This window comes from Accipiter gentilis, chromosome 5 (assembly GCF_929443795.1).
Source record: "Accipiter gentilis chromosome 5, bAccGen1.1, whole genome shotgun sequence".
In the NCBI taxonomy this organism is placed as follows: domain Eukaryota; kingdom Metazoa; phylum Chordata; class Aves; order Accipitriformes; family Accipitridae; genus Astur; species Astur gentilis.
The window spans coordinates 13,385,056-13,441,035 of record NC_064884.1 but is presented as its reverse complement, the minus strand read 5'-3'; the positions used below and the strand labels follow the sequence as shown (position 1 = coordinate 13,441,035).

Here is a 55,980-nt window from a genome sequence, read left to right as displayed (position 1 = left end):
CTCCCAGCAGAAACACTCTGGGAAAAGGAGCTGATCCCTGAAAAGGCCTCCATTCAGGAAAAAACCCAGCTCTCCAAGGAGCAGAATGCACACAGGCAAAGGCCTTGCTGGCTTGGGGGGGGGCGGGGGGGGAGAATAGAGGGACCACCTTGTCTTCGGTGCAACAAATGCCGTTTAGAGAAGCACTCACCGAGAGCCCTGTCCTGGGCAGCAGAAGCAGGGGGGTGGGAATGCCCAGAGAAGCAGGACCAGGAGCTTCAGCCTGATCCACCTCGGTGACAGAAAGGAGCCTGCTTTTGAGAGTTGTCCCTGGCAGGAGGCATGATAGGCACTTAATGGGCCAGCTGGGAGACAATGCAGCCCAAGGCAGGGAGCTCACATCATACCACTTTATCAGGCTTTATCAGCCTTTTCGTGGAAGGAGGCAAAATCAAACCACCATGCTCACTTAGCAAGCACTGCACTGGCACAGACGTACTGCTCCCAGTGATCTCCATTCATGTGGTCTTAGAAACAAGGATGCCTCTGAGGGTTCAGGATCTTGCTCGTCAAGAAGCATCTGATTCGCATTTTACCTGAGAAACACAGAGATACTTATCACAGGTGCGAACGAACATGTTTCATGTTTGCAGAAACAGATATTCATAAAAGAACATGTTTAACCTCCTGGTGCTTTTTCTTTCTATCAGCTGTCCAAAGTATGCAGAGTTTGTTCTGAAGCAGGGCAATATATTGCAACAATAATTCCAACCTCTTTAAAAAGTAATCAAGCAGTGCAACAAATAACAATATTATTTTGAAATATATTCAGGAAACAATCCCTTACAGCAAGGCTGGTGTTCTGCTGTCATCTAGAGGGAAAGGGTGGAATCATCTCCCCAGGTAGCTCTCCCACACGGAAAAGAAAATACTCATTCTTTCACCAAAGAACTTCAGTCTACAGACCAAGGCTCACTCACTTACACTACCCATGTGCTCACCTGTGTGCATCCGTATATCCTTACATTTGGAGGGAAAGAAAGCAGAAGTGCTAAGAATTAACAGTAGCAACAGTCCCAGTCCCATAGACTATCATTCAGCAGCTTATCTGTCCCTGTCTCTTTGTAGCCTTATGACCAGGAATTTCTCTGTCAACTTGACACTGATAAGGAAAAATGTAAAATTTTTTTAAGAGCAAGGAGGAGATTACTGTCTGGGAAAACCGAAACTGGTAAATCATTCTACAAGTGCAATGAGATTTTTTAAAATATTGTAGATTTTGGAAACAGAGATCGGATCACATTTGTTGCACTTACAGGAAAAAAAAAAGGCAGAATTAGTTCGGTTTTTGATTCAGCACAGATAAAGATCAGTAACAGTTAAGTATATTTACATTATCTGATATCTTGAATTTCATTTTGCATATAGTACTACTGTAGGATATTACAATAATTGGATGGGGATCTTCTAAGCAACTCTTACCTGCTTCAAAAAACCTGTTGATTCAATTGATGCTTATAGATTTTGTAGATCCAGGGCACAGTGGCAACTTGTATAGCCCTGGGCCGACAAACGGACCACGCACTGAGCCATTCCTCAGTACCTACACAGTATGTCCAGCCAGACACAGTGCCTCTGCAGCACCTGGTTACTTGGTACATGAGCAGATCAGTGCTCGAGGCCCACTGATACATATGATTGATCTGCCCATATGCAAAATGTAGGTTTTTGCAAGTCCCAGCTACAGCACCTTTGAAGAGTCAGGGGCTGCCAAGAAAGCATGAGATAAATCATCTCCATTTTCACTGCCAGAGTTGACCACCCCATAATTTCAAGCTGACACTTCCTATGCCACAACACATTTTTAAGAGTACTTTGACAATGTAGCTACCTTTAAAGTACAGTCTTCAAAAAAAAGGTCTGAATCCATAGGAATCCCTTATAGCAAATTCTTCACAGGATTAGCAATGTTTGCCCTAGTGTCTTTAGCAGAATAAAATCACCATAAATAGGGTATTTTTCTTCTTTTCCAAACTACAGTGCAGCATTGTATTTTGTGCTGCTACCTAATCCTCACACTTCAGTGATGGATGATGTCACCTACTAGTACATATATGAACAAAATACTTGTATGGCACTTTGTGTGTTTCCTGACATACTACCACACTATATATCCTCATTTTTGCAACCTCCTTTAATGAGTGAGCAGCCTTTTCAACTGCTTACCATGACTCTCAGATTATATGTATATTTTAAAGGAACATAAGGGAGAAAAAACTCAGAAAATACTATCAGGAAATGGAAGGAATTTGAGAAAAGGGACAAAAAGTCTTCAAAATATGTAGTCCATTGGATACACCCAGAGCAGGAGAGAACCAAAGAAAACCAAAAGAAATCAAGTAGAAGAATCACAAGAAAAATCCACAAAACTCAGGATCCCTCATTCACTGTGTCCTCCAGAAGGTGGAAGCAGCGACGCAGCTATCCCTGCCATGGAAGCCGTCACAAAGCTGGCAGCTCCTGCAGGGCTCTAATCGGAGCATAGCACTCAGACACCAAGAGCAATAACCTCTGGGATGAAAATCCAGATAGAAGAGAAAAAAAATCACCCACTCAGCACTAGGTAGAGACTTTCTTCTTCTTTGAATAACTAAAATCCACTTGCTGTGCAAAATATTTCATGCTGGAAAGGCATTAGTATTGCTTTTATTAAATGTTTTGAAGCTACTCGCTCTTATCAGAGCATGATTAAGTAATGGTATTTAATAACTTATCTAAGGCCATTAGGTGAAATGATGTCACCTTCTCTTTGGCAGTCATTCGTTATGCTGTCATCACTACTGCCCTGAGAATACTTGGCAAGTTATCTCCAGGAAAAAAGAAAAAAATACCCTACATGAGACTAATGTTCATATCCAACCTGACATAAGTGCAGTAAGTAGTAAAGATACATATCCCAGGCATTTTTCACCTTGTACAAAGGACAGAGATGCAAATATTCCGAGAAACCCCATTCTGTCCTAATCACATGATTTGGTGTCCACTGACGATATTTATGCTGTGAAGGTTGTTAGTGTTGTTCATATTGCAGCAGAACTAGCATGGTCCACTTGATATGAGGACTCCATTTGACAAGATGCTGCACACACAGCTAGTAAAAAAGTTTATCATCTAACTGCACCAGACTAGAAATAGTTGGGGAAGAAAAATCAAGAGACAGAGAAGTGATGTGATCTGCCCAGAATCACAAGCACCTCATATAACAGTGACTATCAAAAAAGTTTCATGTTGGTAGCAGTACATTGCCTCTGCCTGAGTAAAATAAAACTTTGAAAGCCACAGAAACATTGTGCCACCAATGAACATCCCAGAAGGACTCAGCTCTGCCTTCAGCGTGCCTTTAAAAATCTCTCCTCTCTGTGCAGCTGCCCATTTACACAAAGCCAGAAAACACAGCTTCCACCACATTTAGTCAAAATTGGCTATAGGTCCAAGTCCTATCTGAAGGACAGAGTACTAAGCACACAAATCTCATTTTTTCAAGAAACTAAGCCAAAAACAATATTACGACCCCAGGATCACGTGTGGGGGTGTTTTCTGGATGATCTGTTATCATCTCACTGCTCCTTGGAAATGCTAGAAAAGGTCAGAACAGCCAGAAATGATGATAAGAGGGTAAGAAAAACAATATAATGTGTAGAAAACTCTCCCACAAGCAACTCCAAATTATGAATACCTAAGAAATATCTCTCCACCACCCTCTGCCTGGATCAACATGAACAACCGACATGCAGGTCAATGGGACATTGCAGGAGGAAGACTAACCGTAAGGCTGCCCCTAAATACACACTAGTAAAAAGAAAAAAAAAATAATCTGTATTTTGCATAGAATGGAGAAAAAAACTGAGTAGTAGCCAAAGCCCTAAACAAAACTCAACAGCTTGACAGCCCTACCTATCTGCTCATCTAAATTAGATAGCAGACACAAAACAAGCAATAAAATACAATGTGCACTCTGGGTCAGTCTCCACCCAGTGACACCTTAAAACCCACAATGACCTAAGATCAAACCAAACCCTACCAAAGGAGTTTCTTTTGGGCACAGAACCAGGTGACAGTAGATGACGACTAGACAATTCCTTTTACATCCAGTGCAAACCTGATTGCACTAACGCTTACAAAACCTTTAATCCTAACTCTGCCCTGAAGCCCAGCACTAGAAAAGCAACCCTGCCAGACCAAAATTATTAGTAAGAAGGTAGCCACTAACCACAGCAGTCCTAAACTTAGCTCAGCAGCTTATTACGTACTAAGCAAAAATCCAGGTTCTCCACCCAGCAATGGAACAAACTCCAGCCTCAAATGATTCTTAACACTAGAGGGGCTGTTCTTGCCAAACACAGAGCTATGTGTAACAAGGTGGCTGTGACAGCATCAGTTCTAACCTTAATTTCCTTCAAAATCCTGAAAAAAAATTGCTCCTATCCCTACTGTAGCATTGAGCAGCACATGCTCACTGAGGGTAATAGCATATGATCTGTGTCTCCTGCCAGAAAACCAGGTCCTTTGTCCTTCTCTGACATAACCAAATGCAAAGTCCAGTTCAGCACCAGAGAAGCAACATCTGCCACTGCCCAAATTTACACAATACCTTTAAACGTAGCTGTACCACTTATTATACACATCCAGGAGAAACCAGGAACCTCCTGTGATACCACAACAAACTCTAAATGATCCCTAACCTGAGGCAACAAGGAGATGGCCAGGTACAACAACCTCTTAAAAGCTTGGCTCTCTCCTGATTCTAGCTTTAGCATTGCATGAGTGCTATACATCCAGGATTTAGTACTGTTGCCATCGCTGCTTGATGTACTTTAAGATCAGAGGGTCAGAGACACCAATGATCTCGGTCATTTAGGAAATGTTGCTCATTATTTTGAGGCTGATCTAAATCCAGGTCAAGACTCTTACTAGTAGACCTTTCCCCTGTCTATGACCTGGATGTATTTTTACCTTTATAGTTCAAACTGTTTCCTTCTCTGCCTGTTAAAAATTGAATATAAAAAGGCAAAGACCATTCACTTCCAAAACCTTCTCTCTATAAACAGTCTCAAACAGAAAAAAAGAGCAGTTATCTATGTTTCAGTGGTACATAAATCCAGAAAAAATATTCAAAAGCAAGTGTTGAAAATGGTTGAGAGATGATGAAACCATGTGACTATGGAGCCCTTTTTCCTATTTTTTTCTGACGAGAACTGTCCAAATACTTGTTTTTTATGTATCACCATACAAAGCTGTTGCTGGCATTAGAAAATTGCTCACCTCGAGGACACGTTTCACTTGCAATGAGCTCCCGATATAGATGCAGATACTTGGAAACTGAAAACAAGCTCAAGAGCTCACATCGTTTGCCTGTTTCTTAGAATGTGCTGTCTTCCATCAGCAGCACCTTACTAGTGCAGGGACGCATTTCTTGTATAACTGTCTCTACACGGGAGCACTTCACCGGCACTGCCATATTATAAATCCTGAGTTTCCACATCCAGTCAGAAAGAGATGCATCATAAAAATTATATGGTTTAGATAGTGCTTGGGCATTTTTCTTTCAGTCAGAGCTCTTTTGAGCTGCTGTGTTACTTTGTGTCTCACTTTGAACACAGTACAAAATTAATTCACTTCATGGATTCAAGTATGTGCTTTGCATCTAAGCCATCTTATGTTTGTATTCTGTTCAAGGTGAAGAAAATAACTTAAATAGCTATTCAGATATCCCCCAAAAAGACAAGCGTACAGAAGCTTCTTATATCAATACAGTAGTTGAGGCAAGATCATCCTAAGAGTATAAGCTATCTTTCAACTCTAGCATTATTTTTATTGATAATAAAGCCTACCTTTTTACAATGGCGATACAGGCTGAGGTACAAGTCCCTTAGACACATGGGAAGATCAGGGTGTTACAAGAAAATATATGTTTCTGTTCTTTTCCTGTAATTCAAGCGTCTCTAACTTCACTTGGCAATAAAGCTGCTGCTTAAAATCCCTTTTTGGTAACAGGTTCTGCAAAACAGAGGAACGCAGGTGCTCAAAACCTTCCCAGAACAGCTGGGATGGTGTTGCGGGTCTTGGCCTTAGCAGGGAAAAAACTGGAAGAAGCCCCACCAGGACAAATAAAGGCAGAAGACGGGGCCTGCCTAGCCCTGGGTCAGACCAGAGAGGGCAAGTCACAGCTACGCTCCCGCCCACCGCTAGTGCTCTATGTGCTACTGAAGTTAATTGCTTCCTAACAGCCGCCTGTCAGAGAAAACGTTTCCAACATAGCCGTGCAGCTGAATTTCACACAGGTCATGCAGCGACGGGTAAGACCAACCCTGTGATTTCACAGCCATAAGGCAAAGCGAAGCTCTCTCTCCTCAGAACGCCAGACGTCCTGGGGAAACACTTTCCCTCAGAGAGCCCGCCCTTCCAGCCGGACCCTTCCACCGGCCGCTTCACAGATGCGGAAACCCACGTACCCCTCCGTTCCTCTACTCTCCAGAGCCAGCGCCTCTGGGCCCGGCTCCCCCTGAGGGGCAGGTGGAGGGGAGGCCGCCCGGGCTGAGGGACACCCGGCAGCCCCCATGACGTCCACCCCGGCCCCGCCCCTCCACCCCTCAGAGGCGGGGCGGGGCTCCCGGGGCGGCGCTGCGCCAACGCGCCCGGGAGCCCCGCCCCGCCTATCCGCCCCGCTTGGGCGGGAAACCGCCAGAGGACCCCGGGCGGCTCGTTCTAGAAGCGGCAGCGGGCGCTTTAAGGCGTCCGCGCCGTTCGCCTGTAAAGCGGGGCGCAGGCGCGCGGCGGGCAGCCCTCCCCGCGCGTGACGCCACGCCTGGCGCCGGCCGGAAGGGCCCGGGCGCGTCCCGCTGGTGGCGGTGGGGGAGCGGCGGTGCCTTCTGGAAGGTTCCCGGCCGGGCGGCCGTTACCGCGGGTCCCATCCGCGTCCATCGGCGGCGGGCGACGATGCCGGAGAACACGGGGGCCAAAGCCCACGGCGGACCGGGGAACCGGGCCAAGGGCACCTACCAGGACCGGGATAAACCCTCCCAGATCCGCTTCAGCAACATCTCCGCCGGCAAAGGTGAGGTGAGGCGCGGCGCGGCGGGCGGCGGCTACCCGCCTCCTTTGTGCTGAGGGGAGGCGGCCACCGGCCTCCCGCCGCGCCGCTCCACGCCGCGCCGTGCCGTGCCGGGCTGGGCCCACCGGCAGCCCTGGAGGAGCGGCGCCTCTTCCCGCCCCGAGCCGGGCGGCTGGAGGGGAAGAGGGCGGCCAGGGTTCGCCGCTTCCCCCTCTGTGAGGCGGCCCCGCGCCCCGGGGGAGATTCGGGCTTTCATGTGCACCCATTCGGGGGGGGAGGGGGCAGGGGCGGGCGACGCGTTTCGGGTTGACAGCAGGACGGCGAGTCGCCCTGGTCTGGGATCTCGGCTGGGGTGCAGCCGTTCCCGTTGTCTCCCCCTGCGACGGGAGCTCGGCTTTGTGTTGGCGGGGGGTGGTCTTGGGATTTTTAATGGCACGAAACTGCCAGGGGTGGGGCCAGTGCGTGCTGGGGGATGCTATATTTGGCATTTGACACGAGCCTCGGTCGGATTACTTGGCGTATAATATGTCCACGTTATTACTCGATTTTAAAATGGCTGTAATCGAGTGATGGGGTGTTAATTGTTAAAAAAACAAAAAACAAAAAAGCGCTGTGGAAATCTGTCCTGAGATTGCAACGTTTTATATCGTTCTGCTATTAAGGCTGATTTGGTGCTGGCACAATAACCGGGAACTGCTTAATATTAGGAGACGTTTTCTTTTCAGAAGAAACATTTAGAATGGTGGAGTGAGTGCTTATAGTTCTTAGATCAACCTGCAAATGTTTGGTTTTTTTATCTTCCTAGCTGTTGCCGATGCAATTAGAACAAGCCTTGGACCAAAGGGAATGGATAAAATGGTAATCCTTACACTTAAATTTTGAAAACATTAAGCTTACTGGAGATACTGTGAAGCCCACATGCTTTGTATAGGATGCCATCTTTTGCCTTGAACTTCTTTTCCAAGTTTCATTTATTTAAGGGAAAGTATGAGCTAAATACACATCTCGGTTTGAGAAATAATGTCAGGCGAAATATTTTATATAGAGCACCAAATTAAAGATTTGTAGTTACTGACCAGAACTACGTTTCTCCTCTTCCTTCTCAGATTCAGGATGCTAAAGGAGATGTGACAATCACTAATGATGGTGCTACTATTCTGAAACAAATGCAGGTTCTGCACCCTGCAGCCAAAATGGTAAGGTTTTTTTTTCCCATTGCTCAGACAATGGTATGTGTTAGAGCTTAATTTCTGGGACCAAAAAACATAGTAACATTTCACGTGGCTTTGAGGAGCGTTACCCACTAGTGATAGAGCAAGAAGTTCTGTGCAGCATGCTCCAGGAACATTTATTTTGATTGTAAGATGTGCTGGAGAGTTCCAGGTCCTTGGTTCTTATCCGGTATTCCTTATGCATAATCCCTCGGGACGTGTGTTAAGACATAAAGGAATCTAGCCCAAACCTTCTGTCATTTAAAAAAGAAAAGTCAGTGAAGTCCCAAACCACTAGGACCAAAGAGAATGAGTTACGTTATGGTCAGGTGGTCTGAGGATGCAGTAGTCTGGTCTTTTGAGAAGTTAAATGTAGACCTCTTAGTTTAATTGTGGTTGGAGATGGAAATGAGCTTCCTGTGGCCCACCTACAGGAGAGGAAAAGGTAGACCCGTTAGATAGGCGTGATCAGTTTTAAGCTTGGGAGAAAAGCTTCTCTGCTTCTGTAAGGAATCTGTTTCACAGTAGTTGTTCTTCACCAAATGGATGTACAAGTATGGAAAGCAAGGGGCAAAAGGTACCAACTTCAAATTAGAAAAGGCATGAATAGTCCTGATACAAAGGTTGATTTCAGTACTGCTGCATTCTTGAATATCTTTTTTTTTTTTCCAATTGTCAGTGTTTGCATTTAAGTAGCATTAAATGTAAACTTTTTCCATAATTTGTCGTTTAGTTGGTAGAGCTGTCAAAAGCACAAGATATTGAAGCTGGTGATGGCACTACATCTGTTGTTGTCATTGCTGGAGCTCTTTTGGATGCCTGTTCCAGACTTCTTCAGAAAGGTAAATACATATATTTAATATAAAAGCATGACTGGAGGTAGTTAAGTCCTCTATCTGCTTCCACATGTATAATGAAGCTTAAAGTAGCCATTTCCAGTTTAAACATGAAAGATGACTGGAGTCTTCACATTCAGGTTTCACTTGTGTCCCACTTTCAATTAAAAATCTGTTCAGCTTTTTATTTTTAGTTGAATGTATTACTGTTGAAACAGGAAAATAGTGCCTAGGGGATGTGATGAATATTGCCTTGTAAAAACTCACCTCAGTTATACTTGTACTTGTTGCATGGACAGAGAAAGCGTAAGAAGGTATAAATGAAATCTGGGACCAGTGATTCTACATGGTTTTTTTCATACTCAGCAAATTTATCACTTCCCATTACTTACAATAGAGGAACCTTGAGAAAGTCTGGTCAGGAAAAGACATGAATTACAGAACACAATAGTTTGTGTAGGTTCTGTTCAGTTAGCTCAGGATGTTCTCTTGTAGTCTGCTTCCGTACAGTTCAGCAGCTTTTTTAGCTGTCCAACAAGATAACAATTGGGCTTCTGTGTGCAATGGAGATAGAGCAAGAATGACTGAACCTGCAGAGTTCTTTTCTGTCTCAAATCTGGACTTCATAGTGATTTACTTACACTTGCCTCCTCTCAATACACACCATTTTGCTTGTTGTCCTCTTTCTGGCCCCTACCAACAGTTAGCTTCTGTTTACCTCCTCTCCTGGTACTGGTGGTACTGCTGGACTAGCAGCCTGGCATCCTCTGCCATAAAAGGCAGTTAGAAGCTGCCTGTTTTGAAAAGATACAGGGTATATCACACACTCCAGAGAAATCGAGGAACTGCATACATAGCTGTGGGAAAACAGTCTTTGAAAATCTGAAATAAAATCACTAGTGGGCTCCTCGCAGGTATTAACTTCAACAGCGGCAGCTTTAAGAATGCCAAGGGTAAACAAAACCTTTGTCTTCTCAAAAGAAGGTATGTTTCTGGGATGTCAGACATTGCAGGGAAATGTGCTGTACTTGTCCGTGAGGACAAATTATTGGGAACTTTATAGCTTTTTTTTCCTCAGCTTTAACAATAGAAAGTAATAAGGGAGGTCATCTACTCATGAAGAACACATTTTTCTAAAATGTCTTCAAATTTATTCTGATATGAAAGTCTCGCTAATTTAAAATTGAAAAAGAGGATGAGGAGAAAACAAGAAAAAAAAATTAGTTTGAAAGCATGACTGTCTAACAAACTTTTTATACTATCCACAGGAATCCACCCCACCATAATTTCAGAGTCATTCCAGAAAGCTTTGGATAAAGGTATTGAAGTATTGAACAACATGGCGCAGCCAGTGGAACTGAGTGACAGAGAAACCTTGCTGAATAGTGCAACTACTTCGCTGAATTCGAAGGTATGACTGATACTTCAACTTTGTACCTCTAGACTAGCTGAGCCTTTCAGCTTTTCCCAGCTCATCCTACTGTTCACTTAACCTGCATATCACAAATCTAATTGGTTTTCCGACATTGATTACCTTCTCTTAGACAGACTTTTCAGAAAGCCGTGGTTGATTAAGAGTAAATTGAAACACTCATACTGAATTTCAGTTTGAAATACTTGGTGATCTCAGGTGTTAGCTGTAAGTGTAAAATAAACAAGCTTCAACTGAAAACAGCAGCAGAAGAGTGAGGTGGGATACTGAGAGCTTTTGCCAAGTTTTTGTGTAGGAAGTTCTTGTTCGTGTAGCAGGAACTCCTAAAACAGCATTGATATCTGGAGAAGTGTGCTAGTTTCCCTTCCAGCAGAATGATCTGTGAAGCTCTCAAAATTCTTACTTTAAGAGTCTAGGAAAAAAAAATTCAGGTTTTTTCCTTAAGTCCCTAAGCATAGGTTTTCCCACCAACGTAGCTGCTGTTTCCTTTAAATGGAGTAGCCCTTAAGAAGATGCCGTATTAAGGCAACTGGCTGATGGACAGGAAGGGATAACAAGCTTTGTTTCAAAATTCAGGAGTCAAACACTGAAATACAATGATGATATTATTTTGAAATTACTGTTTATCAGTGTTAGATTTCTCACCATTTATTTTTTCTTTACTACTAAATCTTTTAGGTTGTGTGTCAGTATTCTAGTTTACTTTCTCCAATGAGTGTGGACGCAGTGATGAAGGTGATTGACCCAACTACAGCTAGTAGCGTGGACCTCAGAGATATTAAAATTGTTAAGAAGTTGGGGTAAGAAACAATCTGTAACTAGACAAATTTTGTCTCTGTGAAATCAGCTTCCCAAAGTGCTAGAGTCATGGATTGTTTTTGTTTCCAGAGGCACAATTGACGATTGTGAACTGGTTGAAGGCCTAGTGCTGACTCAGAAGGTGGCAAATACTGGTGTAACTAGAGTGGAAAAAGCCAAAATTGGCCTCATTCAGTTCTGCTTGTCTGCTCCGAAGACAGATGTAAGTTAAACTATGACTAGAGCACAACCTTTTGCTCTAGTCCTTGGGAGATGCAAATGTGATGATAACACTTTTTTTTTTTTTAAGACGTTGTGATGTCAGCTGTATTCCACAGCTATAATGAAGGTCTGCTGGGTAATGCATGGATGTTCATAACTCTTAGAGGACTTATGGTTGACGTAAGAAAGAAAATAGTTCAAAAGTTCAGTACTTCTCATCATGTAAACAATCTCTAATAAGACATATTTTACTATCATGCTTGTTTGCTTTGAATCGCAGGCTCCTAAGTTAAAGAATGTGGAACATCTTGACACGTGCTTTTTAAGTCAGTAGTTCATAATAGTTGCACTTTTTTCTTTTTTTTTTTTTATAGATGGACAACCAAATAGTTGTTTCTGATTATGCTCAAATGGACAGAGTACTGCGTGAAGAGAGAGCCTATATTCTAAATTTAGTTAAGCAAATTAAGAAGGCTGGATGCAATGTGTTGCTGATTCAGAAGTCTATTCTGCGGTATGTTAATTCCGATTTACTGGCTTACTGTGTGTGTTTGGGGGAACAATTGGAATTTTTTGGAATACCTGGAAAATTGAAGCCAAATACTAACAGTCACACTTGGCAGAGTGTCAGACTGGCTGTAGTAGCAACCATGCCTTTAGAAAGCACTAGTATTGTCTGTATTTTGAGTTTAATGACATCCCTGCTTTGTTGTCTGAAGAATTTCAGCACTGCTAGTAAGAAGCATGCGACTGGCTAGTATGGCCTGGTTACTAAAATAGCACTGTGGACTAACTACTTCCCTCTTGTTTTTAGGGATGCTCTTAGTGACCTAGCCCTCCATTTTCTGAACAAAATGAAGATCATGGTGGTTAAAGACATTGAAAGAGATGACATTGAGTTTATATGTAAGGTAAAGTGAGTTATATAAATGGCTGTTAAAGTAGCAGCAGTGTTGAAAGTCTACCCCAAAACCAAGTACCCAGCCAGTGTCAGTTTATTATGACTGTTTCACAAGTTTCATGTTCCGACTAGAATGTAAGAGCAGACATTGCCTAAAAAATGTTCCTGTTCTGTTGAGCAGTCACGTTTCTAGAAAGATTGGGGACAGATGTAAAAGCCATAGTCCTAACTGCATTTTAGTGTAATATGCAGAAGAATGTTATGTATTATACTTGCTGACTCTGCAGTTCAGGATTTTTTTTTTTATTTCTTTTTTTTACCCCCCATTATTTTTTCAGACAATTGGAACTAAGCCTGTTGCTCATATTGACCAGTTTACTCCTGACATGCTGGGGTCTGCTGAACTGGCAGAGGAGGTCAACTTGAACGGTTCTGGGAAACTAATAAAGGTGAGCGAGCAACAAAATGTTAATACCTACTTAATATCTGCCAATTATTTTAATAACAACTAACTTTAATGTGTTTTACTACTGAAATTACTACGTTTAAGTACCTACTTCTAATCCCCGAGTAGCCACCAACCTGGGAAGTGTAGTGGTTTTGCTTAGCCAGATATCAGTACTGGTCTAGAACTTGCAGATACCAACTGAAGTCTCTTTTTGTCCAGGATGGGGGTTTTTTCAGTCTTAGTATTTGGTTTTATGTTTTAGATTACAGGCTGCACAAACCCTGGGAAAACTGTAACCATTGTGGTACGTGGATCCAACAAACTTGTTCTAGAAGAGGCTGAGCGTTCAATTCACGATGCCCTGTGTGTCATAAGATGCTTAGTTAAGAAAAGGTAATGTCTCAGTTTGGTTAGAGTAATTTAGTGTATTAATAATATAGAAAGCTAACCATTTATGCACGCACTTACATAAAATGAGTTTTTATTTTTAATTTCTGTCCTCAGAGCTTTAATTGCAGGAGGTGGAGCACCAGAGATAGAGTTGGCACTGCGCTTGAACGAGTATGCTCGCACTTTGAGGGGTATGGACTCGTATTGTGTCCGTGCGTATGGTGACGCGCTGGAAGTCATACCATCCACACTGGCTGAAAATGCAGGTCTCAATCCTATTTCAACGGTAACAGAGCTGAGAAACAGACACGCTCAAGGGGAGAAAACAGCTGGCATTAATGTCAGAAAGGTAACAAGGGATTGTGTATGCATAGCTTAAAAATAAACAGAACTTGGGCATTGAAAGGAAAAGGCATAGCATCAGAACTAAACTAAGGAGAGGGCAAGTTTGTCTCATAATGGTATTCTCCCTAAAATTAAGAGTTGAGATAGATAGATTATACCTTGTTCTCTGGGGCTTTAACAGCTAATCCTGAGTATTGATAATAGCAGGTACTTACATGCCATACCCACATAGTATACCCATCAGTATTATCTGCAGTGGAAGGTGCACGTGTGTTACGAGCAGCACAGTGGGTTAGCTTCTTTTAAGTTGTCACCATGTTTAAGCTGGCATAACTACCTTTGTCTTGGCTAATTTTGATTAGGTCTGTCAAGCACTTGGGGGGAGAAGATGCATGCTGTAATATTCCTGTTGAGGATGGAAGAGTACAAGTCCTTTGATAGTCTAATTTACAGTTGACTGTGCTCAGGATTCTTATAAAAGAAAACTTGCTAAATCTTCACTGTAGTCTGACCTACACAAAATAAAAGCTACTTGTTCTCACAGGGTGGTATTTCCAACATCTTGGAGGAATTGGTTGTCCAGCCACTGTTAGTGTCTTTGAGCGCACTGACTCTGGCAACAGAAACCGTGCGCAGTATTCTTAAGATTGATGATGTGGTGAGTAATGTTTGCATCGTGCTTTGTTTAATCTTTTTTTCACAAGCACCAGGATAGTTACTGTCATCTAATTTGCTGTGCTTCAAAATGTTGTGTAGCATTCTCAGTTTACATGCTACTTAGACCATTTGGCCGCCTAATAATGGCAATTGGAACAAAATGAAATGTGTTACAAATACTGTGCCTTAAAGTAAGGAGTTAAGAAAGTGACTAAAAAACCAGGATCTTTAAGCAGAAGAGAGGTAATTGTTGGGTGTCCTGTGGACTTCCTGTGCCTGATTGTGTGAACTCTTCCTTGCAGGTGAACACCCGGTAAACTGAAGGAAGAAAGTGGGGACTGTGCCCTAGAGCTCCTTCCCAGTAGTCTGGAATATGGTTTCCTCACCAAAAGCGCCTGTGTGAATTGTCTTAAAAGTCCACAAAGGCTTATGTACTTTTATCAGGTTAATTAAAAAACAAACAAACAAACCCAACATCAACAACAAAAAAACCCACCAACCTGTTTTCAAAAAGGAAATGCTGTTTATCAATAAACATGCAGTAGTCTACCTGAGTCTTTGCTTTATAGTTTTGCTAGAAATAAGGTAAACTTCTTGTTACATTTGCTTTTCTGTGCTACATGCTCCTACTTAGCTCTGAAAAGTTTAAATGCAAGTCATTAGCTCTTGGTATATATTCTAAAAACACCCTTCAATTTGCACTCTAGTAACATGCTAGCTTAGAGCTGCTTCTCTAAAAGTTTTCCATAATGGAGTAGTATTATTTCCCTTAACTATGACGGGCTAGGGTGAAGGAATATCTTTGCAGTGGTAGTACTTAAGAATCCTGCATCATGTTCCTTGCTGTTTTGCCTCCTGAAGTCCATAGTGATCCAGAGTATTACAAAGGGCAAGTCTGTACATGCAGCTTTTTGTATTTCATCCAGCAGTGAAGTGCAAGTGTCAAAACTAAACCTAGTTCAAAAAAGGCAAAGATAACATTACTAGAACTAGGCTTATCTATAATTAATAAGGGATTTATTTAAAATCGGTTTTGGATAACAGGTGCATCTCTCTGAAGCAGGTTCAGCCGTTCTTTTGGTCACTTCCATTGTGGCGGTGGTGGTGAACTCCCAGTTCTGTTCAGGAAAATGCCACCAGTGGAACTCCTGGACAGCTTAAATAATACATAAACACGGACCACACGCACACAGTCCCACCCCCAATGAGTTGGTTTTCTCAAAACTGTCTGAGAAGTCAAAAAGTATACTATTTTAAAATAACGCATATTACATTTCTTTAAAAAAAGTCACAGAACAGACATTAACATCTACCTACACCTGAAGGAAATGGGTAGCCTGTGTTTGTGTCACAGCATTGTGGTGCTGGACCCACGTTGTTGGGGTGGGCTGTAACACAGGGGATCTCAGCTACCGGGAAAATCCCGGCTGGCCCAGGATCGATTCAGTGTAGAGTTCATTTGATGTTACATTTTGTAGATAGAATAAAACATGTTTCAACTTTTAATTCTTAGCCTGAAATTTTGAATTGACCTGTTCATCTTCATTACTGCTATAGTAAGATGACCAGATGCCTCTTCATATTTAAAGGAGAGTGTTTCTTTCATGACCCTGTAACTTGCATTTCTATTTACTGTTGGTGGGATCTGTAGCTTTTGTGTAAACTCCCACCACTTTGTCGACCAGCTATTGAAAATACTTTCCTATGACAGCTGTTTTAAGTAGAACATTCAGAATAATTCAAATACTAAAAAAATAAATAAATTAGACAAACGATTTAGGCGTTAATGTTCTGCATTAATTGTTTCTTGGCTGTTTACAAGTGATGCCTTACCCCAGAGGCCTACATCCAGCAATGCTCTCTTGTAGTTAAGGTATTAACTTTGATTAAAGCTTTCCTTCCCCACCATCACAAACGTCCAATTCTTGACAAGACTTAGAACAACGGTTGTGTGTGACTGAATCTTTCCATCCGTTTCTTTCATGAAACGTATTTGTAATTTCACTACAATGACTAGGTCCATCAATCATTAATGCCTCTCTGCAGAGGTGGACGAATATTCCTGCTGACCCTGGTTTACCCTTATGTCGCAATCGCTGATCTGAAGACGCGAGAAGATTCTTTGCTAACCTGAGGGGGTAAAAAAACCGTGGGCTTGTCAAGGAGAGAGTTACGAGTTCCGAGTGAAATCCCGCAGAAAGTTACCTAAAGATGGGTGCGGCCAGCACGCTGAGGAGCACAGCAGCGACCAAGCGTTGCGGATGCGGACGGGTGACGGACTCCAGCCCCCCCCCCCCCCTTCCTCCTCCTCCTCCTCCTCCTCCTCCTCCTCCTCCTCCTCGCAGGCGCTCGAGGAGGACGGGGCAGCGCCGGTCCCACACCCGGAGCGGAGGGAGGGTGCCTGCCTGGCAGAAGGCTCGCGTTGGCCGCCGGCTGCTGCCGCCTCTCGAACGGGCTCTGGCGAGCGGCAGCAGCCCCTTGCCGGCAGAGCCCTGAGCGGAACCGGCCGGGCCCCTCCGCCCCCGCGGCCGGTAAAGCGCTCCTCTTCCGCCCGGCGGAGGTGGAGCGGGAGCCTCCCCCGCCCGGCCCTCCCGCCTTCCCTCCTGGGCTCCCCTGCCTGCCCGCCCGCCGCCGGCGGCGGCGGGGCTGAGCGGCCGCCATGGAGGCGGCTCACCGCGCGGCGCTGCTGGCCGCCTCCTGCCTCCGCACCCCGCTCGACCCGCGCACCCGGGCGCCCGCCGCGCTGTACGAGCGGGGGCCGCCGCCCGCCGCCGAGCAGGTACCGCCGGGGCTGGGGGGGGGGTGTGTCTGCCGGGCCGCCGCGCCGTCCGGGGGGCGGGTGGGGAGCGGGAAGCGCCCTTGGCGGTTGTCAGGCGAGCGGGGGGACGCGCGGGAGGCCTGAGGCTGGGGGACGGGCTCCGCCGCCAACCCGCCCTGGAGAGGCAGGCGTCCGCTCCCCGGCTGCCCCGGGAGCCGAAGCAGCCTCGTGCCGGTAAGGTTTTCGCCCCTCGCGGCAGTGACCCGCGGCCCCAAGCGCGCAGACAGGCAGACGGGGCAGGAGCCGACAGCTGGTGCCGCTGCAGCGCCTGGGCGGCGGCCATCTCGTCACGAGCGTGTTAGGCCCCGGCGGCCGGAGCGCGACGGTACGAAGGGGCGATGGCCGAGTGCAGGGAAGAGGCCCGGGTCGTTCTGCGGATCGAGAACGGAAAGCGGGAGGCTGATGCACGATGTCGGAAGCGGCAGGTTCAGAAGGAACCTGGATGGTGCCTTTCGCTGGGCGTCCCGTAGCAGCGCTTCAAGTTTGCTTCCTTGATCGTGTAATTCACGTCGCATTAGGTCACGGTGCTGTGCAAAAAACCGAGTTACAGATTTTTGCGTTGAAAAGCCGACAAAACATGAACACGACTTTTTGTTGGAAGGTCAGAGCTTATTCAAATACCTCTGTGTGGAAAAGTATTATTCTAATTTTTGGATAAAGAAAGGGTCCTGTAATTTTTTTTAAAACGTGGTGGTTAAAAATAACATAAAGGAAGCCTTTGTAATGCCGACTGACCTGGTTTTAGTAACTTCTCTAAACTTGGGTAAGCTTTAAAAATATTTAAAGAATGTGCTTACCTGCGCACAGCTGCAAGCTGCCCGACACTATTGGAACTATAAGCTGTGCAGAATTCCTGTCGCTTCACAGTAAGCTATGGAAACGGGAATAAACATTTTTACACAAGATATCTAATGACTTATTTTTAGAATGCTTACGGAAATGGAAGGCAGAGAAGGTTCTGTTGTGGTTTTGTTTGCTTTTAAAGAAAGGCTTTTTTAGAGCTGCATAGTAATCAAGGAAAAATTACACTTTACAAAATAGTTAAACTGTTTTCTTTTGATAAGTCCTTTTGATCATATTTCCTGGTATAAATGCATTGATTACAGGGACAGACTTAGGAACTTCACATGCTTTAAATAGGACCCTTAGGATATAAATCGTTATGCAATAAGATTATTCCATGTAACTGCGCTAACGTTTTTTATACCGGTACCTCTGTTTGGTGTTACTGTATCGTTCATTAGACTTAAGTAGGGTAAAGCAATATTAAGAACCTTGTTCCCCTTTCTTTTAACAGTCAGAAAGCTTTACAAACATCTCTTCTAGGATGGTTTTGATTTGGATTCCAATACTGACAGAGAGCAGACACTCTCTCTAAATAGGGACTGTGACAAGTGGACAGACTTTTCCCAAATGTGCAATTCAAATCAAGAATATTACTTGAAGTTGGAAGAATTGAAGAATGCCCACTTGGAGACCATGGCAAAATTAGAAAGCATGTATCGGAATAAACTGTATTTAAAAGGAGTACAGCCCTTCGACAAGAAAAATGCTGCTTTTAACATGTGTTGTAGGTAAGTTTGGTGGTGCCTTTTATCTGAAGATTCTCAAATGCTTTGCAGACATCTGTAAAACAGCAGGTTTTTTTCTAGGACTGGAAAACGTTACTCTCCCCATTTCCTATAAGCAGATAATCACAGAAAAGTTAGTTTTAATTACAAAAATGCTTATTCACCTTGCTAACGGACTGTGAGATTTACAAGTGTGTGCACAGCACAGACAGGGCAACAGGTTTAGTAAAGCATGGTGCCTTCCTTTAAGAAGTACTGACTTGTTCAGGACTGGCACTTACTTAAAACTATGATCTGGTGTGAGTGCTCAGTGTGCTTCTCTTTTCCCTTCGCCTCTTCCCTGCCAGTGCTGTTCATTTTTGTTTCCAACGATGATACCTTAAAGTGGAAGTTACTGGCTTTGCATCAGTGTTGGACTGGACCCAAACCAACTTTCTTTTTCCCTTTTTTTAAAGGCCAACTTGGGAGAAGAGCTCATATCAGCTTCTAAATTTACACAAATCCTTTTCAGACTCTGACTTAAGTGATCCCTTAGGCGCAAGTATATCTGATAGGTCTGACAGAGAATTATCATTTGAAGAAAATGGTAGTGAAACTGGATCATCTGCATTTGCTAAGCAACGGATCGAAAAAATGTGGGACGGGTTTTCCGTGGAAGACTACATCTCTCACGCCAGACACAGCTTACCAAGCTCACCAGCCTTCAGAATGATACGGAAGAAACAGAAAGCATGGTCACCAAAAGTTACTGTGCCCAAGCCTTTCCAGATGACTATCAGAGAAGCTAGAAAAAAAGAACAGAATGTAAAATCAAAGTCACAGATTGAAATGGAAAACAACTTACTGAAGAAGCAACTAGAGGAAGAAGCAGAGTGTCAGAAAAAATTCCGAGCCAATCCAGTGCCCGCTGCTGTTTTCCTTCCACTCTACCATGAAATCCTGCAACGAAACGAAGAACGCAGGAGGTCTGTGAAAGAGAGAAGCAAACTCAAGCTCTTGGCTTCTCAGAAGCCATTTAAATTCCTTGAACGAGAGAAACAAAGGAATGAAATTAGGAAAATGCAATTAAGAGACCTTTCCGCACCTGAAAAGAAAACAAACCTGTTCAAAGCAAAACCAGTTCCTAAATGTGTTTATAGTCCAGCTGTTAACGACAAGCTAAGGGAGGAAGAGCTCTGCAGAGAAATCAGGATCAGAATGAGAGCTGAAGAGTTGCTACGTAATTCATCTCTACCCACCAGCAGACTGGCTTTAAAAGATACCAATAAAAAGAAGAAACACAAGTGCATTGAACCAAAGGAAACAGAACATAAACCCAAGATCAAATCAAGTGTTCCAGATTTTGAACTACTACACCAGAAGTTTCAGAAACGGCTCCTGCAACAAAAACAAGTGAAACACCTTACAGTCTGTGAACCTTTTGATCTTCGTACTCCATATATTCCCTCAAACAAGGGGAAGATTTTGAAGGACATTCAAGGGGATGAAGAAAAGTTGAAAGAAACACGCTGGCCATATGCCTCTCCGAGACGTAAACCTCAAATGAGACATTCAAGTGCAAATTCGCATCTCTCAGGATTTGGAGAATCTAAATCACCAAGAATCACAGAATCCACAAGACGGCGGCTACAAGCCTTAAGGTGACTTCTTCAGTGGTGCTCTGCATTTTATATATATTTTAAGAGTAGACCTCTTTTGTATTTCTAACTATGTAGTCAGTTCTTCCATATATGACTTAATACATTAATATAAGGGCTTAATTATAATGTAAAACTTAAAGTATTTAAATATAGGACTTAATTAGTATTTATGATTGTTAAACAGTAGAATGTCCGTAGGAAAGGGACAAATGACTGCCATTTCCCAGGATATGCCCGAATTCCTTAAAATGGCACATACCTTGTGTCCTCTTATGCCAACCCTGTTTCCACCCTGTTTTTCTCTTTTGAATCTCCTTTGCCAAAGCTTCCTTTGAAGTCTTGCTCTTGAAATAAATGAATTCAGCCTTAGTTTATTTTTCCACCAGGGATTCACTTGAGGAAAAGAGAAAGCTGGAAGAACAACAAAAAAGGAACAGAACAAAGCAGAAACAAAGAAAGAAAAAACTCCAGAAAATTGTAACAGCTCGGGCTGAGGCCAATGACCCACATCAGAGCCTAGCTCAGATGTCTAAATCCAAATTAAAAACATTCAGGTATTTTGTTGCATTCCCCTGAATCCTGAACCTCTCATTCTACATTGTATGTTAAACATACAATGTAATAAATAGCATAGTCTAAGTTTACATAATTACACATTTGATAAATTATACAGTGTACAAGAAGCTAGTAAAAAAGGTGGCCAAGTTTACTGTTTCAACTGGGAAGTTGTTGCCTGTTCTAATGATTTCAATCTGTAAGTTCCACTTTACAGTATTATAGATTAGCTAACAGGAGACTCCTGTGTTTTCCCAATTGACATGCCAACTAAAGAGGAAAAGTTTCAAAAAATCAAAAGGAAAAGGAATAGTGTAGTTACAGAATATCCTTGCACTGCTGGATTGATAAGATGTTGGTACAACTTTGGTGCTAGCTGTCTCCTACAGTAGTAAACATTTCACAATTCAATTCTTTGTCCCAGCAGGTCCCCACTTAAGAGGGAAAATCAGAGCAGGAATATTATTTTAACTAAGCACACGTATCAGCAGCTAACGAGGAAGCTGCTGGTGCTTAGGAGGAATGGAATCCAAAGTTACCTTTAGTAGAGATACAAATTCAAAGACTGTTTCTATATGACTGAGGAAAGCGGTACACATGGAAAAACATCAGAGCCTGCTGTAAGCTTGAAGTCCAGATGGCTCCAGCTTTCTGATGCTAATCTGACTCCACAATTGCTGCTTGACCTTGTGTTTGTGGCTAATTTAACCATTTCTGCTTCTTGTTCTTCATAATCCTAGAAAAAAAAAAACTAGTCCTGTTTGAATAAGTCTTTAGTGAGGTTTATAATCTGTCTTGGCATGATGGCACTGCAGCAGTATCATCCATTTATGGTGCTGTTACGTGGAGATGGTGAGAGGTACTGACTGCTCTGCCCCTGCTGCTTCATGCACAGGCAGGATTCTTGGGCAGTGAATACGAATCCTAATTTCCAGTACCCAGGCAAATTGCCAGTAACTGACAGTAGTAGAACAAAACAATACAAGGGTGAACTTTCATGAGATACGCCCGATTACAAGATTCATAGCTTGGACTAGCAACTTTTAAATTACCATACTAAACTTTAAGGTGTTTGGAATATGGTCCAGGATAGAGATTTTTCTGAAATGAGGGTGGAAGCTAGGCCTGTCTTTATGGCTGAGTTGAAAGGAAACTAATAAGGTTTCCTCATTCTTTTTTTTGCTTTGCATGGATCTCTTCTTTCTTTATAGCTAAAATAGAAAACTGTGGATTTACTCTTAATAGACTTTAAACTCTGGGCTGTTACAAGCAAATTTGCTAAAACAGTGCAGCACCACCTGCAAGACAATACTGCACGTTGTTCCACCAGCAAACTTTGTAATGGTTATTCAGCACCAATGTTGCTTCCCTGTGACCAGAAAGAGAAAATGCAGCAGAAACCGAAGCACGTACATTCTCCCGTGCTGAAAGCATGAAGTGCAGTGGCTCAGCCGGGATATGCTAGAAGCAGCATTGCAACAAGCATCTTGCTTGGCCGTGTGGGCGGTCAGTGACTACCCAGCATGCATCTACGCACACCCACCGCCTCCCCCAAAGACAGCTGAAGCCAAAGCACACGTAGGAAGACGCAGGAGTGTAGGAGAAGCAGGGCTTACACAGGGTCCTGGAGAGCAGAGCTGCAGTGGTAGAGATGCAGGTCAAAGAGGGCAGTCCCTTTTAACTATTTTGCTGGAGTCAGAGCTGAAGCACAATTGCTTTTTTAACACAACCACCAAATACTGTTAAGAACAGGAGCTTTATAATGTAAGTATCCTTGGGCAGATGATCTGCTGACTGTAGGGCAGAAGCAGAAAACAATCTGAGTTACAGCAGCAGGGAGGAGAATTAAGAGAGACAGTGGGTGTGTTTGCAGATTTGATTTGAGTTCATTCAACTCACATTACAGTATTTAGCTTAATCAGATTTCAGGAGTATTGTAAAACACTCATGCTTAATTCTTGTCTGCGCATAAAATTATGCTATTACAAAGCAAGATTACTTCCCTAGTGCTGATGCATTAAGGCTGGTACAAGTGCTTAACTTGATAATGCTTATTTCAGCATAGGCTGGGTAATAAGGTATATTAATTTAAGTGCTCTTCTAACAGCTAATTAGGTTTGTAGAAAGCTGCCTGAGAGAGCAAGCAAGTAGCAGCAATGAAGTTCACTCCCTCAAAATGGTGAATAACTTGCCTTAATGCACAGCCATACTGCAGAAATGGTAAGGGAAAGAGGCAGGAGGAGACAGACGTGTAAAATGATCCCTAGCTCTCATACTCACCCTTAAGTTTCTGACTTAGTAATGCTGGAGCTGGCCCAGTACAGAGGCAGCATCACAGAGAGGTGTCTTTGTTCACACACCGAGGATTACAGCCCATGCTACCTGGATTATCTAGTGCTTGCCATGATCCGAGATACCATTTCAGTTGATGAATCAACAGTTTCATCATCCTGCTCTATTGACTGGGCCCTTGACGAACCAACTAGGGAAAAAAGTGCACCGTGATCCAGAATGTGGCCACCCCTCTTGTCAGACAGACTGGTAAAGTAGTAAGATTCTCATCGTCAAACTTTACCTTAAAGTACCGATTTTTATTCAATTATACTAATCTCCTGTGGTGTATTCTGTTTAATTTTGCTTAGAACAACTGAAACATCTATATTAAATCAGCATTTAAAAAAAACCCCAAGTATCCAAATTTAAAAAAAACCCTAAGTATCCAAAAAACCCCTAAGAATCCAAACTTGGATAAGCTCTACTTAACCTCGCTAGCCAGGACCCCTCTCTGCTTATCCAAAGTGACTACTTCAGAGACAGTTTTGTTCAGTACTTACAGGCAAGCAATTGCTGTGAAAATGAGACAATACACCTCAGACCCTATAACCACCATAAAATAATTTACCTTTTATGTATCTTTAAGTATAGTATTTAGTTTGTTATGAGCAATTTAGCTGCTGTAGAAAATTACTTCTTGTATTATAAATTAATAATAATTTTCCTTGTATTCTATTTCCCTTAGGAATTATGAGAAGCAGAGAATGCAAGAGTATTTGCAAGAGTTACAAGAAATGGAAGAAAGAGTAAAACAAAGGCCATTGCTTTTTGAAAGAGTCACTCAGGTTGTCTTCTGTATTACTTCTTAATCTTCTCTTCAAATACTGCATAAGACATTTGTAGTCAGTCATTTTTAGAAGATATCTGAAAAAGACTTTTGAGACCAGTATTTGGCTGTTTTAATCTCTGTTGCCCCATCTGCATATAAATATTACGAATTTTTGTGACTAAGCATTCGTGGCATGCTTGCACAGGGAACTGAGATGGCTGTTGTAAACGTGTTGTCCGATTCGGTTACAGCACGAGTAATTCTAAACAAAACAAAAAATTACAGCAAAAAAATGTGAGAGATTTAAGTTGGAAAAGAAGCGGTAAGAAAATTCAAGTATTCTTAATGTCTACTGTAAAGCTCAGGTACAGTATATTTTTATCTGTCCATTTCAGTACAGCTGGTAGTGTGGTCCCTGACCTCTTTCCAGACCCAGAGAGGCAGCAAGTCATAGATCACTGGTTCCCTTGTCCCTTCTCTCCATGTGGGTTTCCTGACCTGCCATCGCTGCGGGGCAGGAGCATCTGTGTAGATTGGAGGACAAGTCCTCCTCGCTCAGATATTACGTGGAGGAACAGAATTTACACCCTCAGTTTCAGAGGCAGAGATACACATCTGTGTAATTTGTTAAACCGCACTGTAAGAAGGTGAATCAATACTACTTTTTTAGGGCAACAGCTCCCAGAGAGGGAAGACAGAGGAGGGTGAGAGGGGATAAGGGAGAAGCCCTAGAAAGACTACATCTGATTTTCTACATGTCCACATCTTCCCCCTCCTCCCTCAACAGCTATATACAAAATATATAGCTCTTCATTAGCCAGTGGGCGCAGGGAGCAAACTGGATTTAAACTAGTACAGAAAAGGAAAATCTAGGGTAAAGTTTTCAAGTATTGTTTTCCCATTCTTACCTGCAGCGAATAATCATTCAACTTGTCAGATGCAATTAATGAAAAGGTATTAATACAAACAAATGAAAGTATCAAAAGACAGGCATTTAATGCATTTAGATAACAAATAACCATTGTGATTTTCCTACAGAAAAATGCCAGAATAGCTGCAGAAAAGCATTATTCTAGCAGACTGAGAGCGCTGGGGATTTGCCCAGAGTTTGTTTCAAAGAAAGGAAAAACAACTAAATTGCTACAATGCTCCAGTACTGAAGATTTTAATAACTCCACTAATGCCAGAGAAAGGTAGAGATTTCTAAAGGCGCGCTTCCCCCCCCCCCCCCCCACTACATACCTAGTAATTAGAAACTAATTTTTGATGTGTAAGTTTAGGGGTTTTGGTGGGTTTTTTTAATTATTTGTACTATTTCCCAGGTAAATATTTGACTATGTAGTTAGCTTTACTAACGTTAGCATTAGTATGTATTTTTAATGTTTTTTCCTTCATTAAATATTATTTCATAAATCAGAGGAGAGCACGGGATATGTTATGCAATTCACGTCAAAGAAAAATGAAGAAAAACATTTTTTTATTTGTTCCTTTCACCAAAAATTCTGGCAGGTTGCTAGTAAGTCACTTGATTCTGCGTTACCTTTACTGATTTTTAAAATAAGCCTTATAAAAAATAATTTTCAGTATCCATTAGGTGTTACACTAAAAAGAAGCAGAAATAAAAAAAATTGAAATATATAAGCAATACTGTTGAGTTACTTTCTAGCATAAAAGGAGACTCTGGTGTCCCCTCTTCCCTTTTCCTTCCCCAGTTCCACCCCAGCCACGTCTACCAGGTTTGTCCTAGATTACCTGAAGGTAGTTTAAAACCTACTAGAAAGCATCTTACCTGAAAATAAAATCACACATGGAAATTGTCTTTGCAGAGTCATCGAGGATAAAGTGAAAGAAGGGGAATCCTTTGAGGAAGCAGCTGACAGCAGTCCTCGGTCTGAGCAGTCCTGTGAGGAGGAGGAGGAGGAGGAGAAGGAGGGAGAGAAGAGGAAAGGCGTCAAAACCTCCACCCAGGATGGCCAATTCAGTGAGCTGGAGGATGAAGAAGAAGCCAGAGCCAGCCCTTATGCTCATCAACCTTGCCACTCAGGGGAGGCTGGGTCCAGCCCCTCCTCTGACCAGCACTGTGAAGAAGAGGAGGAGGAGGAGGAAGAGGAAGCAAAGGCAGGCCTGTCACTTGGCCATTCCCAGGAGGAGGAGAAGGATCATTCAAGACCCAGCTCTCAGTCAGGCCAGTCCCATGAGTGTGAAGAGGAAGGTCAGTCTGACCCTGAAGCTGAGGGTGCCTTCAGATACGAGGATGAGGAATATGAAAATGATGATTCAGAAGAGAAACCTAGTGATGATGAAGCTGACTGAAAGGAAGGCAGACAGGATGGCCTGGGGCTCAGGAACCTATTTCATTGCTGGCAGTGAAATGGACACCAAAGAAAAACTTGGCTCTTTGCTACTGATACAAAATTCTGTCAATTTAAACCACTCAGCTTAACAGTCTTACCAGCACAGAAATTTTTTCTGTTTTCCAGTAAGAAAGATCAAGTTACTAATTTCCACCAAGAATTTAATTTTATATTAATCTTTATTCTAATCTTCAGCGATATTAGTGTACCTCTGTTCATAAAATGAATTGCAACCACTATTTAATAATAACATCTTGCATGCTGTGTTGGTAAGTACTGAGGTCTTAACATGTCCAGCTCTTTCTGCATGCTAGCGAAGCCAGATGAAATTTTGGAGTAGTAATTTACCATTATCAGCACCTCCCAGTCTCAAACATTTCAGTACTTCTGGGGTGTCCTCCTGCGATAGCTTCTAGGACAGCTTCTAGGTTTGTTGTGCAAGACCTCCGACTGTTTTTAGCAGAGCAGCTGTTAGGAAGACAACTTGCTATCCAGTTAGACAATGTGGCCAAATTAATCTGTTCAATTCCTCCCTCCTTTTCCCATGGAGTCCATCTTCCGCCCACTTAAGTGAGCTGAATCGGCTCAGAGGCAGGTCAGGTGAGTGCCAGGGCCAGAAAAGATTACTACTTTTGGAGGAAACAAGCTGTTGTATCAACTCAACTACTTTGTCCAGCTAAAATATTAACAGTATTGCCATCACTGAAGGCTCTCCCTACAGAGGAGAAAATGCCTAGGATACACTGAGAGCGGGCACTTAAACTTTCACAGAGATTTTTAATGCTTACAGACAAGTAAGGTAGAAGAGTAGGTCAGTAGACTAGTATGTTCCACAGTGCAGATCTTGCATTACTGTCTAACCAAGCCCCAAAACTGTTCTTTCATCTCCATTTTGTTTTGAAGAGCTCATCCCGTGGTGATGTAAAATCATTCTTCCTAACATAGTGACAAATGCAGACATTAATCTTCAGATTTCTTTATTGAGACAGTAAACATACACTGTAAAGCAAAAATCTTACTACATCAGATAAAAATGTAGCCCAGCAACTCTAGGTGCATGGAAGTATGGAAAGAAGTGCTTTACTACCTTTTTGTACACACTTGCTACTCAGGACTTCTGCTAGTACACAACAAAGAATGCAAATGGAAGGTTTGGGTTGGTTTGTTTGGGTTTTTTCTTCTTTATATCAGTAGTACCTTCTCCTACTATTACAAGCTTTCTTGCTAACCTGTCGTATGCAATGTTAGGAGAGATAGTAAGTAAAAGAATGCATCCATATAATAACAGACCACAAACAAGGATTTCAAACAAGCTTTATCTGGACAGTACAATGCAACATTGCACAGGTACTCAAAACATATTAATTGAATAATAAATGCATTTGTTAAAACTATCAGCTTTGCGAAAGCATCTGCACTGACTAACAATAAGGATTTTTATTTTTTTATTATTTTCTTCCATGCCGCATGCAAGAGCACAAACTAAATCTGTTACTATTTCTTCCTCCTGACTTTCAGAAACTGTAACAATGTTTGGAAGATTTTTATGATTATTACTTTTATTTATTTTTTAAGTGTGAGCATAGCTAATATGAATTTGAAACTTATTTTTTTACTTAAATAAAATATCCATTGTATATATGTCATAAATGAAAGTACTAATCATTACTTAACAAGGAAAATCAGTTTACAATCTCCAGTAATACCCACAACCTCACAGTACAAACTCAAGGTTGGTTTGCTTGTACTTGTCAGTATTATATAATTCTGAAGAGTTGTACAACGTTACCGAATTCATAGTCACATGTTGCTGTTATTTGTCTCTTTAGTAAATCAAATTTGTTTTGAAAGAAGGCAGAGGAGCTCTAAATTATGTTTTTCTTAAAGATTATTTGAAGAGGTTTCAAATCAGAAAAAATTCACATCCATTTTTAAGATCTGACAGCACTCAACTAAGTGTTCTAAAAGAACAAATAAATAATTGTTGAACTATTAAAGTAAAAATATTGCTAAAACTCCGTTGAACTGGAAGGAAGTAGCAAAAACGATGCTTTTTTTTTTTCAAGGTTTTAGAAGAAGGCATTCAAGTTTTTCACTGAATTTTTACTATGTTAACCGTACTCAGAACAGAATTAATGAACATGAGTAGATATGTTATAACAAGGAAGAGTTAGTACAGCTTTTGGAGGTTAGGCCTTAACTTTTTTAGCATTTCTGAAAAAGCCAAGCAGAATCATGTGGACTAAGGGGATCCAACTGATATGATTTACCTAGATTTCCAGGAAGCATTTGACACAAATTGTTATCAAAGGATCTTAAAGAAACCAACCTCATTGTAGGAAAAGAAAAGTCTTCATGAATTAGTAATCAATTAAAAGCTGAGGAAGGAAAACATCAGTTTTCACAGTGTAAATGTGGTTATCAGCATAGTCAGAAGGGAGCTGTAGTATCCATTGCAAGGAGTTTGCTGAGGTCATAGAGTTATTCAATGCTGTGAAAAAATGAAACTGACTGCAAAGAACGTGCTGAAGGATCTTGTGACAATGATAGAAGAAGAACAGATATACTGCAGTTTTAATAAGTGCAAATAAATGCATGTGAGGGTAAAAAAATATTCCTAAACTATACAATACTATGCACTGAAAAAAAAGCAATTCCATCTTGAATACTCTATGTGGTCCTGGTCCTCCCATCTTAAAAGGGATTTATTATGTAACTGGAAGAAGGCAATAAGAATGATCAAAGAAAAAATGGCTTTCATATGACAAGAAGGTAGTTTGGTTTTCATATGACAATATATACTAGGATTCTTTAATTTGGAAAAGATACGAGAGATCAAACTTTCAGATATTAAAGGAACCAGTTATGGAAATTGCTTTCAGCAGCACAGATTTTCAAAGTGGAAGAACCGTGAAATTTAAGTCAAAAAAACTGTTCAAAAATTGCATTACAAACAAGAAAGAGATAAGCATTCCAATAAGGAATTAAAAATGAAATAAATAGCAAAGAAAAATCACAGATGACGGAACAAAAATGGGGAGAGACAGGTCAGGATGAATTAAACCTCACGAAGCAAAGTACAGCAGTGAAAAATTCTTCAAACAATGAATAAGAGGCATGGACACCACACTGTCATGAGATGAACAATAGGCTGGCCTAAAAAAACATGTCATTATTTGACTTTTGTGGGGTTTTTTTTGTGAGGAGGATGATTTAAAATGTAGTCAAAGCAGGAAGAAACTAATAGGATGATGGCACTAAAATGAAAATTACTATATTTAAAGAAAAAACCTCAATAACCTCAACAACCTCAACATGAAAATCCAAATCCAGGTGAAAGATTTTGGTAAATTACCAAGATGCAGACTAGTACCATAGGAAAGGAGAATAGAGTATGTAGTACTTTGTCAGAACTCAAAACATTTCGATACGATTAACATGGAGGAAAAAAAAAAGTCATTTGATTCACAAAAGATGATACAATAGAAGCATTTTAAGGTAGGAAGCTCATTAAAGGAGAAATGATGATGAGTTATGCTTTCAGGGAAGCTACCTAGCAGGAATGAGATTAATAGAAAAGTTTCTCACAGGTTATTGAATATTCTGTCTTTAATATTTTAATTAATGGCAAAAGCACAAAAGTAGAAACATGTTCAAAAATTTGCAAAGAAAATGAGGAAGGTGTATCCAAAAAAAGGATTAAAAATACCACATGGGAAGAGGAGGATGACTTTGCATGTAGACTGTACTATTAAATATGAATTTAAAAAGTGCAAGAATAACATCTCTTTAATGGGAATTTATCGCCTGAAACTGTAAGGAGAGAGACCCAGATTACTTGTTGAGCAACGGATATTGAACCACAAAATGTGATCATAAAAAAAGGCAATGGAATCAAAGGATGTGCCAAGCACAATATTTCCAGCGGGATTGGAAGAACGGTGCTTGTAAGTCCACAGACACTACAGATCTCATTCTGGGTTTCTAAGTGATTGTCATGGTACTGAATGTGAGCAATAGCCTTGGTTGGAAATTCTGTACTAAACTTCCCCCCCTGTGTATCTGCTCACATCTGCCACAGGTTCCCACTGAGATAAGCTGTAGCCATATCCACCACGCTGGAGAAGGTTGATATTACAGGCAGCCTGAAGGGTCAGGATGATCGCTTGGCTGCAAGGCACTGGGGCTTGCAAGTGTATCTAATTTGTAGGGGATACACATTCCAGGACAGGGAAGCAGATTCTGGAAGTTTAGTGCTCGCAGGCAGTGCCGTTGCTATAGAAAGGCTCTAATATCTGGTGAGCTCAGGCTGAAAATGGTCATCAGGTCACAGGACCTACACTGTAATAAGCCATCTGCATTTACTGAAGTTTAGAGACGTCAGAAATGATGTGTTTTTAGCAGTAGCAAGTTCCACAGGAAAAGGACTATCGCTGCCAAGTAAACCAAATAGAAGTACAAGGCCCACAGAGAAATAAAAATTAAGTAACAGCCAGATGCAGTGCTCCATGTGACTGTTCAGCACCCATGCCCATCTAACTTGCACTGAATACAGTGTTAATATTGACAGCTTGTACATAAAGCCTGTTTATATATATTTCTAACTCTCTCTATGTTTATCTGTGTCATTATATATATTTCTATGTTTTGAAGTAAGAAACCAGAATTTCTGGATATTATGCTTTTTCTGGGTGCAATTCAATGTTGTTGTATTGTTCTCAGGGAAGTCAGTAATAATTTTGAAAGCTAACATAAAAGTGCCACTTGAACACTTCTTCTAAAAACAAAGTGTCCACCTTTGAGAAATAGGGCTCCAAAAGCACGATACCCCGCTGGACTCCAGTGAGGCTATGGGAGGCAAGAAGAGTTGCTACTGTGGACTGTTATTAAACATCTTGAGCTTTGGCCAGAGAGCCTCCCCTCTTCAGGGGGTGTTTCTATCTTTTGGTTTGCCTTCCAAATTTACCTGCATTTCTCAAGCGTTCTTTGTATATACGGTACCACTTCCTCTAGAAACCATCTCGTGTACATAATTACCACAACATCAAGCAGGAGGTTGCATTCTCTTTCCCTTTGAGGAAAAAACTATTACATCATTACCTTTTACAGCTGTTCCAAATGAAGAGAATAACAAAAGAATTCAACTTTTTGAAGAAAATATTTAAAGTCATCACTATTTTGAAATTATTTAATCATGGTCTCATTTAGAATCATCAGGCTTCTGCAATGGCAGAAAGTAAAATACTTGCCTGAGTTTAGCAGATAATAGGCACTCTAAAGATCCAAATATATGTTAATTATTTCTAAAAGTATGTCCATACAGTTGTCCACAAATTTAAGTCAAACATCAGTTTTGTATGCAGAATACATTCGTCTAGGAATACTAACTAGTCCATTGTTACAAGATATGGCAACTGCATGCTTACAAACATTAACATGCAGAAAAAATTAGAAACAGTCTGATGTCTGTCCTCCTCACCCTTCAGTGGAATTTCAGTCTTACATCTCTGGTAGTATAATATTTTGGTAATTACTTGGCTGTAGGGAAAAAAAAAAAAAAAAAAGAAAAAAAAAAAGAAGAAGAAAAAGAAAAAGCCCTTGCATACTCCAGCAAAACTCAGAATTGCTTCTTTCTTCAACAGGAATTTCAGGTATTTGAGGAATGCCAGATCAGAACTAAGACTTAAAATGGTATCAGAAAATTCCGGTCCCTATTGTATACTAAAGAAACCTAACAGTCAGGTGAAGGAGCAGAGAAATCGGGGATCACATGAATAAGGCAAACTGCACAAAGTTGTAGGACCTGATGTACTGCTTTAGATACTGGTTTTGTATTAAGGTATAACAGCATTAAGAGGCTTCCACTGCACTAAGTGTGCACAAAGACAGAGAAATAAATCCCCAATCCAGCCTTACGAGGCATCTGCGTATTTCAGAGGAAGTACATCACGTTTACTCACAGAGTAAAACCTTTCATAGACAGCTGAGCATATAAACCAGCTTGCTTGTGCCCAAAGAGCACAAGCTCTGTCCTCCCCATCCTTTCTTTTCCTCCTTGTTTTCCAGATGCTTTCACTGAGTCAAATTAACTCGCTAAAATAGCCCAGCCAAAAGAAGGGGGTGAGGTTAGGAGATGACAGGGACAAGCAGGACTTCAGCCTTTTAGTGCTGGCCAGTTATGATCAGCGTCTCACAGAACTACATCTCGGGATTAGCCACGTGAGAAAATCCCTCACATGCTTAAGTGGCTGTAGTACAGAGAAGACAGATGTTTATGGGCAAGAAATACACTGCTTTTCTGATAATGAAGACTGTAAATGAGACTATGTTTAACGTTGCGAACACAAATGGTACCATGGAAGCCAGTTGTTAACAGGACTGAAAACAAGCATATTTGCATTTGCACAGCTCAAAGCTTGCTACTAGTAATTAGGGCTTACTAAGAATAAGCTTATTACTAACAATAGTTAGGCAGGTTAACAATAAGAAGGTTAGTGAGAGTAAGCAGGTTACTGATTACTAATAAGTAACCACACTACCAACACGGCTAGGAATTTCTAGTTGCCAACACAGTGAATTGTTACAAACTGTCCTGTTACCCCAGGTTATTCAGGTCATCACTCTGTTTTCAAACACAGCCTTCCACTTACAGATGTACATGGTTCTCATGCAGGGCTTCTGTTAACTTGCTGTACTTTTTAATGCATATTTCACGCAATGCTACATTTTCTGAGATGGATAAAAGATACACGAATTACATTTGTAATAGGTAGTAAAAGCAAACAAACAAAAAATCAGCTCTTACAGCTGTTAATTTGTGTGTGTCAATCTGATTAAGTTCTGCTCTGGGAAGCTCAGTCCAGTAACACCTTTATCCCTGAAGGTACTGGAATTGCCAAGGGCACCATCGCAGATAGTCAAGCAATGAACTTCCAGATCTGACACTGAAGGGGCCACACAAACAGCTCGGTGTGAGTTAACACATTCCTTGATGATGACCAATCTGGGGTTTTGAATTCACAGAGTTTTCTAAGGAAAAAAAGCAACTCCAAATATTACACAGCAGAATCTCAGCACAAAGTGCTAAGGCTGGTCTGACCAACACAAAGGGCCTGCTTATCATGCCACTGCAAAATATCCATTATTAAGAAACGCCTCCAATGGGTTCATAAAGTTTTTGATATTGCAAAACTGTGATACTGCCTGAGGCAGTCAGACCAGAAGCACGTAAATGCCAGAGCTGAGATATTAAGCAATTAAGACTTAAAATAAAAACTAAAAAAATAAATTTGCAGAGTTGCCCACTTTGAAGACTAGAAAAAAACTATTACTTCCTGCAAACCCATGTCCGTTTCATTTCCTCCGTGAGAATTTCCCATATCCCTTGCTGTTAACTAGATGCACAGTCTATTCCTGGATGAAACCTTTCTTCTCCTCATATTCTGTTAATGCTGATTTTATTCAGGCCTAGCAAGCTGAGGCTGAGTTTAACTCTCCTCGTGTAGCTGGCTGGGTACCTGTTTGCCTGCTCCAGCTTGTTTCTAACCCTGAGAACTTGCATGCTACCCTTGCAGTATGCAGGCCGTCCTGTTCACACGGTTCCCTTTCCTCCCTTTGCCACTGAAAGGCAGCTCAATGTTGCCCAGAAATAGCCTTCAGCTTCAAACCAGCCATGCAGCTTCACTTGTGGGGCAGAGTGACTTCTGACAGGAGTATCTAGACTTTTCTAATTGATTATAATAGCTAGAGCTATTGTGTACACCCATTCCTCACTGGATAATATAAGTGCACGCATGAAATAATGAAACCGTTTAAAACAAGCAGCCAAGTTGCACTGCTCCTTTCAGAAGCCAATAATCACCAACCACATGCTATTGGTTTTTAGTCTGGGGAAGAGTGAAGCTACCTCGGTGATTGTACATATTTCTGAACACAGACAACAATGCCGCTACCATTTGCATACCTGACCCAACATCAAGTGGTCTGTGCTCGGAAGTTGGTAACATCTCTGCATTCTTATGAACAGCTGAGGCCAAGCTATACAAGGTAGAATCTTTCTCAAGGGCTTTCTGTAGTTCTTCATCTTCTCCAGAAGTGAATATTATACATTTAACGCATTAAAGAAAACACTATCCACTGAGCTTGTTATGTTTCTGAAGTTACAACACAGGGATATTGCACGATTATGCCACTTCATACTGGATGGAGACATCCTCATTTCCAAACGGGATTAGCTGGAGAATACCCATAGTCATTAACACATTTAGCATTAGTGGGGCAGTAAATATACTGGGTAATATTCAACTTGGTATAAAGAGTAACTATGAAAAAGTTGCTCAGTTTTATTCAACAACTAGTTCTCTCGTAGGCACCTCACAGACAGTACAATACTAAGGTCTACTGTCTGCCCCCCTCACCCTAACACAGAGCCAGCATCTCTAAAATGCAGGCCAACCTCCATTTTAGGCCACACAGCTGAGCTCAGCGGTGTTCACCTGTGAAACACACTCAGTTTAACACTAAATGAAAACGTTTCTGCGAAATTAATACCATGTAACTCCTGTATCCAGGACAGAGTTGCCACATCCCGAAGGAATTTCCATCCCTTGCTATGTCTGGCAGCTGAAGGGGCAGGAAACCCAAGCGGGGAACATCCAGGTACACTGACGACCTTCCAACATGCAGCCTACAGAGCACCTTCCACACCGTTCTCACAAGGCCTGTGTCTTGACACAGAAAACTCCTGCAATACCTGTAAAAAGCTTTGAATTTCTCAGGCAGAAGAAATTCTGGAAGGGATAAGTATTCGGAAAAAAGAGCAAAGTCTGTCTTCACAGCAACTAACCTGTAGGTGAGATTCCTAATGGTTTCACAAAAGGGACGGTAAAACAATCCAAAGAAACTGCACAGCAGAATTTTTCATCTACGTTTGTGTATCACCTTGCAGGAACCAAGTAGTTTCCATGATGTGGTAAGATTTGTTTGATTTTTTTTTTTAATAATAGTTTTATCAAAACTTCAGTAAAACGCATCTAAACAATAGCCTAGAGATGCTGAAAATATGCTTCCCTTTTCTGCTGTGAATTGTATTCCAACCTAACTCACCACCAAGACAGCCCCTTTCACATATGACCCATTCAACAACACAGGCCTTCAGCTCCGCTATTTCCTTCAGGCAGGCATCCTGTAAAATAATGGAAATCATCAAAACTCGGTAAATTATTTGTTACTTGTGCATACATGTCTGTGGATACCATTTACTTACCATAAATGAGAACAAAGGGCTAAGGCAGCATGACACCCTTGGTAAAGTACTCGTGAAATTTTTTTTCTTAACCAGCGTATGGTTTCACAGAACAGTTTGAAATGAATTAGAAATTTCCTTCAGGTGAAAGGGAGCAGTCCCCCTCCTCTTTCCTGGCCTCTTACTTTTGAACAGGGTCCAAGACTTGTAAAGTCCAGATCAAAAAGTCCTTCTGAGCACCCAAGTAAGCCTACTCAACTTGCTAAAATAGTAGAAATAATCTCAGCAAAATGCTCCATGCCACAACAAAAGCTCTTTCCAGCCATTTTGGTGAGCATCAGCGCAAGCACAAGGGGAGGGAAGATCAGATGACTGCTGGTAAAGGTGGGGGAAGTAAACAACAAGATGAGCTATTAATTTGTCTCAGCTCTAATATACAAGAACATCCTAAGTGTTTCTTATCTTTTATTCACTGTACAAAAATCACTTCTCAAATATACTGAGGGATCTGACTGTTGTTTTTCCTAGACTTCTGATATAAGCCTAGCACAGATTTTTTTTCACACTCATTTTGAAAATCCCACCTTTGGAGTTCATTACAGACTTCTCCCTTACACATAGATCAGCTGAGAGGCGTGAGTCAAAATAGGATCTGTTATTCACATAACTGCGCATGCAATAACAACTTTTTCACTAGCAACACTGTGTTGCTGGAAGACATGCTTGGTTATAACTTCGGGGGGTTTTTACTAGACTAGTGTGAAAGGCAATTTTGCCAGTAGCCACATGAGGTACACTGAGCTATGCCAGCGTGCCCCTGGAATTCTTCATCTGGTTGCAGCCTTAGTACCCACAGAAAAGGCTGAACAGACAATATTTGTGTTTCTGCAACATCTACAGTATATCATCTCATCTACAGTAGGACTGTAACCTCCTCACGTTGTCCTGCCACAAAGCCTTGGATGAAGTGATTTTTGAGGTGCAAGAAAGCAGCCCAGCCTCCCCTCTAGCACTGGTTAAAAACCCTTTGAAATTTAGAGAGAATGAGACAACAATCCCCCCGCAAATGCACTTCTGCTTCCCAGAAAGGTGGGGGAGAGGAGGTGGACAGAGAATGAGAGATTTTCTATTTTCCCCTGCTCTTCAATTCAGTTTAATTCTTCCAAATTTCTACAGATTTTCACTCAGTTTAGTTTTCTGATCTGTTCCCTTGCCAGCCGTGCTGCTTGTGCCATCACAAGGGAGAGATGAGAATAATAGCAAAGAGGAAAAAAAAAAAAACAAATTCAATGCTCTGCAGCCACAGGGGTCTGGTTGGGTCCACTGGCTATACAGAAGAACAGGAGAACTGACTGAAACAGAAACCCTGCCAACCATTCAACACCAAAAAAGCAAAAACATTGCCAATGGCAGACTTCCTTTTAGCAGTCAAAATCAATACCCTCAATTCTGGAGCAAATCTGATTTTCCATAGAGGAAGTACCCCATTTAAAAAAAAAGAATCCTAACAGAATAGATACAAAAGCTACATTCCAAAAGATATAATAATTTTTCACATGGGAACTACAACAACATTTTAGGTTTTTTTGTTTGTTTTGTCCGGGTTTTGGTTTTTTGGGGGGTAGGTGGGTGGGAGGGGGTTGTGTGGGGGGTTTTTAGAACTTCCTGCAGCACAAGCTCTTTGGACTCTGTATCCCAGACATTTTGCTGCAGAACGTCTACTTATGTTGCAGTCACACAAAGAACAATCACAACAAGAAGTATTGTACTCTGTACTATAAACACTGGTAGAATGAAATAGAAAGATTAAGGAAAAAATAACTAAAAATAGAACTCTCTTCTTTCCAAAGGAAATAACATGATTTTTACCCCAGCGCCTTTTGTCATTTTTATAACAATGGTTCATTTTAGGCCACATCTCACTGCCCTTAGAATCAGGAAACCCTGGTACAAATGTACTACAGCAACTTGTGCTTTGTTTGCACTGTATGTCTGGGACAGCATCACACATTTCAAGTGACTTGCTAGAGGTTACCAGAGCTGTTTCAGGGAGGATGTTTTCCTAGAGCACAGCTCTGACAATACCTGCAGCACTGGAGAGCTCTGCAGGTTTTGAAAGTGAAGGTGACTTGTCGGAACATCTCAACTCTCTAGATAAAGTCATCCATTTTGCAATGGGGCATGTTCAGTGACCAGCTGCTGATCAGGCCCAGATCCCAGCTTGATCAAAGAGGGATACCTGGCAGAAAAGTACTCAGCAGCACATTTCCAAGCACTTTTATTCACAGTGAGACCCCTACCTTTGACTTTACAGGAGCTGCAAGAATTCAGTTCTCAGGATTTGACTTGCTAGAGGAAAAAAAATTATCCCACTCCCCTTAGTCACAGAGCAGCATTATGACCTGCAAACTCACAACTCTGGATAACGTGGAAGTGTTTGGATGTCTTAACTGTTTGTTTTGCCAGGAAGAATACATCTTCACTATTAACAACAACATAGTGTTTCTTGTTACACTGTAGCAAATACAAAGTTCACGCTGAGGTTGTACACCTCTTTCCTAACAGGAATGCCAAAAGATCACATCAGTTATTTTCTACTGTACAAAGCTAAAAAGCTGTTTCTCTCTCTATTCAATACCAATGGACATTAAGGGAAACCCTCTACCCCCCACAATTTCAACGGTGCAAAGCCTGCCCCCTCTTCGTTTTTCACCTCTCCCAATACAGGAAACAAGCAACGAGCCACCTTTCTTTTATATATTTCAAAAGTCAAAACACTTCAGAGTAAGCATAGAACTGGAAAGAAAACTGCTGTACACTGGCATTCATATCTCAACACACCCACATTTCCTCTGATAAGCACTTTCTCATTTTCCAGAATCAAGATTTTTCTTTTTCCCTTTCTTTGTCCTTTTGAGCTTGGATTTTAACTCTTCCATTAAAAAAAAAAAAAAAAACAACAACAAACAGTTTGCTGTGTTTCATGTTGGTCCTCTGGGTCTGTACCTCCTCTCCTGCCTGAGTTCCTTCCAGACAAGCTCTTGAGTACTCCATTTTAATTAACAAGCTGCCCTGGGTAGGGAGAAAAGACACCACGTGCTCCATCTTCATTTTGAATAACAGCTTAAATGTTCTCCGCTCAGCCTCAAGAGCCTGAACACTTATTTGAAAAAGTGAGGTGGAAGGCCAGGTCCTCGTAAGAGAAGTGGGTGCTTTGACTGAAACAGGGACTAGAATTTCACCCGCAACTCCCTCAGGAGTCATTTTAAACACTGAAAATAAACGTTATATAGCTGGGCATTTTCCACAAGGAAGACATCAGAATCTCTGCCAGCTCTATAAGTTGGATATATTAAAGCTGTGCATTATCTTGTCAACATGTAGAACTCTTCTTTAGCAAGTCCATTAATATTAATGAAATCATGTATATGTTTGCCCATTCCTGGGTCTGTCCAAGTCCAATGCTAATTACACTCCGAAGAAGGAAGCTTTTGGCAGACACAGCACACATCATGCCATAAGGCTGAGCGATTCCCCTCTTTTCCAGCTGCGCAGAATACAAGAGAGACCTATCTTTCTCCAGATATGCAGGAAAGTTTCATGCCCAGGGTCCTCTAGATCTCAGCTGCAGGCCACCGGCGACTGTAGCTCTTCACTAGCTCTCTTGCTGACTCTCCACTTCCCAACTTCCCTATTCCCCAGCACTGTAGGCAAATACTCTGACCAAGAGGTGTACTCATTTCCTGTATCACCTTAAGACTATGATGCTGGATCTTCCTGCTGTGATGATTTAAAAGTATCTTCAAACCTCTGAATTCCTTTAAAATAAGAAGTTGTAAGCCTATGTTTAAAAATCCAAGACTGACTTGACACTTGCTCATACCACTTCCTTAAGGAGCAACGGAGGCTAGAGTTCACCTGCACTTTAATTCCTCCCAGCTGCTTAATGGCATTATCAGTTCTGGCAAATGCCTCCTAAACAAGGAGTGGCTGGAGTTCATTCTAGTGTGTGGGTCACCACAAAGACATAAAGCTCATCGGCTTTTGAACAAATTAAATTTGTGGTCAGAGGCAAAAATAACATTGCTGAATATCCAAGACAGACTGCCTTCATTTTCATAATATATTTGGCCCACAGACAAAATAGAATACGGAGTGGTGTGCTATTTAAGTGAACAGATATCAGGGAACTTTTAGGATGATAAAAACAACTGGTTGTTTCAAAGCACCGATGTGCAGTGACTGCACACTGATGTCACTGTGAACAAAACAGTTTTCTTCATCCCTTTTATCAAAGATGTAAACTTATATGTTAGATTCACCTTATCAGGAGGTGCAGGATAGTAGACACATTAGCAGAGGAAGGAATCAATTCAATCAATAAAGGAATTGATACCTGTCTATAGTTAGAAAACTCCCTTTACAGAACAAGCTGTTCCTCTGCATCATTGAGAAATAAAAGAGTTTTACTGAGTTTCTAAATAGACAGATACATGTATAATTAATATTGTCTAATTGCCCGACATTGAGTGTTTTAGGATTTTAAGGGTTCTTTTCTTTTGTTCTTTCCTTCTCAAAAGTGCATCTAACAGCTATGGGGAAAAGAATAGACATGTAAAAGTGTTATGAATTCCCTGTATAATGAGCAGGGGGCTGGTATACAAAGCTTAAAGTGGTGAATACAGAGACTCACAGAATCTATTGAGCAGGTAAACAGGATTCAGCCTTCTCTTTCTGACCCAGTGGTGGGTGGCAGGATGGTGGCTTTCTGGCTTCTCCATCCATAAAGTGCAAATAATATTCATCCACATTCCCAATACTCAATGAGATTACTGGGCAGAAAGGCCTCGCACCTGCAGAAGAACTAGCTAGGACGTTCTGGGCGGGACAGGGAGATTTTCATTGCTGCCCAGAAACCTAGCTTCTGCCCAGGACAGGCAGTGAGGCAAGAATGCACATATTCACAGACAGGATTGTCTGCATCAGACCTCCCTGGAAGTGTTAGCAGAGTCTCACTGGGCTGGAAGACTGTCTGCCTTCAGAGCTCCTAACTCACTTTTCACTTGTGACATTTTACGATTAGAAATAAAAGCTTCCACATCACCATCTCCATTTGGATGCAGAATGCACTTGATGCAAATCTCCCAGTTGTCTGTGCATCTTGCACTGTGGTTCACATCATTGAGTAATCTTGAAAAAAATGCAAATTGGATTCCTTTTGGATCAAATAAACCAAAAGATGCATCCCAGCCTCCGCTGGGCAGCTGGTCCCGAGGACTAAAGAGCTAGTCAAAAGGGAAACCCTTGAAACACGCAGATCAAACATCAGGTTGTTGCACTAAGAGTTCTCCTCTCCAGAGTGCCACACCTGCTAATGGAGGTGCAGGGAAAGACTCCGAGTACAGACCAAGGCCACTGTGGAGGGCATCCAGCAGGTGGCAATCTGCTGATAGCAGTGACAGCAAAGAGTTAGCAGGAGGTCCCACTTCTGGCAGAGGGCTCAGGGATGAGAATGAGGAAAGAGGAGGACAGCGCAGAAGAAGAGTAATGCTTAAGCTTTACGTTATCTACTCATTTTTCTCATTTTGAGAAGTTCAAACAAAGCAGGCACCAACTGTGGAGAAAGACTTACGTGATGTTATGGATAATAATATTTTCTTAACAGTGTAAAAGCACACAATCATTCCATGAAGAAACATCTAACCTTCACTTCACCTGTTCCTTGAAAAATGATTTATTAAGATGGCATTTACGGCATAAGACAAACTTAGTGGTATTATTCCAAGTACTCAGTTTTGTCAGCAGACCAAATAATGAACTATGAGCCTTTTGTTACCACTAATGTCACCAAGAAATGAAAACGTTGACAAACAGCCGAGTTTATTTCTTTAAGAGTATCTGTTAGAAAACAAACCAAAATACCCAGCAGACATAATCCATACCATCAATACTATAGGTACTTATCCCTTCACCTTATCTCAGAAATAATTAGAAAAGATGTGGTTGTCATAGACTGGAGCAAGACGTGACTCCTTACAGAAAGGACGAATGACTCCATATAGAACTGAATATAGCCATTTGTGTGTAGAATTGCCTCTGTCATGAAACACACTCTAAAGTCCAATGACAACAAGCACAGGAAATTAAAAAGAAAAGGCACAATCCTCTAGAGCTGAAAGGCAGAAGACTTACCTTAGGAAAGAAGCAGACCCCTTCATTCTCTTGGTCTGGAGGGGTCTCATGTTTGCATCTTTTCAGTTCAGCTTCTGGTTCCACAATCCTTTTCTGCAAGGCCTCTTTGTCTCTTTTGGACTGCAAAATGAATTTCTTATCCTTGTTCCAGTTCCTTCTACGCTCTTTGCAGTTTGGACACTCTGAACCTTGAAGTGCTTCAGCCGTGGATCTTTCTGAGGGGATCTCTGAAGTGGGCAACTAACTTGGATTTGTTTTCCAGTTTATTCTCTCTAGTACTGTCAAAAGTAAAACTACTAAACCCTGAATTTTACAGATATTCACCTAGGTAGCAAACCTGTTTGTCTCAGAAGCGTTCATAGAGTAACAGATTAAAAAAACAATCACCTTTTTTTCCTTTTATATATATATATATATATATGGAAAGAGACTTTGAAGCTGCATGGCTTCTGTGGTGTATAGATTCACAATCTATACTCCAAATCCATAGCTTAATTGGGAACAAAACTCAGGGGCAGAGTTTTTAAAGCATTTAGAAGCTTTGTAGTCTGCAATCACCTATATGCTTTTGAAAACACCTCTCCAGCCTTCCTAACCTGCCACTAACATCTGTTTACCCAAAAGCAGATGTGTGTACAACTTCACTCATTTCAGCATGCGCTCAACAATCCCTGCACAATAGCACTACGAGTATCCCTTCTGAATTCTTGAAAAAAGGAAAAAAGTCCACAAGGCAGGGAGTGAATTCCCTCCTCTAGGCAACTCAAATGTTCAATATGCTTCCCTTATGACTGGACATTACTTACAGCCACATAAGTGCAAATGCCTATATATCACAAAAAGCATTAGAGAATGTGGCCAAAGATCTCCTGAAACTAGTCCACACAGAAAATTGACTTCAAAGTACAGGCCTCCCTCTCTCCTGCTAGTCCCTCTATCAGCTGTTCTCATTTCCAGAAAAATCCACATCTTCCACATCAACAGATGACAGGTATAAAAGCAAAAAAGGGAAAATAACTTATTTTTGAAGAGAAGATGAGGGAAACACTAGGATTTTTGTGACAGATGAAGATGGCCCGTAGCAGCAAAACAAAATAAGAAGCACCAACAGAATTAAGTTGGGGTTTTTTATACAGTCTTGTTCCTCATGACTAACAAACAGCCTCACATTTAGCTTGGTCTTATGGAGCTTTTATAAATTTCAGTTTGTACAAGTATAAGTCAGAAATAGCAGTTTGAACTGAACAGAATTACACTTTTCAAATGTAGCACAAGCAGCATGTCAGTGCGTGTCCCTGCTTGCTGTTTCTTGGAAGAACACAAAGTGTATTTACCAACCATAATTCAATTATAATTAGTCTAATGGCAAAAACTTTGGCTTTACTTTTCTTGCATTTGGATTTTCAAGTAACCCCTTTTTTTTCCCCTTGGATTCTTCTGAGCAGAAAGCGCATAGTTTGTCTTCGATTAAAACAGAAATAACAGAAGATCATTAAAGATTTTAATCAGAATAATAATAATAAAATCCAATATGTCTCATGGAACCATAATTCATACTTTTCACAGAGGTGATTTTCTACTGGTCAAGTCAGTAAAAGACTTTCTTAATAAATAACTTTCAGTTACAAATTAAAATACAGCCTCATGAAAGCATCCATCTGTAGAATTGGCCACATTACACAGACTGAGTGACACTACAGAAGTGTTACTCATTAGACAGCAAGTTGGGTTTTTTTTCCAGAAAGCTTCACATCTGTTACAGAACCACAATGAATTTAACCTAAATGAAAAGTGGCCTACTACTATTTCCATACACGCTGTCATAGGATTATCAGAATCAAAGAGTCACTAGAGTAACACCACAGCATTGCATCAGCATTTTGCAACACTATAAATCACCATTTAAGGGCTTTAACTGATATTTAACATTCAGTCTCCAACCCAGGGTGAGAAATACCCAGCGTTACTTCCAGTTTGTCTTCAGCCTAGTCACGCTTCTTGCAACGTACAGGGGAAGGACAGCATGTTATACCTAGTTCAACATTATGCAATTACAATAACATTTCTCTCATCTCCAAGCCCTTAAATGGCAAACTATTACTTACTAGCTATAGACCAATTAAGAGGTGAGATTGAGAAAAAGCACTGTCTTAAAATAGCACTTAGGTAAGAAAAAACTCCTCGCAGCTATAGAGAAAAGAAAGGATGCTGTGAGTCCTCCTGGCACACCATTTTTTGCCTTTCTGGTGGCTCTAGTTGGTTTTTAAATCAACAGTGAGTTAGTAGTTGTGTCATAAACATCAAACTCCTCTAGAATGAATAATTTCCCATCGAGCAGGGTAAGAAGGCTCTGATTTTTGCCACCTTTGCAGCTGCCTATGCTTAATACAAGGAAAACACAGTAGCTTTAACTGTGTGGCATCATGTGGAAGCTCTAATCAGCAGCAGAGGCTCTAAGGTTGCCCTTTTGCAGACTCAGGAAGAAACTACATCATATGCTTGCATACTGCCTACGTTTATACACGAGAAATGCATTCCTAACTCACTTTTCACTTGTGACATTTTACAATTAGAAACAAAAGCAGTAGGGGTTAGAGACAGTTGGGAGGAGTATTCACTTAAACCTTTTCATTTAGATCTACTCATAAGAAAATGAAATATTTTAGATTCCATAGAAGTTGAGTGAACTCACCTGGAAAAGCCACCTATCTATCACGAATATATGAGTTTTCACAATCTGCTGCAAAAACATTGCCAGGAACAGGAAAAAAATATCTACATTATACCTGACAAGCACTATCTTGAATTAGGGAGGTCTTCATAGTTTGATTTTTGATCCATCTCACTTTACAGACATAGCTTCTTACTCAAAAGAAGTGTTTAAGTTTTGATACTCACAAAGTCTGTTCAACATCATTTCAGGGAATATAGAGCAAGACACTTGCACTCTTTTCACATCCCTTCCAAGGGTTTGTCTTACAGACTCACTCATATTAAAAAAAAAAAAGCAATGGCAGCAGTAATGCTCACAAGAGAAATATTAGGATTAGCACCCTAGGGAAACCATTTTGGAGTTGAGAATGCTAAAGTAGAGAGGTATATATTATCTTATTATTTCTGTAGCACTTACTAGAAAAGTATTACAAGGAAAGGAGCACTTCTTCAGAGAAAACTAGTGTTTTGCCATGATCTTCAGTGGATCATCATCCAAGAACCAAGTTCTGCTTCCTTAAATAAGACAGCCCAAAAAGGTTCTGTATTTCTGTGGAGCTGCTCCTGACAGTACCCAGAATGGGACTGGGCTCCTGTTCACTTCTGTCCAGAAAAGATGCCAAATGAAATGATGTTTCTGAAATCTTAAACCAAATTATCATTGCTCTATGGGTCAGGTTTGCATATGACAAAATTATCATGATTAGTTGCATCTACATAGCAGAAGTATGTTATGACCACTGAGCCTGAAGCTGTGCTAGAAACTACATAGTATAAAAACAGTTCTCAACAGTTCACAGTCTAAGCAATTAAGACAGAAAAAGCTACATTCTTATTACAAATAAGCCTCATAGGCACAGTATAATATATTTTAATAAGGACTTATCTATGATTCCAAACCGATTTTACCAGTGTTTTTACCTTCTGATTCAGGAAAATACTACAGTGTGACTAATTCCTCCCAGGGAAAAAGAAAAGGAATTAAGAACAGTACCTTTTAATAGGAACAGTACCTCTTAATCACTGCTTTAGTATTTCATTAAAATTCCTGCTATTAGGGAAATGCCAAAGTCCATATTCAAAACATACCTGCAGGTCTCCTTATTGCAATATGGTTTTCAGTAAACAAATATGCATTTTTAAGGCTTCTTTTCATATATTAAAAAAAATAAGTCCTTTAGGCCAGCACTATCCTATATCAAACACTGAGGGGTACACTTCTATGCTTGTAAAACTGCATTAGTAATTTTCTGTCCAGCTGCCTGGCTTCAAAGACCTATGTGCAATTTAGGCCTTAAATGTGAAATTAAGGCATCTGAATAGATAAAATGAAGGATACATTACGTACAGTTCTGCAATCAAGGAGGAAATCAATGCACCTAATATTTTATAATATAAGGTAAAGAATTTCTACAGTCAAAAGCGGAAAGCTTAGCATTTCCTTGAATAAAGATTCCTAACTATCTCAAGCTTGTATCCTCAACAAGAAGAGCATAAAAAAGTAGGAAAGTGTCCAGACCAAATGGAATAAATAACCATGTTGAAAATAATAAATATTAGGTATTCAAAAGGCACAAAAACATACTGACGATACAGTGATCAGTCTAAGTTTTTAAAGTGATAAGGAAGTGTGATAATAAAAGACTTTCAGTAGTAAAGATGGATTAGACCTCACAAAGCACACTAAAAAGAAGATAGAAGTAAATTCCTTGCACTTTTAATAGAACCAACTCAAGGAAAGTAGAATTGAAACCAGGGTGGGGCAAACAAAGCTAGGTAGAGATCAAAGATAAACAGGTTTCAAAATCAAGATAAAACACTGAAATTTCACATGACCATCTCTATTGATAAAGGTGGTAAGCGGGACAAAGGCCAGAGTGAGAACATTACACAGAGATTACCACTTCCCAGGTAGAAGTAAAACCTGAAGATCATAATGCTTTTAAAAGGAAGGGTGAGGCAATCTCCATCCCGGACTTCTAGAAGAACTGCCATATGAAGTTACAGATCCAGAAGCGAACAGTGAAAATAATTTGGGGGTAGTATCACATGATGAGAGTTGCAAATATTGCCTCTATATTTAAGAAGTGAAGGAAAACATGACACAGGTCAACTGTGGATCTGTTAACCTAGTGTTGATGACCTGCAAAGTTTAAAGATACGTACTTCTGTAAAAAGTTTAGTATGAAAAATGAGTTATAATGCAACACAGATTTGTAAAAGACCAGTTCTCTGCTAAGCAGGCATTTGTCTTAGATTAGATCTACTATTACCTATATTTAGAAGAATCACTTTTCTTATCAGTCTGGACTTCAGGAAAGCACTTCATATGGGGAGTTAGTTAAAATGGAGATAAGAATACTATTGTAGGATGGGACACAGCAAGCCAGGGAAGAGACAAAATGGAAAGAATTAGGCTAAGGGAAGCTTGAAATTTATTTCATTTAATAACCTCTCAAATAAATAGTGGAGAGAGGGAGAAGAAAAAAAAAGGAAAGAGAGAGCTAATGGCACAGGTCTGGGAAGACTAGAAGCTAGAAGCCAGCAGCTTGTCTTTAAAATTCTAGTTGCTGAATTTTTTAGATTTGATGCAAAGTTGCCAAGTCTCACACAACTTTAAGAACAAAGGCGGGATAAAAGAAAAAGAAAAAACTTACATAATTTCCTGTCCTTTCTAAGTGAGATTAATAGACAGATTTTTAACAGCATGTAGACACTTAACTTCCACACCCTCAAAACACAAAGTCTAACCTTTTACAAAGCAGCTATGGGGCCAACACTCCCATTTACTCTCTAGAAGCAGACATTTAAAAGGCTACAAATATCCCTTACAGGTCACTAGTTACTAGGAGGTAGAAATATTTGCTATATTTTTCATGTATTGAATCTAAACACATGGGACCCTGAAGGCCAGCATTCCTAGACACTACAATGAAATAAGTTCAGTAAAAATCCCACCCCTAGAAATGAAACAGAAGTTGGTGTTTTTGAAGTCCTACCCAGATTCAATTTTATCGGCAGTGTTGAAGTTATATAATTAAAGAGTTCTGTTCAACAGTTGATATTCCTGATTTACACAGCATCACAGACAACATAAGGTTTCGGTATTAATAGCAATTACCACTTTTCTGGAATGATAAAGTGTTAAAACACACGCAAACCAAACCAGCATTTTTAAGTGCCATGAGAAGAGATTACATCATTACTACAGACCATCTGCCAGGAAGAACATGGAGCAACAGATGATGAGCCAAAATCACTTCTGGCATAAAAGGATAGAGTTCCACTGACTTCAGGAAATTTATCTCGATGTTCCTGTATGTTACAGATTAATAAGATGACACACATTACAGACCAGCAGAGGTGAAACGAGGTTTAAAGCCACAAAGATTGATGTAGCGTACTCACTTAGAGCAATTTATTATTTTCACTACAAACATATTTGTAGATGCTAAAAATGAAGACTGTGACAGCTACTCACATAAGTCAGTATGCTAAAAAAAGTAGGATATTTCTGCAGAGATAAGAGAGAACATATGGTCCTTATTGCCAGCTCAGGGTCCCTTTTAAAACAATTTTCCTCAATCTGATTTGCTTTACAATGACACTAAATCCTGCCATGATTGCTCTCATAGAGCACTTACAGAATTTGGCTTCACTTGAAGATGTATTTTTCCTTCCCCTAGTTACCGCCTTTATTATTGATTTTTAGATAAACCCTGCAGTTACTAGAAAAAGGTTTTGGCAAGTTTCCCCAGAGGCCTGCAGATGCCTATTACCCTTATCAATAGAACATCTTTCACCCCCTTAGCTACCATCCTCAGTTACTAACTGTTTGACTATGCATATATTCTGTTCAGGGACCAGCAGGGAGAACATTTAATATCCTTTCACTAACAAACAAGAAAGGCAACAGCTGCTGGCCTCAGCAGAGGGTCTGCTCAGGGAACCTGTCCCAGAGAGAAGTCTGGCTGGACCCAGCTGCAGCGAACTAAGCAATTCCCCCTCCCCGCGACAAAATGTTCCATGAGAAATTTGGCCCATTTTGTCCTCTCCTTATTGGAAGGAGATTATACTATTTGAAAAACCCTTTTAAACAATGCAGGAGAACTGTAATCAGAAAAGTACTTTCATTAACATCTCTGACACAGAAAGGTCTCATCAGAGAAGGGGAGGGGGTTCTTTTGTCAGAGAAATAACAGGCTAAATGTTCTGTTAGCAAATAGAAATCACACCCCTGAAGACAGGGCTGCTAGCTTGCGAGCTACTTTCTGAGAACTGACCGATCGATCGGCTAAACTGAGATGAAGAGCTTAAAGGAACTTTTTTGAGCTACTAGTTTAAAATTCAGAACTAATACCTGGCTAGGGCTGCCTGTGTTGTACGGGACTCGGACATGCCTGCTGCTCTAGAAACGTGGGCAACCAGACGGGCCACTTACTACAGGAGGTTGCTACATGACTGTCACTGTCAACTTTGCTAGGTGAGCAGCCACTGTGGTTAAATTACTTAGTGTTTGGTGGGGTTTTTTGGTTTTGTTGGGGGTTTGTTTTGGTTTTTGTTTTGTTTTGGGTTTTTTTTTTAATTGAGAAAAACATTAAGTGTGGATTTTTTTTTTTTTATTTTTTTTTTAATTATTCTTTTTTTAAGACAGAGAAGGAAGGTTTGGACTATAGTCCCCGAGTATTTCCTCCAGGTGAATGCCAAATCTCAGAAACCACAAAGCAAATACAAGGACGCCAAGGCCTATTAAAGATAATTCAAACATTTTTCACTTTATTTTTGGGACTGGTGCTCCTGTTCAGAAGATGGGGCGTTTACGCTTCAGAGCGAAGACAGGGAGAGGAAAACTGAACGGGTACAGAACTCCTTTGACGAAAGAAGTTGTGCCTTATCTCCCAAACCGGGTAACAGGCTCCTTTAAAAAAGAGCTGTGCTCTCCTTGGAAGTCTCAGTGGCTCCAGCTGCCACTCAGGGAACGGGACAGAAATGCTCGGCGTCAAGAGCTTCTCCCCTCCCTCCAGCCCAAGCGGTCAGGAGATGAGATGACATAAACGCGAACTGTGGCCCCAAGCCAGCCCCTTAAAAGGAAGGCAGAAGTGTTTGAGGAGGATGGCTGGCGCTATAGCATCGGGCTGCTGCCCATCTCTCTCCCACAGCAGCCGCCGCCGCCATCCCAGGGCTGCAGGAGCTGCTCCACGCTGCGGGGAAAAGGGAGCGTGGGGCTGCTCTCGCATCGGGCGGGTCTGACACCCTCCGCCAGTAATTCTGCCGCCTCCCTTCTTGTCCCAGCTTGCTCGGGTTCAGCAAGGCCGGTACAGAGCTGGATGGGAGTTGAGCAAATAGCCTTGCAAGTCAAAGCTCCTGCTGTTGTTCCGAGATGAGGAAAACTGCCGGTTTTCCACTAGCGTGAGCGCGGCCCAGTGCGGGCTGCTGCCTTACCGGCAATGAATGAGTAGAGTTGAGTGTAATGGCAAATGGAAGCCTTTTGTTCTGGGGCTGATGAAATGATTGATTGATGTCAATTAAATAGGTGCTAGAACTCCTGGGTGCTAGTCGCATGCCCCCTCACTGCCACAGCAGCCCGCTGTATGACAAATATTCACATCACTTGATTGTTACCACAACTGCACGTAGTTACCTGGCAATAGTGGGTGCAAGTGGCCGAGGGCTGAGCAGAAGAACCCGAACTAGCTGGTCACTGAGAAGCTGTCACAAGGGACTGAGCCAGCTGACAAGATCAGTGGAATTCCTACTGCTGCTTCTCTGTGGATTCACATGAAGAACGAAGAAAAAAAAACAAAACAAAAAAACAACAAACAACCCCCCCCCCCCCCCCAAAAAAAAACAAAAACCAAAAAACAACAAACCCAAACGAAAGTCAAAAAAAGAAAACCAAACAGTCCAGGAGATCAAACGGGCATTTTTCCCCACAGTAAAAGTCTTTGTTAAATTATAAAAAAAAAAAATTTAAGCATTTGACAAGAGACTGAAACAACAAAATAATCACTGGTGCATGGAGATGTTTTTGACTAAATCCAGTGGAGTTTTGTTTTCTACCCAAGACATAAACCTCTGGCACTCTGGGGATTAGAAACAGAAAGGCTGACAGATTTAACTCTTGCAGCACAAGTGGTTTCACTACAACATGATACCAGTACGGTAAGACTGAAACCTGATCACAGTGTGACTTTCATACATTAGAATGTGAATCCTGTTACTACCACACACTCTAACTTTAAACACCAATAGTTAAAGTGACAATTCATTTCTATAGCATATCTGTAAAAAAGTCTCATATGAGAAGGGTCTCTTGGTTTATTTATAGGCAAAACAGCTGTTTTCTACATTCCACGACCTAGGCTGAGCTCTGCTCCAAGTCCTGCATGTATGGAGACAGCCTGGGTACAGAGTTACCTTGTGTGGAAGCGAAATGTGGAGCTCTTTTCCAAACCAGTGAACAGTGCCTTTTCCACTATATGCTGACACCTCCTATGGAACACAGCTTTACTGGTGATTTTCTTTAATCACAAGAAAAGTGGTAATTTTTTATGGTGGTGGCAGACTAATGCAGCTCTGGAACTTAGGTTAGTTCTTTTTAGAAAACAAAGTAAAAAGAGACCTTTCTCAGCTGCTTTCCTCTCAGTTTCCCTCCTGAAGTGCTCATTAAATATATAACAAGCAAAAGCAAATAATAGCCTCCAGTCAAATTAGCCCATTCATCTAGATAAGATGAAGAGATGTTCCTCATCTACACACTGAAATGATTCCGCTCATATCACCCATGTACCCAGATGCAGTAATTTTCTACTACTGCTCACTTCCATCTATCCTACTATGTTGTTAGGTGCAGCACATCCTGCTGTGCGTCTGCCACTTTGTAACTGAAGTATAAATTATTACGTACTTTTGTTAGCTAACATTGGGTACACGACTGTGTATTAGTACAAATAGGCAACCCCCCCCCCCATATTGTTGCATATACGAGTCCCTCCTTTGTAAAGATCCACAAGTGATGAGTACTTTTTCATGTTATCTCTGTTCTCAAGTGATACTATTCATTGCAACTAGAAGTTTCCAGCTCTGACTAAACATTTATTCTTATATGGATTCACACTCTTAAATCATAGCCTTGAAATAGTCCACACTTCTGCCCCCTTATATTTTTAAGTTAATATCCTTTTAGAGGGGTTTCACAGTATTTATTTAGATTCATTATTGCTTTTCTCTCTTAAAAGCCACTTCATTTAATATATTAATTTTTTTTTTAATATATATAAATGGGGGGGCATGTTCTGTTCTGACATCATTATCAACATTTTGCCAAGCAGCAGCCAATATCTGCAATCTTGCCATCGGTGTCAAGTTGGAGGAGAAATCAATAACATTTTCTAGATTGCTCTGCTTTATATGCTCGCAGACTACAGAAAGTCAAATAAACATAAGCAAGCAATTCCTTCTCCCATGAATTCCAGTCTGGTATCTCTGCCTGGTTCCCAAAGGCCAAATGTAAATCAAGAAAACACTCAAAGTTCAAGACAGAATAAGACTTCCTCCTACTTACGCAGTCTCAGACCAAAACTCTACACAGCCATGAATAATCCCAAATGAACTGTCAGCACAGTATGTCTTCCCAAAACAGAACATTTACCCACACACTAAGTAAAAGAACGTGAAAGACTGGTTGCTGGCCACGGTAATTTGGACTCTCCAAATACATTTGGCAACATTCATCAATCCAGTTAAATCTGCTCTGTGGTTTACAGGGGCACACAAAACTCATACAAAGAAGCACAAAATTATTCATGCACTCACTCCGGTATTAACACCAATTTAAATGATCAGTTTAATTAAACCAGGCAAGTTTAAGCACAGACAAGCCCTGCAGTGTATTTCTACTGAACACGTATTAAAAAAAGATTGGGGGGAAGGGGGGGGGGGGGGGGGGGGAACCACTGAGTTTTAACTTTTTCCCCCTTCATTGCCCAAACATACTCATCCTGCTGCTCAGATGGTGTGCACGTTTTGTACTGAGCCATTCAGATATCGCAAGTAGCTGTTGGATGGGTTTGCTGTAGGCATTTTCCTACGAGATGTAGTATCTTCCTACACGTAGCCAGCACAGCCTTTGCTACTACTCACGGCCTTCTTGCTTTGGCAGCCAGGAGGTGCTTTAACTACTGGCTGGGCTAAGCCTCTACTAAATTGAACTGTAGACTGAAGCAGTCCCCAGCTGGCTCCAGAACTGATACAGCCGGCAAACGACTGACAGCCAACTTTTCACAGCCCTCCCCTTATGTTCTGAGCGTAACTCCACTGAGCATAAGCCATGCAAAGTGTAAAACATGGCCCCAAGGTTTGTAAATCTCCATCTAGTCTTACATAGTATATCCAAACAGGAGCTCTGTATGTCTTTTTCTTTGCTTTGTTTTCTCTGCTTTCTCAAAAGCTGTAACCAACCACTTGGCTCTTTTTTCATGCAAGGCTGCCAACTTCTATAAATGGACTCAAAACCTGGCAATCAGTATGCAGAATTCTGGTTGCAATATCCCTGCTTTGCTGTCTATTTTTGTAGACACTTATTTCAAATGCTTGCAGGCCAAGGGTATTTTCCTTTGGTTAACTATTCCATCTGAAATGGCATGTAAGGTAAATTCCTTCAGAAAAGATTCCAACTGTCCCTCAGGTGATTTGTACTACATGAAAGAGCCTTAAAAAGAGAGTTTTTCTCTCTGTCATTGTCAGATTTGCAAGTCAGTATTCTGCACACAAAACCCATACTAATTTATTCAGTTCTCTTATCTTCCTCCTTTCACTCCCTCAGCTGATACAAGGCATGCCAAGTCCACGGTGCTTCCCTAATGCTGCACTGCTGTTCTCTTACTCTTCCAAAGGGAACATTCTCTACATCTATTTAGCAAGATGGCTTTTAAAAATAGGAACACAAAATCCAGTGCTGAGTTCAGGATAATTATGGGAGATACAGCAGGTGCAAGTATCTCTTACACAGCATTTTCTGATGATACCACAAAGGAAAACTTTACTTGCAAACAGCTTAGAGGGACTTTTCAGGGTACTTCTGCTGCACAGGTTTTGAGAAGTATAGTAAACAGCCTCCTGTAAACAAGTTTGGCCAAGCTAGTAAGTGGAAGCGTAATTCCCCAGTGATGTTCGGCCTGCTTGATAAGCCAGCCAGCATTTTTCACTCCAAAATCCACCAGGTTCCTGTCCGATTAACAACCTAGATGTGCATCACAGAGCACTTGGCCCAGACTCAGAACATTTAGGCTCCTCACTTCTCCCAGGTCTAGGAGTCAGGACCTTAACCCCTTTGCTGAGGCAAGTGCTAGGCCTTTGCTACAAGATTTTCAAAAGCTACTGCTTTAGTGACTGCCTGAAGGGAGACAGACAGCCAGGAGCAATGCCGTAGGCTTTTTTTGTATGACAGAGCGTAAGAGGGACTAAGAGTTCCCATAACGGATCTACCATTCAAAGGGAAACTATCACCATTTTGCACCAGCACCTGAAGTCTGTAAATTCATTCCAGTGTTTTCCAGACAGGGCAACCAAAATCCCTTTCACCCTGTGGGTACTAGAAAACGTTTTTGATTCAGTTTCAAAAGGCCAAATTATACCAGACAAGACTGAGCTTTCTGAAGAGGGCTAGGAAGGTGTCCATACCTCCTTACTTGCATGTTGTCCCCAGACTTCCCACATTGATCCATTTCTTGCTGTCACAGAATTCCCGGTTGAAGACAAGGAATTTAAAGGCAGCGGAAGTTCAATAAGTAGACATACATTCAGAGAAAACACACCTCAGTTTAATCTGCGATTTACTGAAATTTGGAGTTTGGACCAGACGCACAGCCTTACATGCATACATAGCCCTGTATTTTGAGCGTGTGATGATTCCAGAAATCAGCTCATGGTGTTTATGCTCTAAAATACCATGGAATAACTTTTCTGGATGACAAATATGTTACGGTTTACTTTGGATTTTTTTTTTTTCCCCCCTCTTGCCTGATGCTGAATACATAAGAATTATTTGGATATCAGCTTTTAATTTTCCAGTGCAAGAATTTTTCCGTATTATTGAATTCAACACATTAATGTGGTAGTTGGTTGATCCTGTTGAACCTATTTCAAATCCAACCAAAATCAGTCTGAAGATTTATCTACTTTTCAGTTAGTTTTACACATCCATCGGATTTTTCTGTTCAGCAGCAGAAGCACTGGGGAACATGTTTCTTCTATGCAGGAGCAGACAGAAGCTTTTGACACAAGGTGGGGATGCAACCTCCTCTTTTACTGAAAAGACAGGATCCAATTTTATATTTAAGTGCTGTCCATTTGATGGGTATGCAAGTTCCATCAGTAGCAGGTGCACAAACTGGGAACCCTATCTATTTCAATCCTGAGAGGATTTCTGGCATATCCACCATCTTTGATCAGATACCCCTGCAACTCATTATTTCCAGCGCTGCAAAGCTGTAGCTCGACGAGCCATGCTTAAACCTCTCCACTTCTAACTGATGCTCTCTTGACTGGTAACTCTCCATGCCATTCATCTTTCTCAGACTGGAAGCACTCTGTCTTTGCTACAGCAAGATGTAATCCAGTCCTTTTATACCAGCCTTTGTGCTGGCTGTACTGCTCACCTGATATCCCTTCAAGGAGCTAGTTCAGGAAACTAAATGGTCAGAAACAAGTCCCACGAGAACTTTTCTGCCAGTTAGCTTGGTAAACTGCCCCACTCTTCTTCCAGAGCTAATGCAAGGCAGGGGATGAGCCCTCCCAGGGGCAGTCAGCTATCCGCATATCCACATCCAGCTATAATGCCACATTTAATCTCATAATGTGGAAGCACTCATACCTCAGACCACTCTTCAGAGGGTCATCTACCACCTTCAAAAGGCCATACACTAGATAAGTCACCTTATGCATTCTCTCATGTGCATCTTTCTTTTATCCTGTCTTGGTGTGCACTACAAAGAACACTAGTGCTGAAAATATTTCAGTGTGCTTCATAAGTGCTATTGAATATGTTATGCTGTTAAAAAGGCTCACAGATAGCAATAAGCAGCAAAATGCTCCTGATTGAAAAAAGAAACCTGGGAAAGAAAAAATGATTGCCTACTGAAGTGTGAAAATTTTTTACCATAAAATAAAAAAGATGTCATTTTCAAATAACAGAAGAGTACTTCAGAATATAGTATAAATACTATAAAAGACTACAGAAAGGAAAAAAAAAAATACAAGTTTTCCCAAGTATTGACAGTGAATATAAGTCATTCACACAGCTTTTCCTTCTAACCTCTCCCGTACAGTATTATTTTCAAACAACTCAGAAAACTTCTTGCTTCAACATTTTAGGAACAGGAGTCTTATCTATTATAGCACAATAAAACGCCAAATCTAAATCAAGCTCAGCTCCATTTATTTTACTACCAGGTACAACAAT

At 41.2% G+C, this 55,980-nt stretch overlaps 2 protein-coding genes across 6 annotated transcripts; both read left to right on the top strand.

The window, feature by feature from the left end:
* Positions 1-6,839: 6,839 nt before the first annotated feature.
* CCT4 (chaperonin containing TCP1 subunit 4) lies at positions 6,840-14,884 on the top strand. The gene is made up of 14 exons (XM_049799708.1): positions 6,840-7,093; positions 7,896-7,948; positions 8,197-8,286; positions 9,035-9,143; positions 10,406-10,548; positions 11,248-11,369; positions 11,458-11,590; positions 11,964-12,103; positions 12,404-12,500; positions 12,829-12,939; positions 13,201-13,331; positions 13,443-13,677; positions 14,218-14,331; positions 14,633-14,884. The coding sequence occupies exons 1-14, from the start codon at positions 6,976-6,978 to the stop codon at positions 14,645-14,647; spliced, it is 1,611 nt and encodes a 536-aa protein (XP_049655665.1). The 5' UTR covers positions 6,840-6,975; the 3' UTR covers positions 14,648-14,884.
* Positions 14,885-16,683: 1,799 nt separating this feature from the next.
* On the top strand, positions 16,684-31,875 carry FAM161A (FAM161 centrosomal protein A). Of its 5 annotated transcripts, none has more exons than XM_049799704.1 (7): positions 16,684-17,109; positions 18,475-18,722; positions 19,175-20,359; positions 20,746-20,913; positions 23,934-24,033; positions 25,056-25,210; positions 25,844-31,875. In XM_049799704.1, exons 1-7 carry the CDS (start codon positions 16,990-16,992, stop codon positions 26,328-26,330), a joined length of 2,463 nt encoding a protein of 820 aa, XP_049655661.1. In that variant the 5' UTR covers positions 16,684-16,989; the 3' UTR covers positions 26,331-31,875. The 5 variants fall into 5 exon arrangements, with proteins under 5 accessions (XP_049655661.1, XP_049655664.1, XP_049655660.1 ...); XM_049799707.1 differs by having other exon boundaries at positions 17,029-17,109; positions 18,446-18,722; XM_049799703.1 differs by lacking the exon at positions 16,684-17,109 and adding an exon at positions 17,146-17,749.
* The last annotated feature ends 24,105 nt before the right edge of the window (positions 31,876-55,980 follow it).

Coding starts and splice junctions, on each gene's coding strand:
- CCT4 (XM_049799708.1), top strand. CDS start 6,976: ATGCCGGAGAACACGGGGGCCAAAGCCCACGGCGGACCGGGGAACCGG. Junction 7,094..7,895: donor CAACATCTCCGCCGGCAAAG/GTGAGGTGAGGC, acceptor TTATCTTCCTAG/CTGTTGCCGATGCAATTAGA. Junction 13,678..14,217: donor CTGGCATTAATGTCAGAAAG/GTAACAAGGGAT, acceptor TTGTTCTCACAG/GGTGGTATTTCCAACATCTT.
- FAM161A (XM_049799703.1), top strand. CDS start 17,558: ATGTCGGAAGCGGCAGGTTCAGAAGGAACCTGGATGGTGCCTTTCGCT. Junction 17,750..18,474: donor ACACGACTTTTTGTTGGAAG/GTCAGAGCTTAT, acceptor CATCTCTTCTAG/GATGGTTTTGATTTGGATTC. Junction 20,914..23,933: donor TCCAAATTAAAAACATTCAG/GTATTTTGTTGC, acceptor TATTTCCCTTAG/GAATTATGAGAAGCAGAGAA.